General features: G+C 42.9%; 1 protein-coding gene across 1 annotated transcript; it reads left to right on the top strand.

Moving 5' to 3' along the window:
- The first annotated feature begins 379 nt into the window (after positions 1 to 379).
- Positions 380 to 17,344, top strand: SUCLG1 (succinate-CoA ligase GDP/ADP-forming subunit alpha). The gene is made up of 9 exons (XM_014876201.2): positions 380 to 462; positions 8,918 to 9,021; positions 9,865 to 9,981; positions 11,108 to 11,320; positions 11,409 to 11,466; positions 13,797 to 13,880; positions 14,493 to 14,644; positions 15,158 to 15,346; positions 16,314 to 17,344. Exons 1-9 carry the CDS (start codon positions 408 to 410, stop codon positions 16,338 to 16,340), a joined length of 999 nt encoding a protein of 332 aa, XP_014731687.1. The 5' UTR covers positions 380 to 407; the 3' UTR covers positions 16,341 to 17,344.
- The last annotated feature ends 43,604 nt before the right edge of the window (positions 17,345 to 60,948 follow it).

The raw sequence follows: 60,948 nt of genomic DNA, 5'->3' as shown, positions 1-60,948 counted from the left end.
GACCCCCAGGTCCCTTTCCCTGGCACTGCTCCCCAGCCCCTCATTGCCCAGTCTGTCCGTGCATCCAGGGCTGCCCCAGCCCAGGTGCAGAATCCGGCACTTTCCCTGTTGAACCTCCCATGGTTGGTGATTGCCCAGCCCTGCCGTGGGTTGGGGTCTCTCTGCAGGGCCCCCCTGTCTTTGAGGGAGCCAACAGCTCCTCGTAGTCCCCGTCCTTAGCGGTGTTTAAGGACAGACTGACATGTCCGTAGCGGTGCCGGGTCGCGGCTCGCACTCGCTGGTCCCGGAGCCGTTCCCCACCCTCATGGCCCCCGTGCCTACAACACCCAGAAGGCCCCGCGGAGCCGCTTCCGCCGCCGGGGCGGGCCGAGCTCGGGGCCGCCGCCGCCGTCATTGCGGACGGGACGATGTCTCGCTGCAGCCCCGCCGCCGCCGCCCGCCTGCTCGGCCGCTTCCTCCGCCGTGAGTACCGGGACGGGCCCTCCCAGCCCCGCCGCGGGGGCCGCGGGCAGCGCCGAGGCCGGGCCGGGCCGGGCGGAGCAGGGGCCGGGCAAGGTCACGGAGGAGCGCGGCCGGGCGCGCTCGGCCCGCGGGCACCGGGGCGGCACTCGGGGTGTCCCCGGGGATCCCCGCCTGCTCCCGGCGCCGCTGCGGGCTCTCGCTGGGCGTTCGGAGCGGGGCAGGATCGCCCTGCTCGGGGCAGGGACACGCCTGGCTGCGAGGGAGCTGTTTGTAAATGCAGTGGGAAGTTTCCCCGTGCAGGGTGGCGGCCGCAGGGTGGGGGCACCGAACAGTTCTCGGCGTTGTAGCCCCGGAAAGGCTCCAAAGGGCAAGGGCCGGAAGGAGCCCGTAGGTTGGGCTGGTCACTGCGAGGGCTGGAGGCCTCTGGAGGGCCTTGAATTTCCCTGTGGTTTCAGCACAGAATGGTGAAGTTCCTTTTGTTGCCAAGAATAAGGTTACAGGCTTCCCTTTGTGGAGAACAGGAGCAGTCTGAGACTAGCACTTCAGCTCGAAACATTTGTGTTGTTCTGAGCATCACAATGAAAAATAAAGTGCTTTTCTCCCTCCTCTTTTTTTTTCCTTCCCAGTATGCCTTTTTTTGTCTGCATCCTCTTGAAGAGGAGACTTGTAGTGAGAGAGCAAGGGTAGTGGCTTCAAAGTGAAAGAGAGTAAGTTTAGATTGGATACTAGAAAGAAATTCTTTACAATGAGGAAACTGGAAAAAATTTCCCAGAGAAGCTGTGTCTGCCCCATCCCTGGACACATTAAAGGCCAGGTTGATGGGGCTTGGAGCAACCTGGTCCAGTGGAAGGTGTCCCTGCCCATGGCAAGGGGTTGGAATGAGATGGGATTTAAGGTCCCTTCCAACCCAAACCATTCTGTGAGATCAGTGTGGGTATGCCAGGCACAAGAGCAGTTATTAGGACTCTAAACAGAGGAATTTGTGCATTAATCTGGTTCTTGTAGCTGAAAATGAATGAACAAACTTAAACCTACCTGATCTGACTGCATACAAAGTATTTTTGTCTCGGTAGGATGGTGACTTGCAGGTCAGGTAATGTGATCTCACAACCACAGGCTGGTCTGAGTAGTTCCTGTGGCACACCTACTGTCCAGATGGGTGTTCATTCCTGCCTCTTGTTCTCCACAGGCAGTATCAGAAAACTATTTATGTCGTTAATTTCTGCCATTTCAGCTTTTTGAATTGGGTCCCCTGGGCCCAATAAGAATTGGTTCTGATGGAGGGAAACAGATGGGAATGTAGCACCTTCCAATTTTGTTTAATTTATACTCCCAGCAAAGCTACTCTTGGGTGCAGTTTTATGTGTTAAAACCCCACACTGTTCCCTTTACAGATAGCAGTAAGAGATTCAGGGAATAGTTAATTAAAATTATTTTAAGGGGTAGAAAGGAGGAAGAAATCTAAGTGGCTCAGGAAGTCTTTTTTTGCAGCTGTTCATGAAGTCTTTTACAGAAATTCTTGCAAGATGAAATAGTCCTTCATTGGAAATCTTTGATTTGATACTCTTTACCCTTTAAAGACTGCTGAAACCTTAAATTTGTACATATATTTTCACTGACAGTTAGCATCTGCTTCTCTTAGTGATGTGCAATCATGAGTGTCCAGTGTGTTCTGTTGCAAAAGAGATGCAAACCTTATTTTTGTTTGTGCATTGCTGAAGGAAACATGCAGGGTGTGTATCCCTAAGGTTGAGATCAGGAAGTTGTGGAAATGGAGTGTGAAATCTGTCAATGAATGGTGAGTTCTGCTCAAAGGTCAGCTCAGAGCATTGCTGGTGTATGGACAGGATCAGGAGAGACCCGTGCTTGCCCATATACCCTTGAAGAGTTTTTGTGGGCATCTGAACTGACTGGAGAGTCAGATTAGGGGTTCCATGTGCTGGATGTGTTAGAAGGCTTTGGAGAGCTCTTAGATTAAAAGATTACAGTAATTATGTGAGTAACCCTGGCAAAGGATTGCTGCAGAAATAACAATCCTATGAAGAATTCCTTAATTGTTTTTGTATCAACAATGTGGAGGAAGAAAAGCTCACAAATCTCTCCCTGCTCACATTCTTGGTGGAGGATACCTGGGGAAAAGCAGCTTGTTGGCTTACAAGAAATAGGGGATTTGTACTGAGAAGAGACTTTGATTAGGAAGGAGAGATGTGTTGAAAGAACTGAAAATTTTCTGAATGTCGTTTCCCACTAGTCCTGGATTTGTTTTAATGTGATGGGTGTAGTGTAGGCATTGCATCTGCCCTTCACAGCCCGATTAATTTACTTAATTCCTCAACTCCTATTTCATGGTCACAGATCTGTGTTTCCATAATTAACAGGAATTTGGCAAGGGAAGGGTGAGAGAAGAGAACCTGGGGACTGACAAACAGGAATTCTTGGAGTGCATAAGCCTCTTAAACAAAGGAGTAAGATATTTTGGACACTCCCTCAATAGCATGAAGACTTTGTTCATCCAGGAGCATCTTCTGCTAATGTAACTGATAACTTCAGGGGTGAGTTCTGGGGATGGGTTTATGCTCCTCTGCACTGTCAGGAGCTCCCCAGAACTATTCCTGTTGTGTCTTCTTCAGGCCTTCCATTTGTTGGCAGAGGAAAGAGAAAGGAGATGGTCATAAAAATTAAACATGTAGAAAATATTGAAAGGAATTCTGAGGGGCAAGCTGGAGGCTCATAACTGGTGGGAGATAAAGAGGGGGAGTTGGGGTGTGTGTGGAAAATAAGTCACAGCATTTTAAGTAGCACTCCTCATACCTCAGTCCTTCCCTGAGCTTCCCCTGCTTTGGCCTCCATTTTCCCCACTTACCTTGGAGCTCCTATGATGTCTAAGGCTTTCTTCTTTCCTCACATAGGTTAGAGAAAAGAAAAGGAGTATCTTCCATCATCTCCCAAGTTCTGTGGCTATTTCAAGGAGCAATAGAGGAAGAATTTCACTCATTCTTCTTTTCTTAAATAGGTAATAGCAAAGAAAGGGAATATTTTCCTTCACCTCTAAGGTCTGTGGCTATTTCAAGGAGCAATAGAGAAAGAATTTCAGTCTTCTGGCAACGTAGGTGTCAGCTCAGGTCATTGTGGAGAGGAATCTGCTGTTTCACCTTGATTTTATACTGGGCTTGTTTTATGAGCAGCCTCAGATGCTACCTCAGCTTCCAAATTTCCTTTTTTTTTTTTTTTTTGGTTTGGGGTAAATATGGGTAAGAAGGAGGCACTTTGATTGGATTTGTGTCCATAGGAAATTTTACAAGAAGCCCTGAAAATAGTAAGTTTTGAGCTTTGTAGAGTTTGGATGGAGAAGAGATTCAACCTTTTGTATCTGTGCTGTCACCTGGTTTGCACAATCCAAATAGGGAAGGGCTTGAACTAGATGAACTAGATGACCTCTAAAGGTCCCTTCCAACTCAAACCAATCTATAGTTCCATGAAATGTAGCTTGAGTTGCATTATTTTAAATGAGATTTGTATCTGAGAGGTGTTGCTGCTCAAGGAGGGCCTGAAAGCTCAGTGTAAATGGTATTTAAATACTCCTTGTGCTTTAACATACCTTGTAAATGGATAAGTTTTCTTTTTAACATGTAAATTCCTGTTTGGACTCCACGATAAATAATAAGGTATTTTTCTAGAAAGGCTTGTTGATTGTAATACACAAGTGAACTTTAAGACCTTCCTGAGCCTAGGGATTGTGAGTTTTTTTTTTCCTAAGAGGTAAATGAGGTGGATTTTCCAGTAATTTGTACTGCAGTGAGTTCTGCTCTTGGCTGAGGCCTTGTTGCCTGGAAAGGCCAGAGTAACCAGCAGCAATGTGTGGTGTTGGAGCAGCTCTGTCCCTTAGCTTCTCATAAGGTTTCTTGAGTGTAAACCAGCTTGTGTTCCATATACAGGCTTATGCCCCATTGCTAAAATTAGATGCTGCTTTTGAAATCTCCCCTGACACAGCAGGGGTTGGGTACTTGAGCAGTTTTCATAACTGCTTGGTTTTCCTGGACAGTGGACCAAAGTAAGCTCCTGCCACAGTACATCTCACTTTTTAGCTGTGTAGAAGTTAAAGTACTGAAAAGCCAAAACAAATGCATCTTGTTACTTGTATAACTTTGTTTTTAAGCCACAAACTGGACAGAGGTGGGACAGAAATGAACATTGTGCCTGGGAAAGATGATCCAGTCTCTTACTTTTTTTTAATACACTTTGCTAAAGGTCTATTACAGGCCTTTGTTGGACATGGTAATGTTACATTAGAACTCTGACTTGACAAAATACAACATTTCCCCTGTGCTTTTGGGAAGAGTTGGATTTGATTAAGACTTGTTCTTATGATCTAGGACTTCATCTGAAGCCTTCACCTTTTTAACTTGGCCTGTGATTTAGATGTGAGCATTAAAATAGCATCACCAATGGGTTTGGACTTGCAGGTTCACAGCTGAAGAATATTTCTTTTTCAATTTTTTTTTCCCTCCTTCTTCATGAAGCAGCATGCATTTTACACCTAAGCACCCAGATTTTTTTTGTAGTAAAATCGATTGTCTGGATGGGTTTGGAAGCTGTGAGGCAGATCCTGGGTGGAAGTTGAGACTTGGCTTTTATTTCTGGCTCATACCTGCTGCGAACTTGGGCAGGCCATTTCCACTTTCCACCTGTTTCCTTCTCATCTTGTATCTGTCTTAACTATTGAAATTGTCAGCTGCTTGCACCCAGGACTTGCTGTTTGTGCCAGGTGGAGCAGGACCTCACCCTGACCCACGACCTCTGCTGATAACTGGGGCAAACGTTGCTGCTGCAGGTGGGGCCTGTATCAAATCATATTAAAAACTCCTGAAACTCAGACTCATCCAGCCCAGAGACTGCAAGGTGATTTTTAGTTTTTTTTTTCCCATAAATCACTTCAAAAATATATTGCTCTCCAGACATTTGTCCGTGCTGAGCAGCCTGTCTCTGGAGACAGCTCTAATCTATAGCCAGGATTTTTGAACCAGCTGTATTTTCTCTGAAGGGAGGCCATACAATAGTGTAAGAAGCACATATAATTTCAAGGGTAAATCCATACAAAGCTTAAATTCTAAGCTGTGGTTTAGATATCAGTGCCTAATTTTTTTTTAATAGTTTAGAAAATGCTCAAAAGCTTTTTATCCTTGAAAAATATATGTATAGAGTCTTCTGAAAATGGAAGATTGACAAACTTAAGCTTTCAAAAAACACTTTTGTGCAATGTTATAAATATCTCAAAATAGATCTGAAATGATCAGTTGAGCAGGGAGTGTAGAATTAATGTAAGGTGTAGAGAAATGTGACTATTTGTCAGTTTGTCAACAGCAAAGAGACTGTGGAGTCTCCCTCACTGGAGATATTCAGGAACCATCTGGACACAATCCTGTGCAATGTGCTGTAGGATGACCCTGCTTGAGCTGGGAGGTTGAACCAGCTGACCCACTGCAATCCCATTCCAACCTGACCCATTCTGTGATTTTTATATTTAATTTTTTCGAAGTACTGAAATTGCTCAGTGACAGATAACGTGGCTAGCAAGCATCCCTATCTTACTTTGCAGGTGGATTTGTTAGTGGTTGGGCACAGACTCTGTAAAACTTAGGTCTGAATCAGTTTATGTTGCCTGTTTGTTCTTTCCCGTTGCAGGCCCATTTCCAGCAGTCATTCCCACTCTCCTGGAAGCCTGGAGTGTTCTCCCCAAGGCCTGGTGTTAAGGGCTGTAACAGCTCCTTCCCAAGGGGGATCATCCTCTGCTGTCCTCAGGGTTGGGTGTCACCCAGGCACATCTCAGGGATTGCCTGAGTGGCTGGGCTCAGGTAGATCCATTCCCTGTCCTCCAGACCAGCATTCCAACTGTTCCTGTTTTTGTTTTGCCTCTCCTTTGCTAGAGGCAGACTGCTCTTCACCAGATGTACCTTTGAGTTGATGCAGGTGCAGGGCCTTGTTGCCCTGCCTAGGAAGGCCAAGTCCTCAGCTGAGGACAAAGATCATTCTGTGCTGTCTTCTGTAGCAGTGGCTTCTCTCTCCCCTCCCACAGCCAGCTTGATAGCCCTGTTTATAAAATCTCAGACATATTTTCATAAAATTATGGAATTACAAAATGGTTTGGGTCAGAAGGTGACCTTCAATATCTTGTTCCACCCACTTGCCATGGGCAGGGATACAACGCTTTCCACTAGACCGGGTTGCTCCAAGCCCCATCCAGCTTGGCCTGGAACACTCCAGGGATGGGGCAGCTCTGAGCAGCCTGTGCCAGGGCCTCACCACCCTCACAGTACAGGTTTTTTTCCTAATATCCAATTTAAATGTGCTCTCTTTCACTTTGAAGCCATTCCCCCTTGTCCTGTCGTTACATGCCCTTGTCAACAGTCTTGCTCCGTGTTTCCTGTAAGTTCCCTTCAGGTACTGAAGGCAATTGAGAACCCCAAAGGCTTCTCTTTTCTAGGCTGAACAATCCCAATTCTCTCAGCCTTTCCTCATAGCATCCTCATAGCTCTACTCCTCTCATCAGCTTCCTGCCCTCCTCTGGACTCACTTCAGCAGCTCCATATATTTCCTGTGCTGGGCCTCAGATCTGGACACAGCTCTGCAGGTGAGGGTCTCACCTGAGCAGGGCAGAAGGGCAGAATCCCCTCCCTTGACCTGCCCACCCTGCTTTGGATGCAGCCCAGGATACAGTTGGCTTTTTATGGCTTTTCCTAAGGATTTCACATGGATTTTGTCTGTTACTGTTTTATATTTCCTGGCATAACAAGTTCTGCAACAGTATTTTTTGTGATTTAGGTTAAAACTGCAGCTCACTAAGCTGAAATGCACTTTTGCCACTTTCCTTACAAGTTTACTGCATCCTTGTCTGTATATTTCTGTATGGAGTTTCACTTTGTGCCTGTGTGGAGTTGAGGATTTGCTGCAGCTCCTTAGAGAGCAGCAGGAGGTGGCTGGAGTTAAACCCTGGGTTTGCCAGCACTTTCTAAGAACAGAGTAAGGACTTTAGGTTTAACAAAGCACTGATGTGTGTAGGCTGCCTCTGGCATGGTTTGGTTTTTCTGTTCACTCCTTTGAATACAAGTGAAGCATAAAAACAGTGTAGCAATAAACTTTAGTTGGCAAGAGACAACTGTGTAGCTCTGTGATGGAAATGTATGTGGATCTTAAAAAGTTTCTGCATATTTATTAACCCATAGAAATTCTATTATTATAGTAATTTAATAATGCATCTTAACAAATTCTATGCATATCATAAGAATACTTTTTTACTTCTTTCTCCTTAAAAGGTTTTACTCCCTTCCTAAAAAGAAAAAAATATTCCTTTGTTCAGACGTGCCATGATTCAGGATGTTACTTTGATTTCAGTTTCACTATTTACTTCCTTAAGTATTTGTTGCTAAAGTTTTAAAAGAGATAAAGGAATAAATAGTAACATTGGTGGATATATTGGAGATCCTGTATTAGGATTGTGCTGTCACAGGTTCACTTTATGTCTAAATTAAGGTTTTTATCAAACACTTGCAGGGAGTAAATTGGTTATGATCTCCTCAAAACTCTGGTGTTTGAAAAAGCATATGGTAATAAACTTAGGTGTGCATTCTATTATACCAGAAGCCCTCTCCCTTCTTGTTTCAGACTTTCTTCTGTGGTAACATTCTGTGCATTTGTTATCATCATTCTTTTCCCTTCAGCACAGATATAGTCATTCCCCTTGGCTTTTTGTTGCCAGCATGCATTGTGCTCTTTTTCTACAATTGTGTTGTGTTGTTTTCTTCTTTCAGCACCAGAGTTGTGAGAAATAATTGAAAATCACTCTAGTAGAGTATTGGGAGAGCTGTGTTTCCTCACGAGCCCAAATGTGTGTCCAGCAGTCATGCCATAGCTAGGAATCTGTTGGAAAAAGATCTCTTGCTGTGTGTCTTACCTGGCATCAGGTTTTTCCTGGGCTCAGGGATCCTTGAGCTCCTCAATGTCTCTTGTCTGGTCTGGATTATGCTCAGTTCACAGGAGGTGTCACACAGTACCCGTGTTGTCACAGCCTCTGGATATGGGGATTTTAGTTCTGCTCTGTCACTTTGCAGAATATCTGAAAAGATAATAATGTGTTCGTTTGCAAATGAAAGGAGTGCCTAAGAAATTGTTTCTGTCTGTCAGGAGGAATCCTGATAACGAGTACTCAATATGAGAAACCTCTCCTAATTTCTAGTAAATTGAGTAATTGGTATAGTAGGGTGAACTACAGGTGTTTAATGCCTTAGAATGACAAGCACTGAATGAGGCTTCAGAGCTGCTTTTGAACATACATGACCTGCTCGTGATTTTTTGACACAAGCATTGATTGATATGCACTTACTTGGTAGGACATTTTTTGACTCAGAGTCTACCAAAGGAGTGGATTAATGGTTTGTGCTCTCTTCTCTTTTTTCTCCAGTTCAACAGAATGGAGTCCGACACTGCTCCTACACAGCATCCAGGAAAAACCTGTATGTTAACAAAAACACAAAGGTTATCTGTCAGGGTTTTACAGGCAAACAGGTATGTTTGTAAATCATTTTTTCTATCAGCCTTTCAGTCAGAAAGTTAATTGCTCAGAAAACATACTTCTATATAAAATGGATTATGTACTGCCTTTGTGTTGATAGGAAGCTGGACTTCCTTCACCATCAGGAAGGTCCCTTCAGCTCTGTAGTTTACATTCTTTGGCCCAAATACTTCTGCACAAGCTTGAAAGTTGGTTTTGAGTCATCTCTATTATAGTGCTTTTCATTTTTGTTTTTCATATTGTATACAGCTGAAAGGGTTTTTTTGTAAAAGGCAATTTGCAAAAAAACTGCAGAAACCCGCCCATTTTCTGAGTACTTCTTTCACAAATGCATTTCAATATCAATGCCTATGAATTAAATTTCTGTTTTTATTTCAGGATATTTAATAATTTTCTGAGATTCACTCTTCTAGACATTTGCAGACAGAGAAGGCTGCTTTTGTAAAACTATCAATTAGTCATGGATGAGCATGCTAATTTCTTCTATTTCACTGTAGTGTTTGTCATCTGCCACACTTGTGGAAAAGAAACTGTGGCTGCTGTGTCTGCAGATGTGTTAGCAGCACACAACAGAATACACTTTAGCATGAAACTACAGTGCTATGATTGAAAAAAGAGAAAAGAGCATATTAGCATATTCCAAATGCATTTAAAACATGTGGATGCACTCTCCAAAATACCTGATTTTATATATATATGTGTAGTGAAAACTTCCCTTCTTATTGCAAATTTCAGTGCTATAAATTGCCTTCAGAATTAGAGATAACATCAGATATTTTGGTTAAGTTTATTTGCTATTACATGCCTTCTAACTTCACTTATTTTCTCTCTCATAGGGCACCTTTCACAGTCAGCAGGCATTGGACTATGGCACCAATCTAGTTGGAGGAATTTCTCCAGGGAAAGGGGGAAAAACTCATCTAGGTCTGCCTGTGTTTAATTCTGTGAAGGAGGTAATTTGCAGCAGTGACTGGAGGGCATAGAATTTAATGGTGCTGAAGGGCTCCTTATTTCATTGCTCACACTGGAGAGATGAATATTTGAGCCGTGGATGTCACTGGGCAAAGAGTGAAATAGAAGTCTTGTAAAAAAGGGAGCATTCAGGGTGGTCAGGCACAAGTTTGGCATCCACTGTGAAATTCACAGTCTGGGTACACTTGCCTTATGAATGCAACTAGTTTCTGATTGATTCTGCTGTGCATGATGAATTTTTAGCAAACTGTTATGTAAGAGTATTTATGATGGTGATCATGAGGCAGATCCTTTCCAGACAGTGGTCAGTTTTCAGTTCCCTCGTTGCGTCCCATCTTCAGAGAATTTAACACTTTCTTGGTGTAACAGTGGTGGGAGTTTTGCACCACTTAATTAGTGGTTTGTCTGAACTTTTTTCTGCTTTCACTCAGAGCCAGGATTAAAAAATACACGATGGAAATGGATTTTCTCATGTTCTTGGTTGTTTATTAAATTTTATCAAAAGTACAAAATGTTCAGCAGCACTTCTAGCTACCAGCTAAAAGTGAGCAAAATGGAGCCAGATCCAGCTCCTACAAGGTCTCTTAAAGCTAAACAGTCCAATTGAGAAATAACATCTATATTATTTATCCATTTAATCTAATAACTAACTTCCCATGACCTTCAGTGTGGCCCTAACTGTCCAACCAGAAACTACTGACTGAAGTCATGAAGAAAAAGGAAGATGAACACTGAAAGAGACACCACCCAAAATCCTCCATCTTGTCCCATACCTATTACTAGAAACCTCAAGTTTAACACCCTTCACCATGTTAAATCACACATTTCTATTTAACTACACACCCATGACTTTTAACTCCATCACTCAAATTTGGAAGCTTCTCCAAGGCCTCAGGTCAAAAGCAGTGTTCTCTAGGGGGTCAGTGCCAGAAAGCACAGAAAGCTCAAAAACCCCAGGTTTCTGGGATCCAACAGCTTAGATGACAGTAAATGGATCCCTATCCTTAATTCATGCCAGAGAATGGATGTATTTTAAATGACTTGTTACCAAACATTCTCTTCAGCCCCACTAAACACCCGATGCGTTTTTTGTTGCGTCCTTTGCAGGCCAAAGAACAAACGGGTGCTTCAGCCACTGTCATCTACGTCCCTCCCCCATTTGCTGCTGCTGCCATCACGGAGGCCATCGATGCAGAGATGCCCCTGGTGGTTTGCATCACTGAGGGCATCCCCCAGCAGGACATGGTGCGGGTCAAACACCGGCTGCTGCGGCAGAGCAAGACCCGGCTGGTGGGCCCCAACTGCCCCGGAGTCATCAATGTAAGTGACCTCTGCCTTTGGTGCAAGGCTGAACTCTTCCCACTGGTGGTTTGAATGTTCCATCTGACTTTTCCCACTCTTTCCTTAGCCTGGAGAATGTAAAATTGGTATCATGCCTGGTCACATTCACAAGAAAGGAAGAATTGGTGAGTTTTTGAATATTTATGCGTCGTCTAAAACACAAGTTTGGTGCTCGAGTGTTCTTCCTCGTGAGGCAAGGCACATCCTGCCTTGGAGAGGGTTGGTAACACTGTGGGACAGCTTGTCTGTCCTCAGTTTGTATGTGAATTTTAGCATTATCCATCCTGAAGGCCCAGATCAGGAATTTTTCCATAGTAGACTCTGGGTGCTGATGATAGAGGCAAAGCAATTGATAATTCCTGTAGGTAATGTGATTGTCTTGGTATCCTCAAAGGAGAACCTTGAGGAAACTTCCGTTTTCCTTGGGATTGGAGAGCACTAAGATCTCCAACACTATTCCTTCCAACAGCTTGACTGCTTGGGACTGGGATCCTTCTCTTGTAGTGATCTCAGAACTACAGCAAAGAGAAGAGACTACAGACAAGTTTATAACGTAATTTAGACAACTATGAAACCATCACAAGTGGAAGTGACAAACATACCAAATTTTCAGGCAGTGTGGTAAAGGGCAGGAAGGCAGTGACTTGTTCATAATCAGTGTTGGTCATACTCCCTGTGTGTAGTGAGTTACACACCCTGTTACATGCAAGTCTCTTGTCCTGACTTCTGTCAGCTCCTTGCTGTAAACTATAGAAATAACAACTTGATTTTTTTTTTCAAATAATGCAGTTCAGGAGCTGTAGAGAAAATTCTTCTGAAATGTACTTTTGTACTTAGGTAGAGCTTCAGAATTATGGTTGTAAACAGCACATGCTGCTGTTGCCTGTCAGCAAGGTAACCAGTTTCACTTGATCACAGTAGTGCCCTTTACAACATTTCCATTTTTTTTGATGGAAAGTGTGTTTATTGTGGGAAAACCTGCTCAATGCTGTTGAACTACAGTGCAGTTTTTCTAGCATGAGGGACTATCTGTACTGCATAACCTCTTTTGACTTGAGAATAGACTGCACCTAGGGAATGCTGGATGATGTGTTAACACTCATGTGTTCCACCTCCAGCTTTCACAAGTACCCATAAACCTGGAATTGAAAAATTTAATGGCTGCAGTTATGCCCTTTATAAAAACCACTGAGACATTGCTCTGTGACTGTAAAAGGTAACATCAACCAATGTTGCCCTGAGCTCCCTTCTGAGTCAAAGTTCTGTTCAGGTTTTCTAAATGTATACAAGAAATGCACTGTAGTCACAAGTTACTAGAATCTGAATGCAAGGCACATAAGTGCAAAAGAATATTTAAAATCTTGAGTCTAGTAGCTCTGCCGTTGCTGGAAGTCTTTTCAATGATGATCCAAGAATCAAGGAATAAAAATGTAGATTTGCCACCCTCCCAGTTTCATCTGACATGTGACCTTTGGTGATGTGCTCTTCAGCTTTCTATTACTGTGAGGCATCCAATAATCATCTGAATATACTCTGATGCAAGGTATAAAAATAGCCACAGTCTTTGGACTTTCATCTGTAGCTTCTCTGAGGCAATCTGATCTTAGTGGTAAACAGGGAGGCCTTTTCAAACATATCAAGAGAAAAGCCCTGTGCTAGAACATATCTGAGCTGGCCAACAGTATAAATAGTTGATAAAACTAAGATTCTTAGTCTAGAGGTGTATTTTCTCCTCTGTTCTCCTCTCTCCTCCAATGTATGTGTTGTTACATTCCTTGTTGTATGGCTTGAAGCAGATGGAAGATGCTGTCTGTTTTTCCTGAAAACCTTTCCTTTTGTAGTGTTAACAGAAGTCTTGACTTGAAAAAATGAATAAAAAACCATCCAAATATTTTGCCCCTGCTCTAAGCTCCGTGCTACCTTCCATCCTGAATTTAAAACTGGGGTTGTGGTCTCTCATGATATTGTAATAGAAATGACAGAAGTGTTCTGTAGAGCAGCAACAAATACCTTAATAGTGATAACTTGCATTTGTGAAGCATTTTTCTGTTCTGGAAGACCTCTGGTGTGCCTGGCCATGCTGGGGATGTGATTAATACAGAATTCTTTTGTTAACTATTGAGCTGCAACTCTGTTTCAAGTCCAGTGCATCAGCTACTCACATGCAAGATAAGAAGTATGTTCTTTTATTTGCTTTTCAGTTTTCTTTCCTGGTAAGGCTTTAGCGTGAGAAAAATATTATTGACTTTCTGGGCAGCTTTAGTCCATTGACAGTTAAGTGTCAAAAGGTGAAAACCAAAAAATAGTACAGAAAGAATCTTAGAGTGTTTTGTCAAAGACAACTGGAAAACCTGGAATCTCATGTTGTTTGTTGAGGTGATTTTCATTACTATAAGAACAGCCTCTAGTTACGTGCTGTGTTAGTGGTAAGTTTATCTTCTTTTCTTTCCTCCAGGTATTGTGTCAAGATCTGGAACCTTGACATATGAAGCTGTTCATCAGACAACACAAGTTGGGTTGGGGCAGTCTTTCTGTGTTGGTAAGTTCCTTCAGAATCAGCCTGTTGGACCTAGACTGATCTGCTTTTTCTTCACAAGTGTAATCCAAAATAATTCCATTTTGCAAGTAGAATTTGCTGAATGGCAGCTGTGTTGAGAGGTGGGATCCCTATGTGCTGTGAAGAGTACAGTCCTTCTCTGTTACCATTTCCACAACAAGTTAATAAAAGCCTTAAAACCAGCTTTGAACAGAGAACTGCCAGCAAATATGATGTCAGTTTGGGAAGAGACTGTCTCAAGAACTTCAGTATTATAAAGAATTAGGGCATTCTTTGGCATTTAGTTGGGTGTGTTAAGTAAATTCATTTTCCTTACACCAAAATTGTGGAGCTGGGGTCTTGGTCCTTCGGTGTTCATAACATTTTGTTTATGGTTTGAAAGGTGACCATTCAGAGATGAAAGCTTTCTGTAAGTTGTGGGGGAGTAGCAGGAATTTGACACACTCTGACTTGGGTAGAGCCTTCAGAGCTGCCTGTCATGTGAGCCTTTGGGAATACTCCTCATGCTGAAATTTACTTTTAAACTTCTATTGAAAATGCAATACCTTTATCATGAGTAACTCTTTTTTTGTGGTTTTAATTTTTTTTTTTTAGGTATTGGAGGTGATCCCTTCAATGGAACTAATTTTATTGACTGCCTTGATGTCTTCCTGAAAGATCCTCATACTGAGGGGATCATATTGATTGGGGAGATTGGAGGAAATGCTGAAGAAGATGCAGCAGCATTTTTGAAAGAAAATAATTCCGTAAGTCTTAAAAACACCTCGCTTCCAGACACTTTCATAATTAGCCAGCTTCTTTTGCCACATCAAGGAAAACTCAGTTCAGTCTCTCATCCCTATTTACAAAACCCACAGTTATGGGTTTGTTTTAAGAAAAATAGTTAAAATAAGGGTATTATTGAGGTTGGACTCAATGATCTTAGAGGTCTTCCAGCCATATTCTGTGGTTCTGTGAGCTGGAGCGCAGTGTCAACTTCAGAGTTTTATTCCTGTGACAATATTTGTAGTGATTTTTTTTTTGTAGTATGCATGGGTCTGTAGAACGATTTAAAGTTTGTTTGTTTCTGGTTTATGATGACTATCAGGAGAGAAAGTATTCCACGCTCCTTTGTGCTACTTCACACTCCTTGTGCGAGCTGTTTAATAACTTTGCCTGGCGAGTTGATATTTGAATAAAAAAACACAAAATAAACAATTTGCCACCTGCAGCTGCTTTTCCTGTCCCCCTCCTCCATGTGACCCATTTCTGTTTTCCAGGGCCCCAACGCCAAGCCCGTGGTGTCCTTCATAGCCGGCCTGACGGCTCCTCCGGGCCGGCGGATGGGCCACGCTGGAGCCATCATTGCTGGGGGAAAGGGGGGAGCCAAGGAGAAGATTGCAGCCCTGCAGAGTGCAGGGGTTGTGGTCAGCATGTCCCCTGCTCAGCTGGGCAGCACCATGTACAAGGTTGGTTCCTCAGGCATTGCCTCACCCACAGCAAGTGGCCACTTCTGGGGGAATACGAGCTGGGAGCCCATCTCTCTTACCCAGATACTCTGTTGCTTTGAACTTGCTTAAACATAGGAACTCTATTGGCTGGACAAGCTGAAATTGCTACAGAAAATATATGTGCACACAGTTTTATTTAATATTGTTTTATAGAAAAGTAAATGTAGCAAAATAGAGAAGAGATTACATTCTACTTTCAAGCGTAGCTAGTTGTTGAAATTGTTTTCTGGATGCAAAGAGCCTAAATTAATGTAAAATATGAGAACATTATTTCTAAGTAGGGTATTTGAGGAAGGAGAGCCTTGGCATATAATTCAGAGTTATAGTTGAATATATGCAGCTGAAAAACTAAGGTGTGGAATGGGATTATTTGCATTTTACTTAATTCATATCCAAAAAAGGGATTGCTTCACAGCTAGAGGAGATGCATAATTCAGCTCTGTTAGGTATTTTTTGTTTCCTGTGGTGACTGTATAGTACAACATCTCCACAGGTTGCTGTGGGATTCTTCCCGTCTTCTGTTGTGCTTTTTCTTTTTACAGTGAAATGAAAATCGTGTTTTTATTGCTTCCCTGGCTTGAATCCTTTACTGTAAGGATTCCTCTGCAGTTCTGATGCAGAATTGGTGTTTTTCAAGCCCATTATGCTGTGTCTGGGAGCAAATAGTTCCTTGACAGCATTGCAGTCTGGCAGTAACTGCAGTCTGGCTTTCCAGAGCTGGCTTGTTAATGTGAAGTGGGAGAATGCTCAGTTTCCTTTTCCCCTAACTTGCACACTTTATGCTTTTTTATATTTTAATTTTTAATACAAATTTTTAATTCTTAACATCAGATTTCCTAAGATGCATACAAAGTAATTTGAAATAGAAGAATAATAGAAGCATTTTCTGTTTTCCCTGCTGGTAACATCTGTGTGTTCTTTGCAGGAGTTTGAGAAAAGGAAATTGCTGTGAGAGAAGACACTTTGGAATACTTTCTCCAAAACACCAGTGCAGCACCAGGTCTCCGCTTATTTTTTGTCTGCTAATCTTCAGTTGCCCCAATGACTTGACATTGGTCAATGAATTGGACTCAGAAGCCATAAACCTCCTGGCTAAACCTGTTTTGGTGTCTCCTTGTTTCAGACATTGTCACCCTGTTGTAAATCACAGCAAATTAATAAACCTACTACTAAATCTGATCCATCTTTTGAATTCCTGAAGCAGAGCTGTTTCTTCAGTCATCGTAAAAAAAATTTTTTGTAACTTAAGCACTGCCCCTTTTTGAGGTTACTTGTAGAGCTGCTTTTAAGGATCAAGGCACTGACTTCATGCACATACCACACTTCGCTTTATTTTTAAGAAGTCCAGTCCTGCTTGTTCGTTGCTGGCCAGTACCTTTGAGCAATAGGCCAAAGCTTCCGTCCGTTAAACCAAAGCTGCTGGATCTGAAGGATTGGTGTTGATCCACGTGGCTGGATATGCCTGAGGTCCAGACTTTCTCTTCAAGGCTGATTAGCCATGTACAGTGCAGTCCTCTACTGGCAAGGAATTCTGTTTGTTGTGTATAGAGTATTGATAAAAATTAATATAATTTCACATGCAAAATATATATTCAAAATTGTCTGTAACTATGAAGATGATTTGGTCTTTAGCTGACATTACCTTAATTTCCACTTTATCTTAACTAGCATTGCACTGCTTGTGTTCTGAAATCCAAGTAACAATGGGACAGAGTGGAGGAGAATTACTATTCTCCAGAAAAGAACATATGGTATCCTTGTTAACCACTTCCAGCACTGTAATGGAAACTCCCCTTTTTTACTGTGGATATGGCCCAAGTATTGAGCCTATAAATGTTGCAAGTTTCATCAGGATGGATTAAACCCCAGATTGCTTTATATAGAGGACTGAAAGTTCATGTAACCTGGCACTTGTTTAAAGCTAACCCTGTATTCCATAAAGGTGCTGTTACGAAATCTCGTGTTGTTATTTATTTAAAACTGTTCTTAGTTTTCCTACTCAAATAAATCCCTGTGCAAGTTCTCTTTTTGAAGCAAGCAGGTGTGTCAGTTCTGACATTTGCACTCCTCGAGCTAAGCCCTGATGAGGTGCATAAGGGACAGCTCCTGTCTCTGCACACTGAAGGTGTATTCATGCACTTGATGTATGGTCTGGCATCAGCCAGGTGCTCCAGGCCTTGGGACACAGCTGCTGCATTGTTCACCTTGGCATGATTTACTGAAATGGACCTGACACCCTGTCACTGGACAGCTGAAAGCAGCACTTTATCATTTGGTAAAACCCATGACAACAGATAAGGGTTTTTTTACTAGATCTGCTCAGTTTTCTGGTGGTGCCAGTTTTATTCTGGAGCAAAAAAACCGACGGGTGCCCTTTAGAGAAATAGCAGTGCTAAATTGTCTCAGTCTGCAAGAGTCAATTCCTCAGCAATGAGTGTCAGGGAATTGCAGCCAGTCTTCTTATGAGCCTGATAATCAGAGTAACTCATGTAGTGCTGTGCTGGTGCCCTTTGGGATGGGCAATGCTCCGTGATGAACTGCCTGAATTTCATCCCTGTAACAGATGCTCTTTCAGGATAACTGAGGAAGAGTTTCCTGCTAGGGATTGCTCCTTGGAAGCCCTTTAAGAGGCACCAGCTATTTTAGAAGACAGCTATAAAACTCCAATGGTTGCTGCACCTGAGAAAGTGTTTCCTTCTGTCTCGAGATCTCAGGATGGGTTTAACAATTCTGCCCTGGTTCTAAGGCTTGCAGCAGTGTCCAGTGCTGTGCCTCAGCAGCTGCCTGGATCTGCACCAGCCTGGGCAGCAGTTTGTGCTAACCTGCAACTGATGTCACCTCAGGATGGAGAAGGATCCTTGTCTGATAGAAAGGTTTGGTCTGCACAGCTTGTTCGTGCTGCCTAAAAATGTGCACTTGACAAATATCAGCTAATTAATGACAGCATCTCTTTGGAAAACATTCACATCTGTTTAGTACCATATGTTCTTGTGGATAAATATTTTGAGTGATCCGGAAAATTGTTTATTTTTTTAAAAAGAGAAAGCTTAAGATAATGTTGAGCCTTAAAGCTGTTGCTACTCTATAACCTAGTAGTTTAGCTATATAACTAAAACCTGGTATAACCCAGGGAGCTTTTATGTGCAAAAGAAATGCTGTCAGTGTTGGTGTTCCCATAACATTAAATTAAATAGTCCTTTTTTTGTTTCTTGATCTATACTTGACAATGGTGTCAATCCATAAATCACTTTCACTTTTGAGAGATGAATTCTGGAAGTTCATTTTGGTCAGGGAAATTTATTGCCACACTGATTTTCTTCAACAAAGAGAGAAGGATGTAGACCCTCTTGGGATTTTTACTCTTACTGGACAATACTGGATGATTCCTAATACTTTCTAGTGGTTGGATTCCCTGGTAGCAGCCAGGTGTCAATGGAAACTGGGCCAGAAAGTACCAGGATCTGAGCCATGAGAGATACATTGCAAGAAGAACTTCAGGCTGACTTCTGTGCTGGTGGTTTCAAAGCAACGCCCAACTTGTGATGTCCAAAGTCTTAATTTTGTTGAAGCTGTGGAATTAAATCTTGTGCTCCAACCTAACTATTTGCTCAGTTTACCATCACCTTTGCCTTCCCTTTCTGTCAGGATTAGATGACAGCTTTTCCTGGGAAGGACTGTCTGTTACCATGGGCAGGAGCCTGCAGGTGATTTTGGAGCTGCGCTGCTGTGGGTACCTGGCAGCAGCAGCAGGTTCTGGGTGTTGTACACAGTGGGCTATTCCTCCTGGAGCAGCTGGGGGTGCTGACTCAGCCTATAGCTTTAGGATGACTTAGAAATTGCTGGTGAAGAGAGAGTAGTCCAGGTTTGATGTTTTCCACAGAAATCTTAATATCAAAACAAAAAAAAAAGCAAGTCTTTTGGACATCAACTTGTAGCACTCCAGTAGCAATTAAATGAAGTTTGTGCTACTGGCCATGTTGTTTAATAATTGTTTTTCCTGAGTTATTGCATAAGAGGTTAAACTGTATTTCTCTATCAGAGATTATAGCCCAGCACAGGGTGGTGCAGTTGGTCTGTAATTAAGCTACAGCATATTTGGGAATTGCTGTTTGATTTGCATCCAGCCTTTGCTCTGTGCAGCCCAAGGCTCTGAGGACCCTTCACAGAGGGCTGGTTGAGGTGAGTGGTGGGGGTAAGGTGTTTCACAGTGTAGAGTAAATAATGCACAATCCTGAAATTATCTGCCTGGTCTGTATAATGAACTATGGGGCCCTGTGACTGAACGTGTGATGGAGGTGGTTCTGTGATACAGGAATTAACACCTGTTAGGGAGAGGTTACTTCAGGATGTCACCTCTACTTGTATCTCTGAGTTTGGTTTAGTGTTGAATTGACCTGAAATCAATGTCAGCAATTTTGGAAAATTTCTTGACTCAGAAATGCTGAAACTCTTTCAATTTTCTAAAGGAATTTGCCAGCTCATCCCATTTGAACTTGAGGTGCAAACAGGATATTTTCCTAGAAGTGGAAATCGGAGAGTTTTGCTTAAGTTAAAAACCTCAGGGAACTTGCTCAGAGTTGCATCAGCGTTGTGGTTTTTTTATTTGTTCATTTGTGTGTATGTGTGGTGTGTTGCTTTTTTGTGGGTTTTTTTTGTGGTTTTTTTTGGGTGCTTTGTTTTGTTTTGTTTTGTTTTGTTTTGGTTTGGTTTTTGTTTGTTTTTTGGTTTTTTGTTTTTTTCTTTGTTTTTGTTTTTTGTTTTTGTTTTTGTTTTTGTTTTTTGTTTTTGTTTTTGTTTTGTTTTGTTTTTGTGTTGGAGTTTTTTGCGGGTTCCAGGTCCCCCCTGATATTTGGTGACCTGCTGACCATCTGTAGCTCACTCAGAGGAATCAGACCCAGGCAATTCTCTGCTACTCAGAGAATCCAAAAACTCATTAGATCTGACTTTATTTCTGCAGCAGATACATAGTCTCAAAAGAAAAGGCAAGAGATGCCTTTCTATTTACAGAAACCATATAAATTTCTAGGACTGGGAGTAAACCTGTGTTTCTGTGCTGTAATGAGTAACCACACAGAGCAATGTTGGTGCTGGGAGTAGGAGCAATATCCTGTAACCCTGTCTGGGCTGTGCAGATACGTAATTGAGGGTCTCTTAAAACCTGTTTTGTTGCTATAAAACACAGCACAGCAAATTTATAGTTTCCAGGACATCTGCAACATTGCGAGATAGTTGCTTTAAAAAACCCCACCAGCCTTCCAGCCTGTTCCTTTCCATTTGCTGTTTTGCTCTCTAGGTGGCAGGTTTTGACTCCAAAACCTGGGTTTGGTTCCTGCTCTGAACTCAACGTGTGCTGGAGAAATAAAAGATGGAAGCAAACCACTGCTACTTTATTCTTTCTGTGTGTTAGACTGATTTTTGATCATATCCTTTTATATGAGTTGGAGAGAGGTGTTAAAGAACCTGCCTGGTTTCCTCATGGTGTTCTCACTACACTCTTGATGTTGAAATGCATTCTTGTTTTTCTTGCTGTATGTTGTCTGAACTGTGTGGGTTTAGCAGTCAAATGGGACCTGCTTTAGAGAAATTACCTGTCTTTATTTTGAAACAGGCAAGAAATGGCTCAGACTGTTTCTTCAAGGGCTTAGCAACTCTGACTTTACTTTTTTTTTCTTTTATTCAGTTGTTTGCTCCTTGGAAGAGACGCATCCTCCGTGCTTTTGTGTCCACCAGGCTCTGTGGCCTCCAGGGCAATGGGTCAGCTGTGCCCTCGGGGCTGGGACCAGCCCTGCTCATCTCAGTGCCAGCTGGGCATGAGACCAGGCTGGTTTAGTGGAACCAACCGAGTCTCGTGGGAGATGTCCCTGCCCATGGCAGGGGGGTTGGAACTGGATCATCTTCTGAGGTCCCTCCCAACCCAAACCATTCTGTGATCCACCATTCGAGGTCTGAAGTGCCAGCCCTTGCATGGGAGAGGCTGCCAGGGCTCTTGTGGGCCAGGAGCTGTGTCTGGGAACAGCTGCTGTGTGTGTGGAGCCAGATGTGTGTGTGTAAAAGTGGCTCTGAAGGATTTGCACCCCGAGGAACAGCTCAAGGTCAGCCTCTCCTCCCTTGTGCTCTCAGACTGCAAGTCTAATTATTGACTAGAGTCCTAGCTACAAGGAGGAGAAGCAACAGGCAGGAGATTTAGCCTCCAGTCATTTCAGTCTTTTAACTGAGTGTATTTTATTTATCTTTCTGTAGGCAACTGTTATGTTTGTTCAATACAGGCACTAAATTTTTTTCTCCCTCAGAGTACAGATGACTTGGATGTAAATCCAACCAAAGCTCAGAGATGCCAGCCTAGACTGTGGCCCAGCCCTGTCCTGAAACATGGAATTTGGGGCAAGATCCATATCCATATCCCAAAGTTGAGACATGTGGTAGAATCCAGCACTTGGGGAACACAAGAAAAAAGTCAAGGACAGCAGAACCTCTGAAATGGTCACATTCCAGGAATGTTTGATCACTGACCTCTCCTGGCTAGAGCAGAAACTTAGACACCCTCACCTGCATGGGGACAGCTACCCCTGCAGCTGCAATCTCTCTCCCCTTGGCCAGGTGACTTAGCCAAAGTCATGTTGGAAGTCAAGTTGTCATTCCTCCACTTGAAAAAGTCACCTGAGCTTTCCTTCCAATTTTAAATTAGTGCCATTTTGCTCAGTATGCGCCGTGCCATCCTCATTTCTGATGCATTGAAACACAGCAGCAGATCTGTATTTTTCAATTTGTCCTATTTATGGTACAGCCCATTTCTATTGCAAAAACACAGTTAATAATTTATTTAATGTGTCTTTTATATAGCACTTGAGAACGCTGAGATCTGATTTTGTACAGGGAATGAAATCATACAGCATTAATCCACTCTTTCGTGCAATGATGGAAAACAATATAATTAGAAGCCATTCTTTCAGCCTGGAAATTGTAATTGGATTGTCAGTTTTATAGCGTCAGCCTTCAAAGAATAAACAAGAATTAGTCAACTAAAGAAAATATGCTCAGCTTGTTTCCAGCAGGGGCTGTCTTCTGTGGTTAACTTTAGGGGTTATTGTTGTTTGTTCATTTTTTTATTTGCTGCTGGCAAGTAAGGCATCCTTAGAGGCTTCATACATGGATTTTTTTCCTGGAAAATCCTGCTGTGGTGTTAGTCAGTCAGCCTGAAGCCCCTGCAGTCCTCCTGTCCTCTTTATTTTCCACCTTGAAGTTTACTTGGAGCACCTCTGAGGGTATCTGTGATGCTGTAGATCAGATTTCAAGATTTGGTGGGGAAGCCATTGCACCCTAAATGGGGGTGATATAGCAATGGCAAAAATGAAAGAAAATACCTCAAACTCCCAAAATGGGAGTGCTGGAGAGCAAAGAGGCAGAAGAGAGCAGGCAGCAGGGGAATGGTGGAGGGGAAGGGGCTTGTGTGTATTTACTGCTCAACCATTTAACCTGCATTGAAGCACAGAAAAGAAATTGCTTGTCAAGGTATTTATTAGCTTTGCTTATGATAAATGGTAGAAATTATCTCGTGTGAAGCACTTAATGAGGACTGGGTAGAAAAAGGCTTCTCCTCCAGTGAGAATCACAGAATCATTAAGGTTGGAAAATGCTTCCAAGATCATCAATTCCAACTGTTAACCCAGCCCTGCCAGGTCCCCCCCAGACCATGTCCCTAAGCATGGCCTCTACACGGCTTTTGAACAATTCAGGGATGCTGATTCCACCACTGCCCTGGGCACCCTGTTCTAGTACCTGACCACCCTTTCTGTGAAGAAATTTCTCCTAATTTCTAATCTATTTGGTGCTTCTTTCTAGCCCTGCCAGCCCAAGAGTGAGGGTGGTGGCTGGACCTGCAAAGCTTAGGAGGTGTCTCAGGGCATCTCCTGCACAATGTTTTGTGTCCCAGCAGCCTGTGGACATGGGGGTTCTTCTTGAGGAACTCCACCCTCCTCTCCTTAACCTTGTCTCTGGTTTCCCAGATGGAAAGCTGCTTCCATCTCCTTCCTGACCAAACACCACATTGTGAGCTTTCACAGTGAGAGCCCATTTGAATTTTTTTTTGTCAGACACTGAAAAGTGAGGTTTTGGCAAACACTGCATATTCTTATGGAGACGTTGTTACCTTTGGTTTATGGTTAAATAAACCCAGTAACAACACAGTCTCTTGAAAATGCTCCTATCCATAAATTTGAGATCCTCCATTCTCCCCCCAGCCCATGAGGCTTTGAAATCTCCTCACTACATCACTGTCTCACAGACAGGGCTGGGGACCCTCCCGTGGCAGCTTTATGGCTGATGCCTGAAGAACGAGCTGTTACTCCCTGCAAATTATTTTCTAGATTGCCACCAAAGTATACATCATTGTGTCATGGGATGGCAACTATATTAAATCTGGTTAGATAGTTACGGTGGGTTGCTGTCATAAATCAGCCCCTGCCTGCCTGCCTTGTTGGGGTGGAAATACAATCAATAGTTGTTGCAGCAGTTTATAGAGTTAAAAACATTTCTTTTTGCAAAACAAATTTTTAATACTTTTCCAATTCATTAACATCCTGTCTATTTACTGCTTTGAAAAAACCCCAAACACATCCTCTTGGAGTCTGCAGTGTCACTTCAATAATGCATCTGTAAGAACATTTGGAAGTCGTTAAAAAGGGGAATTATTTCATCATGATAAAAAAAAGAAGGATGAGAACAGCTCAGCTGAAAAGATTGCATTGTCAGTTCCGATTTAATGTGTGAATAATGCTTGCAGGATGGGGAGAACATCTTCTGCTGGATAGATTGTTTTTATGTTGTTAGAGTCTGAGTGCTGGGATTTACAGCTTCAAACTATGTTTCTTTTTGTCAGAGGATAGTTGTAATGAGCTGAGGTTTGTTTCATTCCCCCTGACTGTAAGGATCTCCTGGATGCCAGTCATGCAGAAGCCTGAAGATGGTTTGGATTAGACGAACTAATCTTAAAGTTTAGACCAAAAGCCCTGCTGCCAACTCCCAAGTTCTTGTTGCATGCCTTGGACCTTAATTCTGCTCCTTAAGTGCCCAGCTCCAGGGCTGGGATCCAGAAGATCCCTGTGATGCTGCCAGCCCATGGCAGTGGCTGTGTCTCCATCTGGAGGGACACTTTGGGAGCTTGTACCCCAGGACTGTGGAGAAAAGCCTGAAAACCTGACCTGCCTGCAACCTGAGGTGCTGAATGGTTGCTGGGGCCTCCTCTTTCCTTTTGTGGTTAATAAACAAGCACATGTTTCAGCAAAAGGGTTACAGTGCCTCCTTCCTACACTGGCATCCTCTTAAGGGATCAAGACCTTCAGGTATCTCAGTTCTGCAATGCTTCTGCATTTATGGGCAAAGTGGTCATGGCAAAGAAGTGTTTGGTGCAGAACATTGGCTAAAATTCTTTTGTCTGTGTGTTCAGGAGTCACACTCAATGGCCATGATGGTTTTTCTGGCTTTCAGCACCTGTTAAGTCATTTTTATCCGGCAGACCTGGTTAGATCATCCTAGGGCTTGTTCCTAATGTGTGCTTGGTTTGCTGTGTGCCTGCAAAACATTCAAAATAGTGATTATTTGTACCATGGATTGCTGTTCTGCAAGGGCTTTGACCAAAGCCTTTGACCACTTTACCTCAGGGGAACTCCAGCTAAGTACACAGCCAGGGTGGCAGGAGGTGAGAGGCTGGGGATCACAGGATAATGTAAGTGAGGAGGGGACCTCAGGAGGCCTCTGGCTCAGTCTCCTGCTCGAACAGGGTCAGAAATGGGGACACTGCAGCAAGCCCAGGTGGGCAGCAGCATCTTTTTTCAGAAATTTGAACATTTTTTCAGTTTGAACACGAAGCTGCTCTTTGCTTTGTATCCCCACTTTAGTCCCACAGTTGAGTTTCCTATTTGCAGCCTGATTCTGCAGCACTCCCAGCAGAGTTTGGGTATTTTGAGTTCTTTGTCTACATGGACATTTGAAATATTTACTCTGGTTGAGCTTGGTTTCTTCCATACTCATTGCCTGGTCTAGAGGTGAGGTGACTCATCTTCAAGCTGTGTCAAAAGGAAAGGAAAGGAAATCCTGCTCCTTGCCCATCATGGTTAATATGAAAGTTGTGCTTCTTCTCCACAATCAGTTTTGCATCCTAAACCCTCTGAAGGTGGCAAAATTAGTCCAATGAATTTCTTGGCTTCCCTTTCATTTATCTGCACACCTCAGGAAGATATAAGTGAAATATTAAAAGGCTTCAGACCAGCTTGGCATTGAGATTTAAGAAGGGACAAGAAGACAAAACAATTTAATGTTGAAGGTAGCACAAACCACAGCTTCATGGCATTGAAGGGTCCTTCACTCCTAGAATATCCTGAGCCCACAGGGATCACCAAGTCCATGAGTAGCAGTCTCACGTTCCATTTCCTGGGATCCCTCACCACCTTTGCTTGTGCAACTATTTTAGAATTTTCTGTAAACACTTTTAAAGCCATGATTATAATTCTGTGTGGAAAATAAGGGAAGGAGGGACACAAAGAAGTTCTGCTGCATTCCTTTTAATTATATTCTTCTTTTATCCCTCTTTTTCTCCCCTCCCTCCACGTGTTCCTGGCAGTCCTTGCAGGAGATTATTCATTTGAATGGGAGCAAGCGTCACTTGGAGAGAATTGTGAAGGATTACAACCACGATCATGGCAAAAGGGCTGAGGTGTTCAATTCAAAACTGCAGATTTGCAGAGCCAGGTGCTGCTCCGTGGGGCTGCCAGCTCCAGACAGAACCATTCCTGCTTCCCACATGGAGTGATGGACTTTGCAGGATCAGCCACCATGCAGGGGAAAAGCCTCTGTGGGTACCTTTGGCAGCTGTGTGAAAAACCTCAGCAATAAGAAGAGCTCAGGGAAGGAAAATTAAAAGAATCAGCCCCATGAAAAAAAAACTCTGCTGATAGAAATGAATAAAAATGATGCTGTAAGAGGTGAGTCTATCATTCATGCTTTTCAAGCCACACTAGAGCAAGGAACCTCCTGATGAAACACATTTTAAAGTGATGAAAGCAAACCCCTCAGAACAAATACAGAGGTACCTGGAAAAAATTCAGCAGGAGATTTTCTTGAGAAAGGCATAGCGAATTAAAAGAACTGACACTTTTACCAAAAGTATAATCATCACATGGGAAGGGGACATCAGGAGGGGTGGTAGAGTTGCCTGGGTTGGGGACAGGTAGAGGAGGCAGCTGCAAAGGTTGACATGGGTGAGCCCAAGAATATTTTTTAACAGGCTTGGAGCCAGTGGTGGTGTTAACACCTTGTTATTTTTGTAAAAATGAACCACCTGCAGCTGAACCCTGCCTGAGAGGCAGATGAACCTTTGGCATCTGAGCTGGGAAGCTTTGATCTGTCCTGGCAAGAAATCTTTCCTTCTGAGAGCAGCAGTGTGAGAGTGCCAGCTGTGCAGGGTACCAAGCTTCATCCTTGGAGCTCTGAGGGCTGGCTCTGATTTGGCAGCCCCTGTAGAACAGAAATTCCCCCAAATTCCCCTGCAGAGACACTGATGTAGCCCAGCTCTGATTCAGCTCACATGAAGTTAAGGCCACTTTGTACTTTTCTAAAAAAACATCTGGAACTGATATTCCAGAAAGTTCAGGAAAGGCTGATGTTGCCAAGTACAAGAGAAAATTTTGTTCTTAAAGACCAAAAATTTGTTATGGATAGTGCAGCAAGAGTACAAAAATGTTCCTGCCTGCTTTCCCTGGTACTGTGAATGCTCCTACCTGGATGCTTGCTCTCTCCTTGGAGAACAATGGTAGTAGGTTTGTGGACTGCCTTCACCTGCCATCCAGTCTGCACCTTCTAGAAAATAATGCCCTGACTTGGTAAGTTTATTCATGGATCAAAGTCTACAAGGCTGATTCAATTTGGGAATCCTTGCACCACCTCTTCTGCACCTGGATACCCAGTTTGAGAAGTAAGCTGAGTGGGAAGGAAGGTGCAAAGTAGTTTTAAAAACTGAATGATTTTCTCTCATTCTTAAGCTCTGGAGATTTTGAAAAGCTTCATGAGAGTAATTCCTTAGACAACTCCACCTGACACTCTTTCCACTTGTATATTTTGCCCTCTCTATTTCCCCTGAGGTTTCCTTGTATTTCCCTTCCCTTAACCCCATTTTATTTTTCTCTCAAGGCTCTGCCATATGCATTCTTCCTGCTGACATGGTAAGTTTTTCCTTCTCCACTGAGAAATGACTCATTTATTACAGTGGAGGTCCCAACTCTTCCCCCACTGTGTACAGATGCCCTTTGAATTGAGCTTTGAATGAGCTTCATGAATAACAATACAAAAATAACCCAAGTGATGTGATTTGACTTTGTCTCTTGGAAAATCTATAAATCATCTTAAGCACAATTGGTTAAGAGATGAGCACGTATGTGCCAAGCCAGAAACAGGCTCTGTCCAACCTGTTTCCAAGACTTTTGAACCCAGGCAATGGGGAAAGTGGGTGACATGTGCAGGCTTGGGCAAGGCACCTGTTGCTCTAGAGCTTGGACACATCCATATCAACATTGGGAAGGTGTCAGAGAGCAGATGGCTGGTGCCCAGCAGGGGATGGCAGAGCCAGGGGAGGAGGGTGTTGGTGGAATGGAGCAGCCTGGGCTCAGGCTGGAGACACCTTCCTGCTCAGCATGGCACAGGGGCAGGGCAGGCACAGCCCAGGAGCTCTGCTGCCACGGGCATGGCTTGGATTCAGGGTCTGTTTTCATTCAGGAGGTGGGTGCAGGTGGGTGGGGTGGTTGGCTGGGCAGCCCCACGGGGGTAACCAAGCTGGGACTGTGCTGCCTCTTTGTCTCTCAGTCTCGAGCTGCTTCAAGGGAAAATTAGGTTGGATATTAGGAAAAAGTTTTTTACAGAAAGAGTGATAAAATACTGGAATTGCCTGCCCGGGAAGGTGGTGGAATCACCATCCCTGGATGTGTTTAAAAAAAGATTGGATGTGGCACTTGGTGCCATGGTTTAGTTGAAGTGTTGGGCATGGGCCAATCATCCTGAAGGTCCCTTCCAACCTGGTGATTCTGTGAATTCTGTGAATTTGGGCTGGATCACAGGTGCTGAGAGCAAGACAGACCCAGCAGTCCTGGCTTTGCCTCTTGTCCCTGGCCTCGCTCACACCTCATGGACATGCCCGGCCCATGAGGGAGATGAAGTGGATCCATTTTCCCCATAGGAGCTGCTCTGAGCAGTGCAGTTATGAGCCTTAAAGTGCAGCTCATTTGTAATGAGCTTCAGTCTCACTGGGCACATTCTCACAGATGCTTTGGGGTGAATTTTTCCTCTTCTTCTTCTGCCCTGCTATTCATCAGTGGCTACCAAACAATGAGCCAGTCTTTTTATTAAAATTTTGTTTTTAATTTAGCTTTCCTTTCAACCATTAAGTTTGGGTTTTTTTGTTGTTACTTTTTTTTTTCCTTTTGTTTTTTTTGTTTGTTTGTTTATTTTTTTGTGGTTTTTTTTTTCTTTGAGGGAGAAGGGAATTGCTTCTTTTCATGACTTGTACTTCATGAGACTACTCAGTTCATAGATCTCTTTTTTTTGGTGTCCATGTCCAGTGTGTAACTTCCATAATTCCAGTAGTATCCTTCAGGCTGGAGGCTTGAGCAGGATATGCATTTGAATGGGCAGTTTTAGCCCTGTCTGCTTCACCTGTGCCAGTCTTTCAGCTGCTCCTGCGCCTGATTTTGAAGGAGCTCTGGTTTGCTGGAGATCTGGTTTCATTCTGAACCCTCAGCAGTCACTCCACCACCCAGTGGCATCTCCCAAATATCCTCTCTGGCCCCCAGCAGCCCCTCTCTGAAATGCTACATTGGCTTTGCAGACAGGTAAGAGAAGAAAGAGTTCTCCTTGACAGTTAAAGGGTTTTTTTTCCTTGTCTTTTTTTTTTTGTGTTTAGTGGCTGTTTGCTCTGCTGGTGAAGAACAGTGTAAATACCAGAACATCTCCCCTGTAAGAAAGCTGTGGGTGAGCCCCTCCTTGCCCTGGAGCTGCTTGCTGTTGCTTTGGCAGCATCTTTGGGAGCTGAATGTACAGCTGGTCTGGCACTACTGGAGCCTGTTACTGCAAAAATTGATCCTTTTGGTCCTAAAGTGTTTATTCTCAGGAACTTTACTGGCTGTGCATGTGTGAAACACGACAGTAAAATTTGCTGGGCAAACTCCCTTTAACCATCATCTCTGCAGAGTCAAGGATTACTTATAGTCCTTGCCTTCATGGCCTGGTGAACACAGCAGAGTTTGATAGAGACCAGACAAATTATGATGAATACAGCTGTACAATAATGGGCTGGTTGCATCTCTGCCAATGCCATAGATCAAATTTGGTTCAGCATTTCCATGTCCTGACTAAACTGAGATCCTGAAATATCGTGTCTGCTAATTGTGACTTAAATGCTTGAACTCAGTGCAAGCTTGGTGGCTGACTGTGATTAATCATCATATTTTAGTGCCATTGATGCTATGGACCATAAAGTTTGTTTCAACAAAACACCAGTGAAAGCGAAAGTTAGATGTATTAAAAGACAGGAATGGTAAAAGTGTCTGGGCAGAACACCAAGCTTGGGACTGTCATTTATTTTTCCTTACTCTGCTGCTGAGTAACTATAATAAATTTCCTAGGTGGTTTTGTTTTGTTTTTTTTTTTTTTTTGCTTCATCTATACCCAGCTCAGTAAAGGGACTGTCTCTTCAAACCCATCTGTGTGGTGCCTGGAGGAATGGGACTGTAAATCCTGCAGTGCTCCTGGAGTAAAGTCCTGGCAATTCAGTCTCCCCACAAGCATGTCTGAAATGTGCTCCTGTCACAGAGCTGGGAGGAAAAACAGCTGAGGAAGAAATTGAGAGCCAAGGAAGGTGGTGGTGGGACAGGCACTGAGGCACTGCTGGAAAAGGAAAAACATGGGCATGGGGGTGTTGGATCCCAGAAACCTGGAATTTTTGAGCTTTCTGGCACTGAGCCCCTGGAGAACACTGCTTTTGACCTGAGGCCTTGGAGAAGGCTTCCAAATTTGAGTGATGGAGTTAAAGTCATGGGTGTGTAGTTAAATAGAAGTGTGTGATTTCACATGGTGAAGGGTTTTAAATTTGAGGTTTCTATAACATAGTAATAGGTATGGGACAAGATGGAGGATTTTGGGTGGTGTCTCTTTTGGTGTTCATCTTCCTTCTTCAAGATTTCAGTCAGTAGTTTCTGGTTGGCCAGTCAGTGTCACACTGAAGGTCACAGGAATTTAGTTATGGGGCTAAAAGGGTAAATAATATAGGTGTTAATTCTCTATTGGACTGTTTAAGAGACCATGTAGCAGCTGGATTTTTTTTTTGCTAGCTTCTAGCTGGTGGCTAGAAATGCTCTGGGCACTCTGTACTTTTGATAAAATTTAATAAACAACCAAAACTGAACGTGAGAAAATCCATTTCCATTTGTTAATCCTGGTCCTGAGTGAAGGCAGAAGAGACTGAGACAAACCACTAATTAAGTGGTGCAAAATTCCCACTGCTGTGACACAGTGGGAGCTGTCCTAGGCAGGGACAACTCTCCAAAGTGCTGAAGTGGTGACCAGTGCTTTTCTTGTGTCTGAAAACATAAGGACACCTGTCAGTTTCCTGGTGAGGTCAGTGCAGCCTTTTGGGGTGCCCAGACTCTGTCTGTGACTCCTTTCTGATATCTAATTTGAGTTGTCCAGCCCGACCTGCTGGCAGCCTGACAATGATCAGAGCCCATTCCTGCTGCTTCTTCATGTACTAAACTCAAAATCACTTCATTGGGACCTTGTGTCTCATCCTTTCAAGACTTTTTTCTTTTCTTGGCAGTGAGACACCTACTCCAGGAATGTGCTCCCCTGTGGTGCTGCATTTCCTGCTGTATCATGGGATGGATCAAGGCTAAACACAACCCAAGTTCCATGGTGTCTGTAGGTGGGAAGGGGGCTCAATCGCCTTTTTTAAGTAAGAGACTCATCTGAAGAACTTACTGATTTTACCAAATTTTGAGACTGCCTGTGGACTCCAGACCTCTTTAAAGACATCTCTCAGTATATCGTTTTAAAAGGGATTATTTCTAGTTGACATCACTTATTTTGTTTATCTAGTGATAAAAGCAACAGGGATCAATATAGGAGATGGCTTGACCCTGGTTAATGTCCTGTGCTGTGTTTCTTGCTCGTGCTGAGCATGGGGATTACAGATACTGACTTTGTCCAGATGGGAGAGAGATGGGTCTGGCTGTGGCATGGATTGAGGAGATTCTGATCAGAGAAAACTCCCTGGAGGGCACAGGGACTTTAAAGGAGAGACCAGGTGCTGCCTTAGCTGTCCCAAATGCCCAAATTAGACAGAAGGACACGGAGTTCCAGAGATCCTATGTGGTTTGTGCACACTCCAGGGGGTTCTCTCATGTCCCAGTGCATCCCAGATAGCCCAAGGTACCAATCTGGGTTGTTAAATTGTGCCTTTGTGTCTCTTCATCTTTGGTACCCCAGATGGAAGGCTCTGCATGCTGCTTCACCTTTAGCAGTCTGGTAAGGGGATAGACCCACCAAAATCTGTGTCCAGTGCTCACAAAATCAGCTTCTGTTTCATCACAGCCGAGTCCTTTCTCCCCTACCAGGGCAGCTTTGAGAGGTTTTCAAGGCACTTGAGACAGGCTCTCTTGCTGTGTGCCCTTTGGAAGAAGGACACAAATTCCTAATTTGAGTGTAATCTCATCCCTTTGGTGCTGAGCAGAAAGCCATTAAGTGTGTCAGAGATATTTTAGCTGTAGGAGGTCCTTAGCACGAGATCTTAGACACTTTGACCGCTTAAGCAATTCCTAAAAGCCTCTATATTTCTATTGTTATTGTATCTTTCCCCAGCTGTTTTCACAGAAGATTTTTTAGGAGGAAATTGGCAATTAATTACAATAACAATGATGATGATTATTAGCTGTAATAAGAACAGTGAGAGAACAGAGCTTACCACCCACATAAAATGCCACCAAACCTAGATGAATGAAATCACTGCAGGAAATATATGAGTATTAAATTCATAAAGTAATTTCCTTCAGTGTTGTTATCACATCTTCTGGTGTAATCAGAGAAAAATAAATGTTCACGTGGCAGCTATAAATATTCATCTGCACAAGGAGATTTTGGTCCCTTGTCTCCTGCTATTGGTTTTTCCATTGCCAGGAATTTTGTTGTTTTATTCCCCTCAAAGCTGAGCGTGAGAAGGCACCAGGTGCACAATAGCAAAGTTAGAGATGGCTCTGGCTGAAATTAAATTCACTCCCGTTGAATCCTGATGAACGTTTCTTATCTCCAGAGCCACTCGTGCAGAGAAATGTTTTTATAATCTATTTGGCCATTATGAGGAATAAAAAGGGCTCGTGGGCCTGCTTTGTTGTGGGGTAAAGGATGTGGACATGTGCAGTGCCCTGCACGAGGTGCCCCAGATCCTGCTGACTGCCTCTGAGCTCCTGAGTTAATGCAAACAACATTATGTTCCCTAAAGGAGTTTTATAGTTAGAAAGAGTTATATGGTAATAAGAGTTATATAGATGCAATACACCTGGGGTGTATAAAAATGCTCAAATTGCAACCCTTTCAAAGAAGTTATCATCCTTGGAAGTGGCTATAAACATGTGTGAGCAGGAACTGAGGGCTGAAAGGGGAAAAAAAAGTCAGCTGAAGTTTTTCTATTCCCACTTCCCCTGCCGCTTCCTGGGAAATTCAAAGTTAGATCAAACCTATTGAAATAATTCAGAGCCCTGTATGATGGAGCAGTACCATCTATTGGGGAAACATAATCCTGGTAAGAAGCCATAACCATACAAATAACCCCCCTCACTCTCAAAATAAATGACCATAACAAAAAAAAAAAAAGAAAAAAAAGAAAAAAAAAATCTATAAATGCAGCTCTACACAGAACAATATTTCATTTTTCTTTCAAGAAACATGTCGAGAACCCTACTGATGTTGCTTTAATTCATTTTATTATACATCTATTTATTTTCTAATCCTCTGAGGAAAATAAAGTAAAAGAACATGTACCTGTGCTTTTATGTTGAAAAAGTTGGTTTCCATTCCACTTCTGCTTTCACTTTGCAATCTGTTCTTTTGAAAAGCAAAGTAGATTAAAATATTTGCTTTATTTGAAATTTTCCTGCTGGAAAAGGATTTAAAGGCGACAGCCAAAAAAGATTTCATTGTAGAATGTAAATTCCTTTTGACAAAAACCTGTTTTCCAGCAGAAACAAACGGATGCATAATCCAGTTACCCTCACTTCACACAGCAGTGGAGCCATGTAATCTTCCATATGCAGTTAATTTCAGAGAGAAATTTTCTCAGCCATTCTGGAAAAATCAACATGGCAAGACCTTCACAAAAACCCAAATCAAGACTTTAATGGAAACCATCAGATCAGCATAAACCCTTTTTTCTTTTAATATCCAGGTGCATACAAACCTCACTGATGTGCACACCAAGCTGGAAAATCTCCTCCAAAAGCCACAGTGATGGTAGTTGTGAAAAGAGAGTTATTTTTTTTTCAATTAAGTTTGAGTAAAAAAAAATTAAAACAATTTATCACTCTCTTTGAGGTGGGTTTTATATCATACTTGAAACACATTCAAGGCCCATGATGTTGATGGTGTCTGACTTTCTGCTTTTCCTCATGTTTCTTAACCTAGTGACACAAATGATAGATGGTTTCCAAATTCATAGGGACCTGTGGGAGGTATTTTTACCAAGGAACAAGAGGCAGGGCAGCTGTAGATATAAAGTGCTTACAAAACTGGTTGCATGTATATTAATGTTAATTATTATGAATGAATTTTGTATCAACAGTAATAAAAGGGTAAAAAATGAAGTGAGTGCTGTTTTTTATAACAAGCAAGTCAGTTCCACTTCCTTCATGAAGTTAAAGACAGGTTTGCCAAGCTGATAGCTTTGAAACACACGACATCATTTCAGGAGAGCTGTGCTTACACAGCAACAAAATAAGCAAAATTCGAGCTACCTATTTTTATTGCTGAAATCAAAGTCTCTTTCAACACACTCAGAAGCCTGGCAGGCTGGATGGAAGACGAATGACAGCCGTGGGGGAACTGCTCCAGGGTGTTGTTCTTAAAAACCCTTTTACCTCTAAACCAGGCAGAGCAATATCCATGCATTAACTGCTGTGACTCGGCAGTAAATTCAGGCTACCATATTCCAGGGATTTAGCATAACTACAGTTGCATTTATGGCATGAAAACCTTGAGTTACAACGTCATTTTCAACCTTGCTCGTTGATTTCTAACTATGTCAGGTTGAAAGTGGTTGTCTTGTGAACAAACTAAGAATTGTAGATGTCAAATAGTTCCTGAGATAAAAACTTTTTCCCATTTTAACCAATGAATATATCTCAAAGCTTTTTATCCTGCTGCCTCATCAAGAGGAGCCCAAATAACATTTGTAAGTAGTTTGTACATCTCCATCCATCCTGATCACCTGAGCTTGCTTCTCATGAAACTCCTGATAAAATTCCTCAAAGGAAAGCCCTTCCAGGCAGGAACACCCTAATTTTAGAGGTATTTTAATACATCAGTGTTGAAATGGATCACCTGCTTGGCCTTTGGAAGGAGATGGAGGGCACAGGGCAGGAGAAATGTGAGTGCAGTGCTCTGGCCTTGGCTGGATCAGTGCTGGTGCTGCAGGACCTCTGAGAGCAGTGTGGGGCTGGGAAATGCTGCTCAAATTGGGCAGCTCTCAGCATGCCAGTGTGAGTGCTTCAGTGGGATTTACCTGGGCCAAAACAATTGGATGTCTGTAAGATCAAGATGGGATTATCCCAGGAAAGGTCCTTGGTATTCCCAAAATTTACCCAACTGTGCTTTCTGAGCCTAAGAGCTTTCACCTGAACTTCACAGGGCTCTTGGTGGGAGACTGAGGGGGGATTATTTAATATGGTTTTGGGGAGCAGGACCTTGTTTTCTTTTTGCTGCTTGCAGCCAGAACCCTTTCCTTCTCAGAAGCAGTAGTTATGATGGACCTGGGGTGTTAAAATTGACACTTGGGGTTTTTGTTTTGTAGCCTGGTGCCTCCCTCTCTGGGCATCAAGAGCTTTGTGCATTAGTCAGGAGCACTGTGACAGATCTACCCAGAACACAAATAAATCCCTGCCTGGATAGGGGCAAGGGAAACTGCTCTTCCTTGCAGTTATGTGTCTTTCTATCTCAGGAAATTAAATTGGCTTGCAGAAATGTCTTTCAGCACTTTGGAAAAATCCATCCTGCTGGCTGTTACCTGGAGAGGGTTACTGAGCTGGTGTTGAGTGGGGCTTGAAGATACAAACTGATGGCAAGGTCTTCTTGCAGTGACCAAGGCTCAGACACCCAGTGCTGGTGCTGGCCCTGCTCCAAAGTCCTGTGATACAAAGCATGGACCAAAGGGACAAGAAGGAGAGGATTTGCTCTTGGTCATGCTCTGCTCTGTCTCAGCAGGCTGGGAACTGGAACCTCCCCAGCTGGAATGTCTCAGCAGGAAAGTCACCTGTGCCATGAGCTTTCTGGGCTCAGCTGCAGGGCCAGCCTTGGACCTTTTCTCCCTTCTGCATCTGCTGCCAGGGCTCCCTGCAGTGTCCCTGTAGCTCCATTCCAGCTGCAGCAACTCCATCCAAGAGGCAGAGATGCCTGGAGAAATTACCTAGGACAGAGGCTAGAGAGAGTCAGAAAATAAAGTATTTATTGAAAGGCCTCCAAAGGGGACACCTTGGGCAGTGCAGGAGCCTGGCAGAGGCTACACCCAAGATGGATCACAGCCACGAGATTTTCAGACAGATATAAGTTTGGTCCATTTACATATCAGGGATTAATTGTCGAATTACAGCTTCAGGTAATAAAGTCACATTCCCTCAGTTTGCTCCCCCCAGTTCCCTTTTGTTTATACTTTTTGGGCCTGAGGCTGAGATGATGATCTCGGTTCCCATCTGGGAAAGGATTGTTTTGTCTGACCAAACTGTGATGAGAACTTACTACACTCTATATGAAATTCAGAGTTACACACTAATGCAGTACAGGATCTGAAAAATATAAGAGGTAAAACTTAAAGCATCAGCAGGAATGAGGTACCTGGGAAGAAGGAGGACACCTCTCTGGACAGGGAAAGCCTCCAAGGGGGAAGGCTGGACTTCTTTCCCCTTCTCCACTGCTTGTTGAGCTGTGAGGAGAACACACCTTGCAATAAATTGAACACGGCAAAGAAGTAAAAGGTCCCAGCCTCCCATTTCTCTAATGCAGAGCAAACATAAAAAAACAAAGGGCAGGGAGATGTGAAGGGAGGATTCCTGGTTTATGTCTGCTTGTATGCAAGTTTCTTTTTCCTCTTCTAAACTGCACCTGATATATTTTTATTGGACCAAGATGTAAAGCCTGGATTTGATTGCAGCCACGATTTCTGACCCACTAAGTGTTACTGAGAATTATCTCTCGAGGCAGAGTAACTATTTAATACTGCACATCCCTTGTGTTCAGTGATGAAAGCTGCCTACAGGGTCTAACATTTCTAAATTGAGTGATTATCTATTGGTAATTGCACTCTCTAGACAGACCTGGGGAACAGACGTATGGTTAGAAGAATGGCTCCATTTTTTTCTCCTTCCTTTTCTTTGGCTGCTTACTGCTAACAACAGCACTACAGCTGTTTCCAGGCTCTGAAAAATGTTGTAAAATCTGAAGGAGTCAGGAAAAAAAAATTCACAAACAGCAGCTTCCCTTGGCAGAAATGTTGTTACCCCTGTCACTTCAAGGTGCTTTTATGCCACACAGTCAAGCTGAGTAGAGGAGAAGTCCACACACTGAGGTCTAAAACCAAACTGAGTTTTTTTCTTCACTGGCTCTACTAGATTGGTGCTCTGTTATCTGGACATGCCTCATTTCCAGTACAAATCTGTGCAGGAAGAAATGTGTATGACTTGACCTTTGCACCTTAACTTTGTTTGCTGAGTCTTGCCTCTTCATCTTGCAAACAGGAGTTAGAAACAGCCTTTACACCCTGAGAATTCCCATTGTGTTTGTAATAACTCTGATTCCAGCATGATAGAAATATGGATGACAGAATGTGAACTAGGGCAGTGTGGCTCCTGTGGTAGCTGCTGAGCACAGTGAGGAGTGGTGGCAAATGCTGTTGTATGAAAGGGCAAATCTTTGATAATATATCCTCTAAATATATGTGGAAAATTCCAGACAGCTCCTCTAGACTTACCCAAGACTTCAGCTACAAGAGAATTTGCAAATTCCCTGCTATTTATCAAGTACTTTTCAGTGGCTGTGGTGATTCTGCTTTGAGATCTAAATACTTTCATGCCCTAACTTAATGCATAGAAAATCTGGAACTAATATGCATGTGGGTCTAGGAAGTCAGTGTCTAAAGCTTTGTACCCACTGAAGCTGTGATAACCTCACAGCTGCTGCTTGAACGAGTATTTGGAGGCATCACCAACCCTGTTCCCTCGGGGCACGATTATGGCAAGTCCCTCGAAGTTTATGTCACCTTCTGAAGGAGTGCTGCAGTGAGGGATGAAGGAACATCATGAGGTCAATTGATGTGGAGAAGGATGCTGCAGTCAGTACTGCAGCAAGGGGAAGTTTTTTCTCCCAAATGCAGTTTGGCTGGAGCTGTACAAAGCATCAGGACCTGAATCAAGGTCTGTGAACTGCTGGCTGTCCTTGGCACCTTGGAAAGCTGCAGGCTGCTCTCAGTGGTGTGCACATGGCTTTGTGATCTACAGGGGTCATAACAGAGTGTGGAAATCCACTCTGTGGAACCTCAAACTCTCCCTGCAGTGACCTTTCCCTGCCACCAGATCTTGCAGCTCACCTGTTTCTCCTTCTGTGACACACGACCTTTCTTTATTTCTCCAAGGTGACCTTTGAGACTGGGAGCTGCTTCCACAGGACCATTGAGGAGGTGGTTGTTTAGTGCTGTACTTCTGAATTTCAACATGACAGTGTTTGGCATGCAGATACAAATTAAAGGATGAGAAACAGGTGTTTGGATTGGGAAAAGGCTTGTAATTATGAAGAATATTCCTGCTGACTGGTGGTTCTGCAGTTAAATGGGTCTGTCACCATGCTCCTGAGTTGTAAATAAACAACACCCAAACATTCAATATTAATTAGAAATGTTACATAGGCATATGCTAATATTGCAGCACCATTACATGTTCACAGATTGAACAGCTGGAAATAATGGTGAATTTTTAAATACCATCCCAGCTAGAATTCTCTGTGGGGGGGAAAAAAAAAGCTCAACAAAACATCACCACCCCCAAAAACTCAAAAGCAAAAAAAACCCTGAGGTGTCAAATTTCCATGGATAGAAACTGATCTGCACAAGTTGTTCAGAGTCAAACAGTTCCTTGGCCTGATGACAGAGTGTGTGCCCAGCAAGTGAGCTCTGTGTCCTAAAGCAGAGGTCTCAAGGTGTTGCTGTTTCTGCCTGTGCACCCCATGCCCTTGGCAGGGGAACAGAGAGCTCTGGAGCTTCTGAAACCTCCACAGGTGGCTGTGCCTGGTGCCCCTGAGCCCTCTGTTCACAGCCATCCCCTGCCCAGCCCCATCCCCAAGAGTCCCAGCCTGTGCTGAGAGCATTGTCCCAACACTCCTGGAGCTCTGTCAGGCTGGGGCTGTGACCACTGCCCTGGGGAGCCTGTTCAGTGCCAGCCACCCTCTGGGGGAAGAACCTTTTCCTGATATCCAACCTAAACCTGCCCTGACACAACCTCAGGCCATTCCCTCAGTCCTGTCACTGTCACCACAGAGCAGAGAGCAGTGTCCTCATCCTTTGTGCAGAGATTTGTTGGCCTTGAGCTGCCTGGGTCTTCTCCCCTGGGTGTTTCCAACCTGATTCCTTCTAACCTTTTGGACAGCTCTCATACCTTAGCCCTGAGACATTCTCTACTAAGATGGGAAGGAAATCATCATCTATGTTTTTAGATCTGTGGGGATTCAAAACCTCTTCTGGAAGGAAAGGGGAAGTGAGTGGACATACATCTCTAGAATTAATCCTCCAACTGAAATTCAGTCATTAGTCAAAAACCCAAAAATATTCTGGGAGCTGAAGTTGGAATCATTAGTAAATGACTAATGGGTTATTTTTTAATCACTCTAACGTGGACTTTGTTCCAAAGAGCTTTGCTGAAGTGGCTGAAGCCTGCACAGATGGATGAGGAGCAGGATCAGTCAGCAGTGGGGCACAGCCCACCAGTGAGGAGAAGCAGCAGCCCCTGAATTATAGGGACTTACAGAAGGACTTGAGTAAACACACACTGGGACTGAGCTGAAGGGTTTCATGGGGAGTGGGAAGGGTTGCCAACCTTCCAGGATTCTCACCAGGGTAAATGGCTGCAACAGCCTGAGTTTTTCCTTAAACAGGAGGTTATTAGAAGGGCAATTATTATGGCAGGCTGATTCCTTGGCCCTTTGCAGGGTGGTCTGCTGAGAGCTGGCATCTTCTTTTCCCCTTTACAGATGGATTTTCAAGCACATGAACCTGAGGCTCAGATGGCCAAGGATGGCAGAGCTGGCACAGTTAAATCTGAATTTCTTCTCAGGCAGTGCAACCACAAGGCACAGCCCATACAGCATCAACAGTGAGCCTGAGCAGCCTGGTTTATGTTGTGGCTTGTCCCTGGATTAGATGGGCTGATGACTTTGTTTATAGAGTCATCTTAGAGTGTGTTTGACTGTTGTGATCTGGCAGCATGGACCTGATTCAGCCTCCCTGCCTCTAAAACAAACACTTTTATGCTGTCTGAGACTCTTTCCAATTCCTCCCCACATCACATCATTCTCCTCCTTGGCAGCCTTGTGCAAGCTAAGGACTAAGAGGAGGCAAAAACCTATCCAGCAAGACAGATAAATGAACAATGCACATGAAAGCAGCTTGCCTTGAAACTTAAATTGGTTGCTAACTTTCTTCTGGTTGTGGCAGGGAAACACATTATTTCCAGTGCCCCAGCCTTAGGAACTTGGCTGCTTTTCAGTATCTGACTAGGGCTTCAGTGTTGGGAATTTAATTGTCTTCAGCACCTGCAAAGGAAAAGCTAATAAGTTACTGAAGTTTCAAGGTAGAATTTCATGCTGTTTGGTTTGTTAATTGAATATTTAGCCTGACTTCCTAAGGAGGCAAAGCTTGCTGACTGTTTGCATATGTCTTGCCAATAAATTTTAAACCAAAAATTGGTAGGAATAATACCCAAAAGGCATAAGAAGTGTCTAGTTAGACATGAGAATTAATTCTTAGTCTCCAGAATAGGAGAAAAAAAGGCAGTATGAGGGCTTTGAGTATTCCTGGGAAAATCCACATAGAATTCCCCTGCCTGAGGATCCAATCCACCAGAGAGCATGGCCTTGCACCATGTCCTGTTGCATTTTAAGACTTTCCATGAGCCATATCAGTTGCAGGCTGAATGCTTTTGATCCTTGTCATGGCAAATATCTCACGCCTCCCATGTGAGGGCTGAGGAGTCAGACCATCTTCTTCCTGCTCACTCAATTAAAAGAAATATTTTTGCCTGCTTTTTTTTTGCATGCATTAGGCAATGGTGTCTTGTGAGACAAAGAGGTAGTTATGCACAAGAATGGCACTAGAACCAATGACAAACCTACCTGCAATTTTTCCTACCTCTTGCAACAAAAAAAATCCTCCCAAGATGGTCAGTATCGAGCTAAGAAGAAATCAATTCCCACAAGTAATAAATACCAGACACTCAGCTCACCAGAGCCTTTAGAGTTTGTTTCTGTTCACATTGTTATGTGCAAGGTGTTGGGCTGTTCTGCAGGAATCAGGTTGAAAGAGTCAGATGGAATAAAAGTTGATTATAGCCAATTCAAGACATTTAGAAGAAAAATCTTCACAAGTTCTTCTGAGCAGGAAGAACTTCTACACTTCAAGTGTAGTGGGTTCATTTGCTTTTATTCTTGTGAACATGGTCCTGAATCAACAAAGAATTATCCTGGCTGTGCAAGCAGAATAAATTTCCACTGCCTGTGCATTTAAAGCTCATTAACCTTCAAGGGGACTCTGACCAGAGCATTGAGTTGATCACTTGCCACTAGAGATCTTCAGAAATGGGTCTAAGGGTGACTGCAACAGTGAGGTGTGCTGAAAGCCTCCCTGCTTCAACTCCTTCTTCTGCAGAATCTGAGCTTCTAGGGAAACTTCTGAGCATCATTAGGGGAGGAGAGGTGTATTTATCTCACCTTCTGGCATGGCTCAACATGAGTTATATGAGTCCAGCCCACCAAGAATTATCTTTCTCCTTCCAGTAAAGAGATGTCAGTAAAATGCTTCATTTTATTCACTGGGAATAGATTCTGGATCAGAGGTAGGAGGTAAAACAATAAGGAAGTCATTGAGGTTCTATGGGTCTGAAAACCAGAAACATTTTCTAAAGAGTTGCTCAAGGTTCTGAACCAAGCAGGTTGCCTTGGTCTCTGTGTATGCTCCTTCCAGAGTAGTTGGGAGCAATGACTGCAGAGGGACTCTGATAGATATTGATAGATAGAGGGATATTGATACACTGATTTCATGCTCTGTATTGTCAGTCCAAGCCTTGCAGGTAGACTAGGCTCAGCCTTGGGGTTCATTTTTTACTCCTCCTGTCCCTGTCAAAAGCCTGTGGATGACTCTTGAGAGGCAGGAGAGTTTGGTGCCATTTGGTTTAGGCTGCAAAAATGGAGAAGCAATTCCTGCAGTAACTTCCACAGAAATACCCATTTACATGCAGCTGCTCTGACTGGGTGATTTTTAAGTGAGAGGGGGCTGAGGTGGAATGCTCTGCAGTCCTCACACAGAGGAGATGTGGGAGTGAGCTCTCCTTCCTCCCTGAGAAGGAGCAGTGATCCCACATTTCTCTTTTCTTTGGTTCATGTGAGGGTGCAGGCAGCAGAGCTTCCAACCTGTGCCAGGCACTGAGAGCAAGAAGGAAGGGACCTGGGATAGATGAATCTGTGTGCCTCTCTGTGGACAAATTAAATCAAATAAATATATGAGGGTGTGATCCAAAACTGCCAATTTCCAGCTGTCCTTAAATTATCATCACTTTATTATTTTCTGAAATAAAGCTGTGTTTTGATAGTTGATGTGATGAGCTTCATGTGCTGTGCTGAATGTGAAGGACTGGATTGACAGATCATCCACCTTGGAAACACATTTTGCACCTATTGATGTTTGTGGCTTCTTGAACCTCCCAGTACAATCTGCTGCAGAAAGTCTTTGGCCTTAATTTCTGCACAGAACAAATTCTGGTTCAGTGTAGATTTAAGGAAAAAACCCTGAAAGTTCAGATAGAATCCAGATATGCCTTCTAAATAAATCCACTTATCACCAGCAGAAAAGCCACTACTTCCTTTTGGTTGTAGCAATTAATAACTCACAGCCTTTGTGAGCTTAGGATTAATGTCAGGATTACCAACACCAGCTCTCCCCTACAGAGCTCAGAGCACAGGAATTTCGATGCTGCATTGTAATTATTCCGTGTGAGCAGCAGAGGGTAGTGTATTACACAGAAAAATTTCCATCTGGATACCAGAGGTTATTTCAGTGTTTTTTCAGAAAAGCAGATTATTAGGAAGAATTTAAAGTGAGAGCAGGATGGCCCCTCTGTGCTGCAGTCCTGTGGAAGGGCTGCTGTGTGCCAGCCTTGGCTGCTGCATTGTTTAAAGATGATTTAAAAGTGATATTTAAGTGAATAGATGAAATAAAAGTGATATTTATTTTGGTGCAGGAGGTTTGTCTGTGGTTAAATGCTTCAAACTTCTGCTCTGCATCAAGGTCTGATGTTGGATTTGAAGTTTGATTTCCAGGTGTCCTGGCAGAGGTTTTGGAGGATTGGATCTCAGCTGTGTCTCCTTCACCCTGGGAGAGGCTGGAAGGTGCCCTGTGCTCCTCTCACACAATTTACCTTCAGGGGTGTCACAGCCCCCTCCGAGGTCACCAAGGTCACTCAGCCTGGGTCACCAGGGCTGCAGAGCTCACACAAAATCACGGGATCATTAAAGCTGGAAACGACCTCTAATATTGAGTCCAATCACTAACCCAGCACCACCAAACCATGTCCCCAAATGCCATAGCTAAACATCTTCTGAACACCTCCAGGGATGGTGATTCCAACCTCTGCCCTGGGCAGTCTGTCCCAGTGTCTGACAGCCCTTTCAGTGAAGAAACTTTTCTTATATCCCATCTAAACCTCTTCTGGATCAACTTGGGGCCATTTCCTCTCATCCTGTCCCTTGTTACCTGGGAAAACAAACTGACCTGGCTGCAGCCTCCTGTCAGGATTTGCAGAGAGCAATTTGGTTCCCCTTCAGTCTCTTTTCCTCCAGACTAAGCAACCCCAATTTCTTCAGCTTCTTCTCATCAGACTTGTTCTTCAAACCCTTCACAAGCTCTGTTCCCTTCTCTGGACATGAAAAAATCCAGTGTAAAAGCAGCTTTAAAGAGTCCTGCCCTGTGGGGGTTTAGAAAACACCTGTCTGGGTGTAGTCTGGGTTAAATGCTGTGAGGACTATCAATGTGCCACCCTCTCTTCCCTCCTTCCGTCTGCACTGACATGACTTGCTCTGCCTCTGAAGAACAAATCTGTGCCTTCCCAAGCTGCTCCTGCTTTTCCAAGAGTAGTTGAAGGATTAAAGTGGTGTATAAGCCTCGTTGTGTTGGTTTCACCTCTACCCCTCTCAAGGCTCAGGATAAATTGCAGCAGTCCCAGTGAAGAACATCTCACCTTGTCATCTCAATGCCTCTGGAAAGGAGAGCTCCAAACAGGGTCACTGACTGCAAAATTTCTCTGCCTTTCTTGTAACTTTAGAGAAGGAAATTTGGTAACTGGTGCTGAGGAAAGCTGCTAGAGAACAGCTGTGTTCTTTGAGATAATACATGTATATTTGCACATTAATATTTACAGATATACTTATATGTAAGAGTTTTACTTTTGCCTTTTTTTTTTTTTGCAAGGAAGTCCTTGTATGACAAACACTAAATGGAGTGTAGGCAAGAGCACAGAGGATTTTTTAGGGATGCTGGGGAGGACTGTCATCACCTGCTTTCTCTCTTTCATTGATGCATCACAATAAATACCCCACTGGGAGACATCCCTAGGCAGGATGGTCTTTCTTACATCTCCTTTTGTATGAACTAGGTCAATGAACAAGCTGTTCTTGACTCTTCTGGTTTCCTCTGGAAGATTTGAAAGCTAATTTAAAAATTTCAGAAAAAAGAGAAGATCTTAGGAATTACCTCTATCCCCCTTACATAGGCTTGAATATGGACAAAATGGCATTTTGCAACACAAATTAGAAAACCCTTGCCAATTTCTGCTGGCAGTGATGATGGAAAGGAAGTCAAAAGGAAAAGGAAAGCAAAAGGAAAAGGAAGTCAAAAGGAAAAGGAAGTCAAAAGAAGTTAAGTGATGTTAAGGTGGATGTGGAAGATGGGATGTACAAACACTGGGGCCCCTTCTGGGCAAGCACCTGTGCCTGGATGGGCTGTGCTCAGTCAGAACCGTGGTTGTCCCTGCTGCTGACTTCCTCCCTGACACAGAAATGCAAAATAACTTGATCTTTTTGTCTTAATAAAGTGGATTTGTCTCTCCCATTTCTTAATGAGGTTCTTGAACACCCGCCAAGATGCTCATAACAAGAAATGTTATGAAGCCCATTTCCTAAATGGTTTGGGGTTTAATTTGGTCCTTATGGCCCTGGATAATTTAAAGACTTTTGATCTGCTTAATCACAGTTATTTGTTCTATGGTCTGAGGCCTTTGGGTCTTGCAACAGCCATTCATCCATTTCTTGTGCTAAAACGCAACTTTCTGTCCTTAATCATCATCTTGGTGATAAAGGTGATTTATAACTTTGCTGTTCCCTGTTCAGAGGGGGATATGACAGCTACAATCCCTCAGGTGTACTGCACCCTCCATCAAGCAAACCATTAATTCTAGCACAGCAAAGGTGTCAACCTGCCAGGTTTGGAGGTCCTGAAACACGTGCATCTCCCCTTAGATAAATGAAGCCAATTAAATCTCCCATTAAGATCTCCTACTTCCACAGATGGTCTTTCTTTTTCTCATATGATAATCATATTAAAATTGCATGCAGAGCCATTTGTACATTTTAACATTAACGTTTGCTGCTCCAAATCAGCTGGGGGAAGAGGGAATTGTCACAGTTTTCATCAGCCTCTTCTGCTGTCATTGTAATCCTTCCAAAGGGAGCCACTGCAGCCCGAGTTATCAGCAGCTAAAATTTTGTTTGCATGGGCAGGTGAGAAAAGTAAAACAGGAGATTCAGGACTTTCCTGGGACTCCACTGTAAAATGGAAACATGTTTTCTGAGAAATTATTTCTGAAGGAAAAGAACAGGGCCAGGGGATGCCCTGTCCAGCTGGCTCTTCTCAGATTCTGTTGAGCCAATACTTTCAGCAACTGAGAAAAGCAAATTTGAGCTTGGAGCTCTCTGCTGCCCTCGAATCTGGGACTGGCTGGTGCTGAGTGCCCTCAATCTTCAGTTGCTGTGATGACAGCATTGACAGTGTTGGAGAACCCAGCAGAATGAGGTTGGGATTGGTCTCATGTGTTAAATTGTCTGTAATAAAAACCAGCACCTCATACCCTCCTCTCAGAGAGCTCTGTCTTTAAGAGGTTTTTTTTTTTCTCTCTTCTTTAATCTCCAGCTGGGACTTGACTTAGTGGCAGTTGCTTCTAATTGCCAGTTTAAATATATTAATGACCAATTTCCCAGCAATTTTTCTTTTTGTCAGTGTTTTCCTTCAGCTTCAGGGTACTTTTCTCTGTCTCTTGTTATGAACCAAGAGGAATTAGGCCCCTTCAGCTCTTTTTGCCAGGCAGGGGAAGCCTCATTTCAGAAGAATCATTTTTCATGCACATCTCATTCTCTCACAGTTTTCCACCACGTTTTCCATTTCAGCCTCACCCTCTTCTAGATATAGAATAATTTAATATCTTTCTAAAATGGCTTTACTATATCTTTAACTGTGCCTGGAAATACACAGGTGTCCACCTTGAGCTAAGAGAGGTCTTTCCAAAGGGCTGACAGGTGGATTTTGGGGTGGGGTACAGCTCAGCTGACTTCAGCTCTGTCCAGCAGCTGTGCCTCCATCTCAGGTTTCCTGAACAAATGAAGTTCATTGTGGAAGGGCCTGTCTACTTTGCTGGCCATGAGGAAATTGGGTTTCATCCTTGCACATGCAAGGTCATCCATGGGCTCCTGAACTTGGCAATTTGGGAAGAGGTAGAACAAATTCAGCTCCAACTCTCACCCAGAGTTTTCAGTGATCTCATTATCTAGGAAAATATTCCATCCGTGGCACATCATATACATCATTCCTAGTGGTTTTCTAGGAGAGGAGTGCCCTGGATTTACAGCTCAAGGACAGAATCTTCATCAAAACTTAATAAAGATTTAGTTTTAATTCTCATTTATTTTACTTTACATTTGCAGACAATGAGCTTCACTGCTTTAATGAAACATTTCTTATTATAAACCCGTCAAGTCTGGTACAAAAAGAAAACTGATTATTTTTTCAGTGTGTGCCAAGGGGATTTAATTAATTTTTTGTGATCACTTACTTATAGTTTATGCCACAGCTTTCAAAGCAACTGGACTGGAGGGCATTCCTTTTGCATTGGCCCACTTGCAGCAAAAAGGGCTGCACTGTAAGAATATATTGGTGACAACATCAACATCTCTTTTTGGTGCTGGGGAGAGAGGTGCTAGGTGCTCAATAACTTTTTTTTGGTGAACTGCTATTGAGTATGGGACTAGAAACAAAGAAACTCAGATCTTGTAGTGTCCCATTATAGCCTCGGGCAGTTTCACAGCTCTGAGCCACTTTCCTCATTTGTGAAAGGAGAACATAATTGAAATTCAGTAAGTGCTAAAATGGATATGTATAAAACAGCAATAACATGGAGACAACACTTCAGCCTCTTCTGAAGGGGCTCCCACCAAATCCTGTGCAGCAGAAATGGGGTGAAATTTAATACAAAGCAACAAGACACGACTGGGCAGCAGTTTGGGCCAGAGAAGGAAGAGGGGTTCAGAAGACTGAGTGTGGTACTCACTTTCTGTTTGTAGTGAAGTGGAAAAATGAAGAGGCTGGAAATGGTGTCCATAAACACCTGTCAGGCTGAAAAGCAATGGGAAATGTCCAAGAGCAGTCTGATCCCATAATGATCTCCCTGACCTTGGTATCCATCTGCAGTTGCTTGTTGGCTTCCTCCTTTTAGAGAGATTTTCTGGACAAAACCATACCTTTCATCTCTTTTTTTTTTAACCATAGAAAACTGGCCAATTTTTCATTAAAAAAGACAACAGGTACCAGTGATATCTGCCTATGCATGAGAGCCTAATAAGAGTTTTGGTCCAGAAGTAGTATACTGTTTTGTGGTTATTTTCTTTTAAGCCTCAGGGGTTGAAACTTGCATTGGCTTTTGTTCCCAAGCCCCTGGCAGAGGGAGTTTGACCCCACAGTTGTGGTGTGGCTGTGCCACCTGAGCCCTGGTGGGTGACAGGGGATGGGGGGGCGTCAGATTTCAGGTCAGCTGAGTTTTTCCTCTTCTTCATATCCTGGAGCCTGGATCTGGTTCATGGCACTGGGAGTCACTGTGAGACTTTTATTGGCTTTGGGGGCTCTTCAGGTGGAGTTTCTTGAGAGAAAAGGAGTCTCTGACCTGATTGACAGCACAAGCTCTGGAAGATGTCTCAGTCCATAAGCTGTTGGTTTAAATCAGCCATCACAACTTCCCTGCAGAGGGGTGACTCTAGTGCAGCCCACAGTTCTTTGATCCATACAAAGTAAAAGCCTAAAAATCTCAGAAATGGCTTTTGGTTTGAGAACTGGATCAATACAAGTTAGGGCTAAACTTTGCAATACAACTGAGCCCCTGGCTGCTCACAAAATGCTGCTACTGTGATGACAAATAATAATAATAATAATGACAGCCATCATCATTATGGCTTTTGGTGGAAAGATTTAATGGAGAGTGACTTGAAGAACTTAAATGTCAATAAACTTACTGTGGCTTCATAAATGCTCAAGTTCTGCCTTCCAAAGGTAAAGTGGCCAGTGTTAATTTGGCTCTCAGCATTAGAATGAGCTTCTAAGGTGAGGACAGCCTTCCTCAGCTTTCAGAGGGGATCTCATGTGGTTTCCCTTCCCAGCCCCTCAGCTGCTGGTTTTTAGGGAGCCTGGCTGGGCAGTGCTGTGTTTTCCTGATTTCCCCCTGTTTTCCTGTGCCTCTCTGCTGTGTGTGTCCTGCTGCACACTGCAGATTAATGCTGTAAATTACACCATTGTGTAATTGTTCATAAAAGCCTCATTAAACCACACGTCCCTGCAAGTGACACCAAAATGCCTGCTCAAGTGGCACATAAGTCAGTGGTGACTGTCAGGTCCAATCTCAGTGGACAGAAAAAATAATTATTGGTACTTACAATCTTACCTCCAGACCTTATTGTTTCTGTGTCTTATTTTCAGAGGAAGGAGGGGACAATTACCAGCACTTTGATGGGGATATAAAATGAGAATTATTACCCACTGTTTAGTAACTTGGTTATTCTTCTTCATTTGAAAATTAGAAAGAAAAATAACAGGGAAAAATAAAACGACAAAAAGCCAGACACACAAAATACAAACTTTAAAACATGACATGTTTGGGTAGGATGGGTTCTCTGTCCTATACTGACATTTTTCCCCAGGCAAAGTCACCTTATAGAGTAAAAATGGCCATGGAGTTGTTTCTTTGTACAGTAAATTATAGTTGGCAAAAAGCTGGAAGTGCTGCTGTTTTTGCTGTACTTGAGGTTGTGTCAGTCACTAGGAAGCAGGGAGTGTATCAGGGCCAAAAGAAGGAGGGAATATTGGAATATTGGAATATTGTACCTGCACTGCAGTGAAGAAAATTCCACTCCAAAATGAACCAGGAGAAGAGAAGTCTCTTCCTACACATGATTTAGCAAGACTGAGAATCTTGTTTTGGTGGGGGGTGAGAGTGGGCCTGGTGTTCAGAGTGGGACATCCTGGTGATCTCCAAATCCACAGCTGCTGCCTTGACTTTGTCCAAAAGATCTTCCTCTTGTGGCTACAGCCTCACAAATACCATCACCCCCACTCTAAAAACCAGGCTTCCACTGAGTTTGGCAGCAGGTTTCAAACATATCCTTTTTGGGAAGAGGACAGTGCATAGTCTGAGCATGGGTAGACAGGTGGAAAAATAAAAGTGGTCAGAATATTTCAATTTTGTAGAAATTTTCATCTGACAAAGATATGCAAAGCAATCCTTGCTTTCTCTTGCCTGTTACAAGGTTGTGAAGGGGTGTTTGTATTAGGTGGGAGCATCCCTATGTTCCTCCACTATGTTCCCTTATATACCCCAATTATATATATATATATATATTTATATTATATATAAATACGTCCTGATTATGGAATAAAGGTGTGGATATAATGGATCCCCCACTTTCCTCCTTTTCACCCTCATTCCTTCCCAAGTAACCAACCCACACCTCCTCACTTTTTTTTTTTTTCCAGTGGTCACAATTTTGCTGTGTCCATCCCCAAACTTGCTGTTTCTGATATAGTTATTTCTTGGTTTGAAAGGCAGGTGTCTGCCAAGAAAGGCAGGAGCCTCTTTTTTTTTAAAATGGAGAATGTAACTCCAAATTATTATAATTTTGAGATTAAGGGGCTCTCAGGCAGAGATATGGGAATAGGAATAAGAGTTCTTTACTAGGAAAATTAAAATAGAAATACAGTATTACAAAGAACAAACCCAAAAACACTGACAGAGTCAGAATACAGCCTGACATTCCATCAGTCAGTCAGGGTGTTGGGAGCAGTCCCATTGAGTGGTGGCTGCATCCTCCTGCAGTGACAGATGTGGTTCTGTTGGAGCAGTGCTCCTGTAGAGAGGTGCAGTTTTCCTCCTCAGTGACAATGTGGAAGGGTTTGGTTTTCCTCTGGGATTCAGTGGAAAAAGGCTGGTCTGATGTCCCAAATCTCAGATTTTATCTGGGTAGGAAAGGCTTGGCTCCTCCCCCTGGGTGGAGCATCTCCCAATGGGATGATGGAATTTTATCAGCCATGCCCTGGGACTCCATGGCCATTAACAGGAGATATTTCCTGCAGGAAGGATGGGTTGTGGGAAAGATAAAGAACACTGCCCCAGCTGCTTTCAACAGATGGTGACAGAATACATGCTGCTGGTCACATCCTGTATTGCAACCTAAGACAGGTTATTTACTATTTCTGACATTTGCAATCTCATTTTTTTGCAGCACTGCTGATTTAGTTCCCCAGGTGCTACTGCTGGCCTTGCCACACTTGGATCCCCAAAAGGTCCCTGGTGTTCCCATCCAGGTACCCAGCCAATCTGGCCACTCCTCACAGCACTAGCTGTAGATTTATTGGCTTCTCACATTGTTGTTTAATACATTCAGCACTTCCTTGTGTCACACCTTGCATTTTTCCACATCCATCCCATTATTCAGACCTCAGCCAGAGTTTTGTCCTCCACTGCAGCCTCAGCTCTCCCAGCAGGGACCTGCTGGGCAGGGGCATGGTGAGCAGGGAGGAAGTATTGCACTGCTTAATTCATTTCAGTGCTGATTAATCTACTCTCTTCGGGCTTTCTCTATTAGAAAAGTTAACTATTTTAACTTATACTTCATTAAAACATAGCTTTTGGGGGCTGAAGAGCCTTTTCAATCTCTCCAAGAACACAGGCAGAAGGTAAAGGCACATTCCCAATAGTCTTTGGTGTCACTGACATCGTTGCTTCAGTGCTCAGGATCAAATTTTTCTAACAAGTCCTTTGCCTTATTTCTGGAGACTTATGCCTCAGATCTCTCCCTGGGAAACACTTGTGACAGGAGCAACTTAAATCTTTCTGAGAGAAGCTGCTCTTTGGGAAAGCACATCTGATTCTGGAGCTGTGCACCAGTGTTTGGTCAGATCCCTCCCCACCCTTTGCTGTCCAGGGTAATGCTGTGCAGCTCAGCCTTGCTAATTCTCCAATGAGACTGAGCAGTGAGTTAGGAGGATGCTCAGACTGATCCACCAGTGCACATTTACTGATTTAGACGTGAAGGAGAAGAGGAAGAGCACCCAGCAATTCTTCACTGACTCCTTACTTTGGCAGAAATACCAATCTGTAAAATTAAGAACTGTTGAGTCATTACTTGCACATATTATTCAGTTCTTCTTCAGGGCTGATATTTTTTTTTCTGGAGAGAGGAATGAAGGAATATCTTGAAAAATTTCAATTATAATTTTTTTCCCCTCATTACTTAATACAAATGACTCTGCCACTTTCCTAGGGGCTGCTTGCCCTAGTCAGGAACATCTGCATGTGGCAAATATTCAGGGATGAAGCTTTACAGCAGAAAAAACCATAACAATATAACAAACCCAAAGTACCAAACCAAAACAACCAAAAAGGAATTTTACCCTTTTGGTTGCTTGAGATCAGATCAGGAGGGAAAACTACAAGAATACAGTTCTTCCTATGTAAAAAATAAGTAAAAAAAGGAGGGAAATTCCCCAAATAATTGTGATTAGGCTTTAATTCTGTGAACTGAGGTCACCCCATACCTTGAGCTCCAGTGAAAGGATGGCACAGAAGGGATGGATATGTCCCAAAGGGCAGATCCCTGTGGGTGGGAGCCATTGCAGGGAGCCTATGGAAATAAATAATGTTTGGCTACCCATATGTGCACGTGGAAAGCATCCATCATTATTACTTATACTGTGAGGCTCATTATTAACATGCAGCTCACAGAAGCTAATGGCTAAAAAATCAATCTTGCTCATTGAGGAGAATGGGAAAGAAAGATTTTTTCCCCCCTTTCAAGGGGTTTGGAAGATAGCTGTTTCCAACTTGAAACGTTGCTCAGAGGGGTGAAAAAATAAATAGGGGGAGGGAAAAGGAAAAGTAAATTCCTGTTGTGAGCAGCAGGCTCTGAAATGCTCTTCTGGTCTGTTTTATGAAAGAGAAATGGCTCACAATAAAAAAGGGTGGAAGAAGCATTCCTTAAGTTATTGTAGAGTGGCTGGGCCAATACTCACCTGAAGCATGTCCCAGGTGGTAACAGAGCTTTGACAGTTACAGAAATGTGAAGTGTTTTCTAGATAAATCGATATTTTAATGTTTTCTTTCCCTTTTCCAAGCTACTTTGGAAACTGCTGCCCAGATTGTTTCACATATTCCTTGGAGCAGGTTAGCACTGAAGATCCCTTCATGATTTAGGACCAACAGATCCCAGAGCTGAAGAACACAATAAAGGCAGGGGAAAAAACAGCAGCCTCCAGTTCCCATCAAGGTTTAAATCCAACATCCCAAAAGATCCAGGATCTGTTTAAACTGGGATTTCTTGTGGGAAAGCAGAAGAACTTCAATGCCTGGCTAACCTGTCTGACTGTCAGCTGGTTAAGAGTTGGTGAAATTCTGCTTTGTTTGTGTCACTTGCATCCCTTAAACCTGAAAGAGATAAAAAAATGCAAGTTCTGTTTGTTTATTCAGGTTGTAAGGATTCTTATAGCTCATTTGCAGGACATAATAACTTAGAGAAACCAGTTTTATTATGGCTCATCTGGGTCCTTCTAGCTTTTGTGACTTGTTTTTTCAAAATGCCAAACTTCTCCTAGACCAGCTTCTCTGAGACATCTTTCATGAAGCAGAGCCAAAAATGAGGAAATGATTTTATAGCCACATTCAGGAAGGTCAGGTAAAGAAATGAAAGCAGGGTGTGCAGGATTTATACTCAACTCGTTCCTCTGAGTGTCTCCCAAGTAATCTGGGAGGAATTCTGTTTCAGGTATTATGAATGTGCCGTGATGAATAAAGTTGCAATTTAAACATTATCAGTGCAAACTGGAGCTGGATTCAGAGATCACACACAGGCTGCTGAATGGGGGAAAGGGATCTGCTTAAAATTCTGGTGTGTTTTCTGCATGAGTCAACGCACGATTGAGATGGAAGGTGTTTGAATACCTGCACACCTTTTATTTTATAGATAATGTAATTATATTCTCACTTCAGCTCACCTATAAAAAGAACTCAAATTTGCAATAAAAAGATCTTTACCCCTTTTCTGCTGATCGTTGCTTAGCAAAGTATTTCACACAAGAGGTTTGTTATCTTTAATAGCACTAAAATTACTTTAAGCAATTACCTGCATCATTTTAAACTCTACAGAGGTTATTAAAATATTCTCATGGCAACTATAAAGAAATAAGAAAATAAGTAAAGACTAAATTGCACTTTGTCTCAAAAAGTCATTTGCCTTAGAGCATGTTTGGTCCTTAATTTCTAAATAGGCATCTTTGTTTCCTGATTTGAATACTCTCTTCTGTGTTTGACCTTCCACATTCCAACTTTGAAGGTTGGAAGGGTTGAGGGGTATTTTCTTACAATAACCATTTCAATTTCAGAACAAACAGAACCAAACATACATTGCAAAATACATGCATGGCCAACCTAACAATGACATCCCAGGAATGAACCTGAGTTTTAAAATCTACAGTTAAATCTCTTCTTGCTTTAGTATGAGGAACCAGAACTTAACTACTTCAGACTCAATGTCATATCCTACATGTGGCTTTGATTATTTTATTTCTCTTTAGGCAGAAATTTCTTACAGCACTCAGTGGCATAGCCCAGCAGAGGAAGAACTTTCCAGTACTGGGGTTTGCCAAGTGTTGGTCTGGACTCCCACCAGGAAAGGGGAAATTTTACAAGAATTTGTGGAATTATCAGAAAAATCTTGTTGCTTTACATCCTAGAAAATGATGCAGAGTAGTAAGAGTCTCTTTGCTGCCTGTGATTGTCCTCTTTACTGCTCCTCTTTTGATTTCCATCTCCCACACCAACAACGTGGAGCTGACAGAGTGGCTTTTTATAGACTAATGATGTTGAAGGAAATTAGCATGGTTCTAATTAGGGGATGAAAGGAGCAATTAATTTAGAGAGTTTTGACTTCTTTGCTAGAGACCTCACCCCAGCAGATCTCCTGGAGCAGGGCAGGAACATTTCAAAGCACAATGCTACAGCATGGCAAAAGCGTCAGTGAACATGAAAGCAAAATTAATTGAAAGAATAGAAAATCTAGAACAATTATGTTACCATTTCATTTATTTTGACATGTTCTGTTGAGATAGCAGATTTGTAATAGCCACTGCAATTCAGAATCCCATTTTTTTCACAGTTGTTATTAAACCAAGTGGTTTCTTATACTATTTTCTCCTCTATTGCATACCCCAGCCCCAGAAAACCTGGAGGCAGCATTCCTCCCAAGTTCCTGCAGAGTCCAGGGTCAGGTGGCGTCTTGGACATGATGTGGCTTTCCCCCTGGTAAGCTGTGACTTGAAATCAATTTACAATCACAGTGGAAGAGCTGAAAGTTGCTGACTCAAGCAGCCCTTTTCTGGCAGTTTTGCACTTAGTGCTTCCTTGTCTCCCACCTCCACAGATAAAAGCTGGAATCACACATCAGAACTTCCTCAAGCTGTTAAGCTTCTGACATCTGCAAAGCCAAGAGTTCAGAGATGATGTCAAAATCATTATCTGCAACTGAACAAGAAACATTTCTTTTTGTTCCCCGTCACACAGGCAAGTCCTTTTTCTATTATTTTCATATGATTTCACAGGGTTTGAGGCCAGAAGGGGTGATTAGATCATTTAATTTGTCTTGCTGTGAATTGCAATTCACTGCTCCCTTCTTAGATTCTCCCAGGTGACTTTGAACTCAAGCACTCATCCCCACAGGCAGCCAAACCTCTGGGAAATAGGAGAAATGGACATAAACTTACTACCTGAGGCTCCTGTGATGGCAAGGAACTAACTCATAATGCTGTGTGTGACCAGCTAAGTCCTAATCCTTTGTCCCAGTGCTCCAGAGAAAACCAAACTCCAAGAGAACAGCTCTGAAAACCCAGGGTAGTACAATTGAGGGGAGAGTTTTCCCCCTGGCTGAAGCTCTTGGGTGAGCTGTGACCCCTGAGCTTGAGCTCTGCTGATCACCTTGGTGGCTTGAGAAAGCAGGAAAGCCTGAGTGTGCTGAAATTAGCACAGGTCAGGCTGCCCAGAGCTAACTTTGAAGGCTGCCACCTCCAAAGGTCTCCTTCCCAGACATGGTGACACCACCCTGCCCTGTCAATGTCTCTGCAGGAAACAACAGCTCTGTTTCCAAGCTGAATTTATCTAATGCAGACTTTTCACCAGCTCCAATTTTCATTTCACCTCTCCAAGCTAAAATCAGTAGATTAAGGGTGAGTTTCAGTCAGGTGCCCAACAATTATGCAAGTTTTAGGGTTCCCCACTTGCCCTGCAGCAATTGTTCCAGAAGAGCCAAGGTGTCCTGTAGGTCCAGCGTGGCATCTGCCAGGTCTGAGCTCCCTGAGATACCCCAAAGCATCTTGGATGCCTGTTTTAGGTAATTAATTAGACAAGTGTACCCTGCTCTCAGTTTCATACTGCAGTACCCACGTTATAGGTGTCATCATGTGTAAATGGTGTGAGTTTTCCAGGTTTATAACCAATTACAGTTATAAAAATTACAGTTAGTTATACTAACATGAACCTAGTACTTAATTTCTTTTTATATAGCACATTAATCAGAGATTTAAGTGCAGGCATAAAGGATTACAATAATTAAATTCTGAGACTAATTATTCTCTATTCCAGAATTCAGACAAAACTCACATGTGGACTTGTGGGTCTAATGTAACTCTAACAAAGTTGGCATTATTCACTTGCCAAATATCAAAATTTATATATTAAAAAGGAAAAAAAATGGCATCAGGCAGATACAGATTTTCTAGTGTGGCTGCAATAGTGAGGAAGACTTCAATTTTTTCAGAGGAAAAAAGTAATTTGGTTTGGAAATCATCAATGGAGAAGAAAGAAGCCCTGGTTGCATTTGTTGATGGTTATGAACCTTCAAGAAAACAGTGAGAAGAGAAAATTGGATGAAAACATATCTCACAGAAGGAATTTCCAGCAGAAACAAGAAATGATGTGGTGCTATAAAATCTAATTTAGAATGGTAACATATAGTTCTAGTCATACATATTCAACAAGGATTAACTAAAATTGAAATAGGTGATGGAGAACATACCTTAGTTTAAAAAAAGGTAATAGCTTTGCTTATTTAACCTAGAAAACTGCAATTTAAAGGGAATGAGAGTATATCGACATGATGATATAAGAGAGACTGCAACTCCGTCAGAATCTTTGGCAGAAGAAGCTTTAAATAAACACCTGACAGCAGTGCAAAAAGCTTTAAAAGGATCGTGGCTACATTTCACCTGGATATTTGAAGGAAGTTAAGCTCCAAAAGGTTGTAGTTCTGCAGTGACTTTTCAACAGGGACAATAGAGGAGGAGCCTGAAGTTTCAGTTCTGGCACACAGTTGTACAAAACACATGGAGAAGGGACAGGTCGAGTAAAGAAATTTCTATTAATTTTATGTCCTACATTAAAAAGTATAACTTTTTGTCCCTGATCAAACTAACTTGTGATTTTTTTTTGTTGTTTGTTTGCCTTTTTTTTTTTTTAATATATTTCCATTGCACAACACATTTAGGCCAGAACTGATTTGATCTTTTCTATTTATATTCTTGCAGTTGATGACAATTGATGTTCTTTCACTTGGGTTTCAAAGGCATGAACCTCATGATCAATTTATGCCTTGCCACAATTCACCTCAGGACACGATATATACCTGGCATGCAGTTCCTGGGTAACAGATCTTTAGGACAGCTTAATGACTGATGCAGCTGTGCAAGTGGTGATGATGAAAAGAAAATCCATATTTCAGTTTTCACTCAAAATAGGGGACATTCAATCAGTAATTCTGAGGGAGGACAAAGGCAGATATGTGAAAGATTTTGGCCTCTGCTCATTTTTATAGCTGTCAATAGAAATAGTTTATGTGTGCTCCTGGATTTACTCAAAGACAGGGTGAAGATGGCCTATTTGTCATTAAAAGAGCATTTTAATGCAAGCTTGACCAGGTCTGAGATGTTATCATTTAGAAACACTGAGAAATGTCACTGACCTTTCTTTACAGAAGTTTGATGATCAGAGATAAAGTGAAAATGAGAGTGGCAGTCATGTCAGATCTGTGGTGAGGGAAACTGGGCAAGTCAAAAAATGAGCCCAATGGCCCCAAATCACCAAATTTTATACACGTCTGACTTCAAGCACAGCAAAAAGATGTACACAAAAAGAATCACCTGCCTAAGCTGGCCCTGCTTTTAATCTCAGCCTAGGATGAGACTCAAAAAGAATAAAGACAGTAAATTGCCTAGAAAGAAAAGTAATATGAACAAAAGTTGCTGTTATTTACTGACATTAAGAAATGTCAGCAGGGAGTTCAGGGCTGGGCAGTGCTCAGATCACTGCCCCCTCTGAGTCACTCAGGCTGTGTTCAGGAAGTGATGGTCAAGCTGAACTCAAAAAGGGCAGAGAAATGGATGATTTTAATAATTGCTTGCAAACCCATAATTTATTGAATTCTGGAATATAAATTTTGCAGGAAGTAGGAGAAGGAATAACATTAGAAGTCCACCAGAAATGCAATTTGTCTCAGTATGCAAGTAGGGAACAAGGAGGCTCCCATGAGATGTGAATTTGCAGTAAAATACTCAAATGAGGGTTTGCTTTGGGCTCATCCAGCTCTTCTTTTGTGCCCATGCTTGGCTCCATGTAGGGAGATACAAATGAGAGAAGAGCCTGTCTGGAAGTGCTTTTTCAGTGTGGGGTAAGGAGGGGGCAGTGAGAAGGGAAGTACCCCAGGCAAACAGCACTGATTGAGAACAGTGGTTAAAAAATTCTGATCTGTAACTTGGTTTGAAGCAGGGAGATGTTTCCCCTGTCTTTCAGGCAACAAAATTCAGGGCAGATCAGAAACAAAATGGTGCCCCAGGTAGAGAATGGTGTGAACTTGAGATGCTTTAGTAAAGATGAGATAAATTAGCTTTTACCTGCTTTGCTCTGAGAGCTGGCACCACCCCAGTCTCTCAAGTGCTGTTAGTGGTCCCAAAGTGACCACGGGGAGCAGATACAGCAAGTGAAGCTGCCTCTTACTGCAGCAAGCCCACCACAATCAGTACCTGTGTGGAGCTTTGGTTGCCCAAAAGTTGATGTTTCCCTGCAGTCCAGCACCCTGAGCAGGTAATTGGACATTGATGCCTTTTTCTTTGAACTGTTTGTTGCAGCACTGGAGGATTTTGTCAGATATTTTGTCTTTTATGTATCATTCACATGGTTTTGGCAGCTCTCCAAAAACAGTGATGCTCTTTGAAATGATTTCTGATTTTTGGTAGTTTGGTTGCTTTTAGAGAGCATCCTTTCTGCTGGACATGGATTAGAACAGTTCTTCCTTTAAGGTACTTGCAGGTGAATTTCAAGGGGCAGAAAGGGAAGGAGAGGAGTAAGTTGCACCTGAATTAATGAGAGAAAGTAAAGGGCAGCATTATAATTTTCCTGTTTCTAACATAACAGCAGTCTAGTCAGGCCAGTGATCTATGCCTGGGAGGGAGAGCATTTCATTGGCAAAGAGACCTGGCAGGGGGAAGAAAAAGGCAGGTGAATTGTTCTCATATATTTATGGGAAAAAAAGCTCATTCTGCAAAGGAGAAAGAAAGCAGGGGAAACTCTTGCTGTTCACAGGCAAAGGAGCCCAAAAGCTAAACTTTTTATTAAACTCCTGCTCTAAAAGGTCAGTGGGCTGCTTCATCTTCCCAGGAGAATCCTCTCCACAGGACAAGCCCGTGGCTGCTCCCAGCTGGGGCAGTGGATGTTTTATGGCTCTGAGCTTGCAGGGAAGCTCAGTCCCACAGATGATTCAGACTGCAGATGCTGAGGCACTTTCATTGCAGGAATCACTATGAAATGAGGTTTTATATTGCAGCATTGAAATACTCAGGGAGAATCTATTAGGGCAGCTGCAGGATGGGGTCAGCAGGCAGCACAGCGAGGAGCCCAGGGGACTCTAATTTACACAAACTCTACCACGAGCAAACACACCAGGGGTGGCATTTAAATGGTCTCCTCACTCGAGCTGTGCTACCAAAACAAGTAATTTGTGGATGACACTAAACTAGGGGGAGAGTCTGATGTGACAAATGATAGAGTGGCTGCCCAGGGGACCCAGATTAATTTGAAGAAAGGGCTAAATTAAACTCTGTAAGGTTTTGGGAAAAAAAAAAAAAAGCACAAAACCCTGTTCTTGGGGTGGAGAAACCAGCTGGGAGCTGAGTGCCCAAGGAGCAGCCCCACTAGGGAGGAGCTGTGAGGGTGCTGAGGCCCTGGCACAGGATGTTCAGAGAAGTGTGGATGCCCCATCCCTGGGAATGTTCAAAGCTGGGTTGGATGGGGCTTGGAGTGTCCTGGTCTGGTGGAAGGTGTCCCTGTCCATGGCAGGGGGTGGAAATAGGGGATCTCTAAGGTGCAACCCAAACTATTCTGTGATTGTGTGACCCGAGGGCGATGGGAGGTGCCAGGTGAAGCACAATCTATAGAAAGATGGATTTGCTGTGATGGGCTGTGCCCTGCACAGCACCCAGCAGGAGAAATGTGTTCCTCATGGCTGGCACTGCTTAGGTCATCCACAGGTGGAGAGGGACATGGGGAAGATCAAATGAAGGGCCACCATCCACCCAGAGTGTGCTGGGAGAGAGCTGGGCTGGCCAGGGATGTTGAACATGATGAACATGAGGAAGAGGCCAGAAGAGTGATCCATAAGTTTTATCCATATCACACCATAAGGGGTTACACTAACACTCTTTTAACACTCTTTTTTTTTATTTAAACCAAGGCACAGAGATATTTTTTTCTTTTTTCTTCTCTTCCTGAGGATTGATTGACTGGGAGAGCTGATGGCTTGAAGCAAGACTGCAGGGCGTTGAGGCAGCTGGCCATCAGTCTCACAGGAAATGCCCAAGGGTGAGGTTGTTACTGCACTTGGAAGAGCATCTTCCAGTGGGTACTAAGTTGTGGGATTCGTTGTCATTTTTTATTTCCTTTGCTGTGAAATAATTTCTGAGGAAAAGGAAGAAGCATCAAAACAATTTCTCCAAGGTGGTAGGAGGCACAGCAGGGAAGTGGAAGTGCTTCAAATGGTTAATATCAGGGATGGATGAAAGTGATTTGATAAGGATTTCAGGAGTTTTCTGCGTTCTCACTGCAAGAGGTCATCTAATATGAATGATGCCTGAGCAAAAGTTTTAAGAGGTGGACAAATGTATCCATTAGCAACTTCAACCAACCTTGAAAACTTATTTGCAGGAATTTATCTCAGGTTTCATGCATGTATTTGTAAGCAGATTTTCCTTGTTTGATTTTTAAAAAAAAATATTTTGCTCATCATGCAAAATGATTCAGTGATGTTTCCTGTGAGAATGTTCTCTGACATGCACAGACATGTACTGCAAAAATGACTTTCAAGATTTGTTCTTCTGAATTTGCTATTTATGATTT

The sequence above is a fragment of the Sturnus vulgaris genome, chromosome 4, assembly GCF_052056855.1.
Source record: "Sturnus vulgaris isolate bStuVul1 chromosome 4, bStuVul1.hap1, whole genome shotgun sequence".
NCBI lineage: Eukaryota > Metazoa > Chordata > Aves > Passeriformes > Sturnidae > Sturnus > Sturnus vulgaris.
The sequence above is the reverse complement of the archived record's forward strand: the minus strand, read 5'-3'. Positions and strand labels throughout refer to the sequence as shown.

Excerpts from the sequence above, each read along its gene's own strand:
- SUCLG1 (XM_014876201.2), top strand. The coding sequence starts at position 408 with ATGTCTCGCTGCAGCCCCGCCGCCGCCGCCCGCCTGCTCGGCCGCTTC. Across the intron at positions 463-8,917 it reads GCTCGGCCGCTTCCTCCGCC|TTCAACAGAATGGAGTCCGA; the intron begins GTGAGTACCGGG and ends TTTTTTCTCCAG. Across the intron at positions 15,347-16,313 it reads TGGGCAGCACCATGTACAAG|GAGTTTGAGAAAAGGAAATT; the intron begins GTTGGTTCCTCA and ends TGTTCTTTGCAG.